Source organism: Patiria miniata, unplaced genomic scaffold (assembly GCF_015706575.1).
Source record: "Patiria miniata isolate m_02_andy unplaced genomic scaffold, ASM1570657v1 HiC_scaffold_8, whole genome shotgun sequence".
Lineage (NCBI taxonomy): Eukaryota > Metazoa > Echinodermata > Asteroidea > Valvatida > Asterinidae > Patiria > Patiria miniata.
Genome location: NW_024037075.1, coordinates 599990 through 672078, shown reverse-complemented (window position 1 = coordinate 672078; position 72089 = coordinate 599990). Strand labels below are relative to the sequence as shown.

The window sequence follows — 72089 nt, the reverse complement described above, 5'->3', positions numbered from 1 at the left end:
TACGGCGTGGGGTTCGGGGCCCGCCCAAGGGCCCCGGAAATTTTTTGAAATGTAGATGCTCTGTGGTGCATTTTAAAGCCCCTGGCAATGCCTGGGCCAACTATTGGTGAAAATGTTTTGCAATTTATGCATGTTTTTAAGTTAACTTTTCCTTCATATTGGCTTGAAACTGCCTAAATGGCCAACTTGTATATGAAAACTGGGAAATTCAACCACGTTTTCCATATTTTAACTCCTTACTGCAGATGATTGATACACATCGTCATCGCGTGTCCCGGGTTCTGATCGAGAGTCGCCTAATTTCTGCCCATTAACCATGTGTTCCATCCAAATCCATTTCCACGGATTCGTAACCTGAGGATCGGTCTTGTCAATGTCCGAATCACACTCCGAACCTCTTGGGATAATAACACATTTGTGTTGCACTGACATCTTGCGGAATTAATGTCAAATACGTTCGAAACATTTGAAACGACACACTAACGTACGTATCAGCATGCAGCGGAATACGCAGCAGGCCGATGCGTGCATCGCATGCAATGAAATGCACACATGAACTTTGCCCCGCATGATGCCCTCTACTGGCCGCGGCGCGGCACGGCGACAATTTACTAGTCTTATTTCAAGGCTTTATATTTGCAACAAGACGATGTTTACAGCGAGTTATTGTGGAGATCATCGCGTGTCACTACATGCATAGACACAGGAACGGCCGCAAAGAGTCCCAACGCGCTTCATGGCGCATGTGTGAATATTCATATTTATCTGCAGCCAATCACAGCGCAATGACTGTTGGTTCCCCGGATGCTGTTTACACGTTGTGTATACACGCGGCTTCGAGCTGAAAAATGCATGCACATGGCATCGTATAGTACACACGTACGTACGTAAATGTACATGTACATGTACGTTGAATACTCGCTTTGCACGCACCCCATCTCAGAGCTACGTATATGTTGTAGAGAGCGGATCACGTGCGTTCGGCGGAAAATAAAATAAACGGAAATAAAATCAAAGCTTACGTGCGGGGAAAAAGCGGGGGGGGGGGGGAAATCTGGACCATCGGAAGAAAAAAAGCGGAAAACAAAATGTGGCACGCTGAACAAAAAAGCGGAAATCCGCTAAATAGCGGAGATTTCACACCCCTGAGTGTACAGGCCCCCTAATAATTTAGTGAGTGATTACATTTGCACATGTACACTGGCTTGGTAAAAAAAAAAAAAAAATCCTATTGTTTTAATCCTAATGACCTTGGCCTTTGTCTTATGGGGTCCAAACTTATAAGTTATACTAGCAAGCTACCGTCATTGTATCAAGGTTCAAGACATACATGGACATACAATCATACAGCTTCACAAATGTTGCCAGAGAAATTATTAATGATTACAATTTATCTGGACCACAATGTACCGATGAGAAAATTACACGTCGAGTCAGAAAATAGGACAGTGATTTAGGGCTTATTCGAATATTCGGTTATTCGATCGATAATCGAATATTCGAATATTTATTTTTGAATAAGAATATTCGGTGGTGATATGCAATGAAATAAAAAGGTGGAAAAAACTTTTGTTTTAACAACAAAAGTGTATTCTCAAAGTTAAGTTTCAAGTTGCTGCCAAAAAAACCCCATAAAAGTAGCTTGTATATATGCCAAGCAATAATGCCATACATATATTACTTCTGCTTTGGGAGTGCTTGCAGTAAAGCCAACCCATTTTTTTAACGCCGGACTGCAACACCAATCGCTGATGCTTCCGACAAGATAAACAAGACATTTTGTCTTTCATGTCTTCACAAAACACTTCCTGACACCTTTTCATATCAAACTTCTAGCATGAGTAGTAACGTTTCCGTTGTCCGTATTTTTGTTTGTTGTTGTCCTACTTACAATCCCTACTTTCAAAAGAAAACCGCCGCTGTTTTCCCCGATGCGATCCTGGCATGTTTCCCCGCGCATTGGTGTTACATGTACATGTGTGCAGCATAGGAAAATGCAGCGTGGCATTGGAGAGGAGCACGTGTTAATTTGCCCACGTGCGCATTGGGAGGGGCTTACTGGATCGGCTATGGACATCGCGAAAATGGCATGCCAACATCGATGTAGAAGACCTCTGCAATCTCATGCAAAGAACTTGATTTCTTTTTTGTGTGTGGGCCTTTGTATTTTCCGTTTTCATGTACTTATTTTGAGGACGTACTGCTCGCACAGGGTCGCACAAGAAGCGGTACATTACACTGATACAGCGAAGCCAATTCCCCCCAAAGTTTTCCATCGCCTGTTCAATCGTGTCGAATGCACGTGGTTATAGGGAATCGCCTTGCACGCAGTATGCTGCCCACAGCACATGGCGGTGTTGTAGAAAACTTGTCATGAACCCCAACATTACATTAAAACGTTTTGAAAACCTTGGTTCATTTACGTTACGGACTCTGGGATTTTTCTAAAAGAATTTCTTGTTTACTTTTAGGGGTAAATTTATTATGGCTGTTAGATGTTCGCCTCAATGCCTCCGTAATTATATACATGTACATGTGTACATGTACAAAATAATCTAGTTCTCTCAACTGATCAGAGCACCCTTTTATCGAACACATTTTCATTCGCTGTCCGTCAGCTTTGTTCGCTGGGTTAGTCTGCTAATTGCACCCAATATTTGCACAAATAAAACATACATAAACAGTTCAAAAACTAGTTCAGCAATTATACTTTCAGTAATAATAGCGGGAACCTCTGGCTTATGTCCTCCAAGTCGAGCAAAACGCAAGAAAAAGGGCAGACAACAGAGAGGATTTCAAACTCAAAAGGGCTCTCATTTATTTCGCCAGACAGACTTTACGGTCAACTCTCCGCACCATACCCCTGATTCCCAGCATAGAAAACCACAGCTAGACAAAATGTATCAAAATGTTGCAAGTTGGAATATCCAAACCTTTTAGTGGCCTATTTGTTAGAAAGTTATCTCCAGAGCACGCACTTAGCCAGACAAAAGAACCGGGTCAGCGCACCTGTGCCCTAATTAGCCCGCCAACAATGCGCCCGCCGGAGCTCGGCTGGCGATTTTTTTTTTTTTTTTGCTGAAATGTCACCCTTCGTGTTTTGGGTACACAGCTTATAATACATCCCCTGTGGGCAAACAAGGAAATACTGCTTTGCACGTGTCAAGCTGGGGCGTGTGTATGCCGCGCCCACGCCCATTACATGTATTTGCATAAACTTAAATATGCATTTACAATTCAAAGACCCATATTTCATTGAATAAAGACATTAAATATCATAGGTTTTTTTCTTGGAGTTTTTGGTTGTTGAGAATAAGTTTATTTAAAATGATATAAAATCATTTCCTCAATTCTTGGTTACAAAAGTGCGAGTTATTATCATAAAATTAAAAGTGATTTTTTTATCCTCAATACTGTGACTAGGAAGTACACCGTTTTGTAGACTTCAAGAAGCTTCCAGTAATAGATGCTCGGTTCCTGTTTGCGAGTTAAGGGTCGGAGAGTCACAATAGCTGACGCCACCCGCCGTGTTTGGGGTTCACGGCTTTAATACGTCCCCCATGCAAACAAGGAATTCTTCACTCTAGCTTCTCTGGTTATTGTTAATCTTTAAATTACTGACGACTGAAGAACTGATTGTTGTCAAATACCTGACTTACCTGTGAAGAAATCATGCATGGCATGCTGACGTGTGCACATACGTTGACTACATGTACATGTATGGCATATTTTTGCTTTTGAGGGAATTTGGAATGGCCAAATAACCGAATATTCGATCGATTGGAAGGTCGAATATTCGAATATTCAATTATTCGAATTGACTCAGCCCTACAGTGATTTGAAGCAAAAACTTCCAAAGCGACCATCTGAAAAAGGACGATTTGATAAGTTTCTGGATGAACAATTTGTTGATTTCGACGAAAATCCTACCGAGCAAGCAGACACATCATCTGTGACTGTGATGAAAGCTCTTAGTGCATCATGCATTACAGTTGGTTCACAAGTTGACATTGAAGAGCTGGACACTGAGTGCGAGCCCAGGAAAGCTCCCCTTGATGAATTGGGCCGACGTCAACAGTTTTGACGGACAAATGCTCTGATGGAAAAACTGCGTCAAGAAGCTGACGACAATAGAATTTCCACAACATCAGCTCTTGGGATTTCTCATTTAGAAAGAAAACTATGTGAACAATCGCAAGATAGCAGATGTAGGGATGAAATTGTTCAATAACACCCCAAGGAGTTGGAGTTGACTGAAGACAAGGGACTGTACTTTCTGTCGACATATAACCTCGGAAGAACCGGATACACCAATCTGAGACGTGACCTGAAAGAACATGTCACACTTCCTGCTCACTACAGGTTAATGGGCAAGAAACGTGAAATAACTCTCGAGCTGAATCGCTACAGTGAGGGTGACTACGAGGGTGTAACAGCATCCCTGAAACAATCCTGTAATCTGCACATGAAACGACTCATGATGGAGGCTCATCCAGGAATTGTATCAGCTGGACGTACACTACAGAGTGAAATGTAAAGATGGCTTGGATGGCTCAGGTCGGCATGCCATTCATCATCAGAAGTCTCAAACCCAGACATACAACATGATCCTGTACACGTGGATACCCCTTGAGATCTACACAGAAGATGGGTCTTCTGCAGCAAGCACATCAGCAGCATCGGGTACGATTTAAAAAGGGGTGGGGGGGGGGGCTTGGTTACGTTAACAAGTATTATTTTATCAACATAGCGTTTAATAAACGGAGTTCAATTTCTTTGTTACTTTTGTACAATTATTCTATAGAATTTTATTCTTAGCATTTCTAAATAATATAATTTAAAAAAAATACAATGATATTGGTTTCAATTAGGCTCAACAGTCTGGAGAGAGGCAACACCCAACAGTCCCGAAGCTGCTATCCCCCTATTTCTTTTGAAAGGCAAGAAGGAGAGAGAACTTCTGGAATCAGACATCCCACCCATTGAGGCAGAAAAGACAGCATTGTCTAACGAGGGCATCGAGTTAGACATCTCTGGAAAACAGATCCATCTCCAGTTTGACTTTAATTTCACAATGGTCGATGGCAAGATGATTAAGCTGCTTACTGGAAGAGGAGGGGCCTTCTGTGTTCTCTGTCCTGCAAGTCGAGAAGAATGTCACAACCTGGAAAAAATAGAAGAAGGGTTTCCAATCAGGGAAGTCTCCAACGATGGACTGGGTTCTGAAAATAATCTACCATCTAGCACCTGGTGTTCGAACCTGGAGGGAAAACTTCTTGAAAGAGAAGAAAATCAAGAAGGCCAAAGACAAAGTCAAAGCCCACATCTTTGACAAGACTGGCATCAGAGTTGATGAGCCTGACCCAGTTGGTAAAGGAGGTACCTCTACCACAGGGCCCATATCCAGACGCTTGCTTCATGACAGCGCATCACGGCAAGCTTTGGTAGAGTGCATACCTGAGAAGGGAGACGATCGCAAGCAATTTGCCCAAGTGATCCAGAACATGTCCATCATTCTTCGCCTGGTATCTTGCACGGAGTTAATCAACCCGACAAAACTCGATGTGCTGTGTAAGGACACTAGCCGCATGTTCCTGGACCAGTTTCCCAACTTCAAATTCACATGTTCAGTCCACCAGGTTCTTTCTCACAGCGCAGAATTGATCGATGCCAACAAGGGCCTTGGGTTCGGAACCCTATCAGAGGAAGCACTGGAAAACAATAACAAGAACATCCGTTCTTCCGTGAACAGGTCTCCCGTAAGACCAGTCAGGAAGACAACCTGGTCGATGTTTTCCACGATCTGTGGATGAAATCCGATTCCGTGATATGATCATTCCGCCGAGCTACAAAGTGTACATACTGTGAGGGTGATCACAGCGTCCGCTCCTGCCCAAAGAAAAAGACTGATTTCGCGAGTAACACCAAGGATGAGTTTTATAATTCCTTCATTCAGTAGTTGAACACCTAACCCCTGCCTACTGAAGGTAAGTAGTAATACAGAAAACTTTACTCTTATTAATACTTTGCTCTTGATCAATGATAGAAAATGCTGATCGTTCGTAAAGCCATGGTGAAACTAACCTGGTAAAATGAGACACACTTACTCGTCCACACAGCTCATACATGCACACCAAAACTTTATTTATCAAATAGGAAAATATACATAATTCCTTCAAATGTATTCGAAAATTAACATTCTTCAGAAAATAAACAACTCTGTTTTGTTAAGATTAATAAAAAAACAACCGATACGGCCAAAAAAAAATAATAAGTCGGTCTCTGGTCAGCGCGCGCGTCGATTTTAATCATGCGCGTCAATCTTTTTTTTTCCAAAATGTTCCGCGGTAGCTCCAACAGCGCCCTCTATTGCCACACCTCCTCAATTTTTTTTACCAAAGAGCACAAAGGAATGGGAAATTGCACCACAGCAAATGATCGAGAGCACCAAGGCAAATTATGAAGGACACCAAAAAGCAAAATAGTACCCCACCTTGTCTGTACAATCCAAGCTTGAAGGGAAAAAAAAAAAAAAAAGCTGCGTCCCCGCATCAATTGCGGAACTTTGGTCTGACCAGAGACCGAATATTTATTTTTTTTTGCCTAAGGTTTATTTTTATCCAACAAGTCCTAAATGACCGCATATCCCCGAGTTTTGGATGCGCATAATGCAGATGTAACATTGTAGAATATTGGTCGACAGAGGGCGCTAGTAATGAACGGCGAGCAGAGCTCCGGAATGGCAAAATCTTAGTAACTTCAACAAAGCTGCACGTGCGGATAAGTTTTGAGCTTATTTTGATGGTAAATAATAACATTTGAGTTTGTTTTTATTGGTATATTTCTTGTTGATGCGAAAAAATCTATGATGTCTGGGTCATATGCTGTTTTAAACCACTGTGGGCTGGATAGTCCAAAAGAAACAGCTTAGGGCAAACCCTGATATTACAATAAATGGGAAAAAAAGCATGTTCTGTTTCAAACAGACATAGACCTCTAGTTTTTTTTTCGTTTCGATCTTTTGATCTTGGGTCCACCCCAAAAAGAATTTGTACATGTTTTTTGTATGCGGCACTTTTGACCTAAAACAAATTCCTATTTCTATGACACTTTTCTCAGGTAAAGACCCTATTTTGAAGTTGTGCCCCGAAGAGTGACGTCATGATTACGTCATCATGGACCACGTGGCATCATCACAAACGTTCACATCTTAAGTTAAAGTCCTGTGTCTACAGAGCTGTAAGTCCGATGGGCTTGAAACTCGGTATGTAGACCGGGATATGTTATACAGTAAACTCGGGCTAAGTCGGCACTCTCGAGACCCGAGAATTTGTGACGACTTACGCGAATGTCGATATCTGCTGTAAGTCATCATTTTGCCGACTTACATGAATGTTCTTTGCACACATGATTCATTGCACTAACTGGCTTCGATTTACCCTGGATTATCTCCTTAATGCTTTGAGTTGAATCCAGCAAATTAATCCTCGAATTGTATCATCACGTTTGGGGTATTGATAGTGGAGACCACGATACATGTACATATATGTACGTGCACAGTAACGAATTAAATGCGTGCGTGGTCCGGTATATACACCACGCAGGCATTGACTGCAGCACTAGTCATTCTATAAGACGACCCCCAAAATGGACAGAGCGCATACGTACAGCCTAGAGGGGGTACTGGTATTGATATGCTCACGATGCATATATGCGATGTATGCAGTAGGACACCCTTTTTCGACACCGATGCATGCAGCGATCACGGGCCATGCGAAACCACTTTTCACTCGACACTTTGCCAACCGCAGTACAGGAAGTCGATGCAAATGCGTGATTTGTTGAAGGCTGACTTACACAAGGATTTTGTAATGCTTTTAATGGAAAGGGGACCGAGAGTAACACGACGACTTGAGCGAAATGGCGACTTATAAAAGCCGACTTAAAGAATTCAATGGAAATGCATTACGGACAATGGGGACTTTAGTCAGACGGCCGACTTGAGCGATTTGAAGAGTTGTATGATGTCGGTTTAGCCGGAGTTTACTGTAGGTAAAAATTGAGGTGACGTCATGATGATGTCATTGTGCAATTTTGAATTTTTGAAGTTTTGGACCTTGAAGCCATATCTCACGAACGCAACATGCGAAATTCAAAATTCTGCTTGTCTTTGGTTTGTTAGGTAATAGGTATATGCACATAATTTTGAAATATGTGTGATATTACTGTGACGCCATCAAAAATGTGATTTTTGAAAACACATATAAGAGAAGGTCCAATCGTCATGAATAATGGACAGGTAGACACTGTCACAATTATGCAAAATCCAAAACAATGTCACCATGACGTCACTGGTTGATTTTTTATCACTTTTTAAATATTAAAAATTTTATTCAGCTTTCGAAATTTTACACTTCCTTTCATGGGATTGACATCAAACTTGATGTACATAAAGACCACAATGAAAACATACGTGCATTGACAAGTTTTGTTACGATTCCGTCATCACGGGACATGTGACGTCATGTTAACTGTGTATATTTTAAAGTGTTATTTGTGGAGAAGTTATTCGTGTAACTACGGTATGGTCTTGCATATAATTTAGCTGAATGGACAAAATAAAACATCAACTCATAAAAAAAAATTAAACATGCGCAAAAGCCATATGTTCTGTTCATCGAACAGACATAGTTCTAGTTTTTAACTCAAGTTACAGTCATCCAGAAACTAAGGACGGGCATGTCAGTCAAATGGAATTGTGGGGTGATGGCACTGTGTTCCCAAGTTATCCCTTTTTTTAAAGATTCTCTCCTGGGGTGATGTTTTTCTATTGTAAAAATAGTGGGGTAATGTGTCTTGAAAGGAACATCAACCCACAAGTGGGGTATGGTCAGAACACCCTAACGTTACGACCCGTGGACAGACAGACTTTGTAGGCGATGACAATAGCTTACCCCTTCAGCCTTGATCACCGCTGAGGAGTACAGCTTTTATGCAATTTACTAGCCACAGATAATTCAGTGGCTAATTTTGCTACATTAAAAATATGTTTATCCTTGCCTCTTTGTATTTTTTAGTTGCCGCAAGATTTCTTTTTCAAAGGGTTTCTTACTAAGAATGTAGTTTGGCAGTGGCCCAACTTTAACCATGCCCATTGCAAACTACAGGTATGTTTGAAAGATTTCTGAAGTTGCTAGTTTATGATGACAAACAAAATCTTTGGAATGATTAATTATTATTTTTGGACAACCTGCAGTGGTGTACCATTTTAAACAACACCTCAAACATACCCCTTTTAACACACTGTCCACAGTAACAGCGCATTCTTCTGACAATTTAACTAATTTAATTTATTTAACTTAATTAGCAAACTTGGAAAAAGAGTGTTGTTTGCCTTTGTTTTGCGATTCAATTGTGCTCAGTCATCCGTGACAAAATAGATGCAAATAAGTTATCGAGGGAAAGCTGATGAACAATCTTTTAAAATGGAGCCACTTTCAATTATACATGTCAGCACATTGTTTTTGGATGACCTTCTTTTTTTGGATACCATCTGTAAATGTGTAGCTCTTACTTTCTTAGCAATGGAAAAGTCTGTACAATTCTAGCCATCTATTAAACCCATGTAATTTCCAGACGAAGGCAAAACTATGAAAATTAAATGGAAAGTACATGCAGTTATCTAGAAATGCCAGGATTAATTTTCCCTTGCAGTACATTCTTTCAAACCAGAAATAAACTTGCAAAACAGTGTGCCATGCACTTTTAAAAAAAAACGGCAAGTAAATCTTGCGCGCTCCCCTGGCATGCTGGTAGTTTTTATACAGTTAGTTAGTACGGACACTTGTCAGTGTACCTAATCAAAATGGGAGATTTTTATCCAAATTTGAAGTTCCTTAATAAAGTATTTCTCAGGTTATTGTGCTCAGACAAGATTTGCACTGTAGCAATAGTGACCTTGACCTTTGACCATAGGCTCTACCAGGATTTTCTCTGGGGGGAGAAGCACAATTTTTCCCAAAAAAATCCTGTACTTTTCCAGCATATTCTCCATTGATCATTTTTCGAGGGTGGGCAGGGACATTTATGCCCTCCCCCCCCCCCCACCCCATTAAACTAACAGTAATATGACTTTGCACTTCTTTTTCTTTCTTGTTTCTCCTTTTTTTCACGTACCCTAACCTCTCAATATATGCCCCAAAATTAGGATTTCGCCGTGCTTCCTTGTTGTAAAATTTGTCTCTAACTGTTTGTACATCAACATTAGATTGATTGTACACAATGTGATTTTATGCAAATTATGAGCAACTTTTGATGTAGGCCCTATGAATTCTAATACTGTTCAGATATGTCCTAGTCTTCATCAATTTACATGTTCAAGGGGCTTACATTATTTCTTCTTATAAAAAAACCAGTAAATCAGTAATCAAACGTCTTAATTTTTCTTCAATATCATCATGGAAAGTTATATGGTTACTCGCATTACAGTGGTCATCGCATTACCGGTTACTCGCATTTCAATTTGCTTGGTATCATTTTCATTTCTTTTATCAATTCAATAGTTGTTACTAACTAATACTAAGTGAAGAAGCAAAATATGAAATGGCAAAGACAAAATCAATTTCAATCAGCTGCAGTATCAAAAACTTGATCTTTTGGTTATACTCGCATTACATACCCAAACCAATGCAACAAAATTGCATCATAACCAACCATTTGAAATTTGAATACTGAAAGGCTGATTTTTTCCAGCCAAAGAACACCTTTAGTAATCTTGTTTTTTTCACAGAAAATGATGAAGGATTGGCGAAAAAAAAATTATATCCTGATCCTTACATGTGTTAGTAATAACTTAAAAGTAAAAAAAAAAAGCTCAGAAATGAATTTCATTTTTTGGGGTCATGTCTCTGTTTGCTTGCAATCGCCCAGAGGTAAAATAGGTTGCTATTTAAAAAAAAAAAATAGCATGCTATTTAAAAAAAACCTACAAAATGGCGTCTGTCCAAACAACTGTTCTTAACTTAATACGTGGACACTACAATAATACATGTGTAGTGTAGTACACATGTCCATGTGGGCAATAAGCATCTTTACAGTCCTCAAACATACATGAAGTGAGCAAACAATACGACTACATAAGAATGGAATACATGTAATTGAAAATAAGTCTATTACCATGGACAGTAATAATGCTGTGACAACACAGTCCATCGAGTTATTAAAACAGTTTAGTTCAACATGCTATGGCTGTGCATGCTTTTTTCAGCAAAATACAGCTTGATAAGGTATAAGAATGTTACTCATAATTGTTCTGGAAAATCCACTAACCATGTGGTGCACTGATCACTCCATTACAGTGATTTGGATGCACTTGCCCCCGTTGAACACATCTCTAAGCTGTGCTTAATTCACAAAGGGCTCTCAAAATGCAACTGACAAAATTCAAATTTGCCACACACACAGGATGTTTATCTGGTATGCAAATTAAGTGCATGGCCTCCAGATTGTGTTGTACTGAGCATATGTCCACAAAATAGGAAATAAATAGTCCATGGTTCTAATAAACATGTGTAAGTGTCCAGAAAATAGACAAAAAATAGCCTGTGGATCCCACAAAAATGTCTCCAAAAATAGTCATAAAATAGCTTGCAGTTTTAAAAATAGAAATAAAATAGAGTGGCAACAAGAAAAATAGGGATAAAATAGTGCATCAGCATGTACATATTTTGATGTAATAGAAATAAAATTTTAAAAATCCTATTTTCTAGGAGAAAATACCTTAAAAATGTATTTTAAATAGGAAAAACATAGGATTTTGCCAGAGATTTTCTATGAGGGGTGCCAATCATAGAGGGGTCATTCCATGAAGTTGAGGAACAGGCCACAATTTTCTGAGGTCTGATCAGTTTTTTCTTTGTTATGGAACATTATTTCTAAACAAATGTCATTTGACAATAAGGCTTTAAGATAAGCTTTTAAATGATACCACGCTCGATGATACTCAAATATAACTTTCATACCCAAATTCTGTTAAAGATATAGTCCATCATTTGTAATTTGTGCATTTTATTCGGTTGAAGCAACAAAAGTGTTCAAAATCTAATGAAGGATACTGAACAACTAACCTGATGAAGTTTCAGCTAAGCTTCAGCTGTATATTCCGAGAAAAAAGCATTCTAGGATCTCAATTTCAAATCAAAAGTTACTGAATCATGTTTTGAATTGTTTTGAATTGCAGCTATATGCGACATCGCGCACTGATCCGACGAATTATAGCAACCGCGCGCGCGTGTGCGTCGTGCCAATGCTTGCACGCGCTTCGCCGAATAACAAAACGAACTACAATGTACTAATGTAAATTTTCCAATGGTACGTCTTAAGACGCACCATTGGAAAGGCCTTCTTTCGTTGATTACTTCAAAATGACAGCTTCCCAGAAAGAATAATTTCACAGGGATTTTAGTTCCCTTACTATCTTTCAACCAAGTTTGTTTTTCAACAATAATTACGTAAGTTACTTTTCGGATGGCTGCAAATGATGGACTATAGCTTTAATGTTATGGCGTTCGGCAAAAAAAATGAGGAAAAAGTGTGACAAAGAATTAACCTACAGTTCAAAAATAACTCATTTTGAAAAGAAAACAAGTGGACTGGAATTGAGGTTTTAAACAAATTATAGCGAGAAGATGTACCCTTTCTATTGAAAAAGTAAACATCAGATGTTAAAATGTTTTGCCAGAATGGCATGCACAATTTAAAATTGGGTTGTGGATGTAACATATGGTGTCCCGTGTTTCATATTATGTTACATCCACAACCGGCTTGTGCAAAATTTTCTTTTTGCAGCAATTTCGGTCGGATTGACCCCAATATTTCATGATTGAACTGGTATTTGTGAAATAATGTGATCGTAGTCTATGCAAATAGATGTTTTGGCCAAATATGAAAAAAATCTTATGCCTGTGGGTAAATCATGACCTGCAATCTGCAAATTGCCCTTGAAACAGAGATTTGGGGACAACATTTCTAAACACAAACAACATTTAGTTCCATTCATATTGAGGGAAAAAAATCAAGGATGATTTTTGTTTTATTGAACTACAGGAGACAGTATACATTTGATGCACAAATTACCACAACTCATGGTCAATGTTGGTCGATGGCCCCCACATGGGAGGTCCCCCACATCCTGTTTCCAAGTACTCTCCCTCATGAGTCATGGAAACAGATGGTTTTTCATAGCAACCAGTTCATTGAAATAATAAGTATTGTCTCTATGTGTCATGAAATGGGTTTTTAGTGTGAAGGCAAGTGCAATCAGCTTCATTCTGATTCAAGCCGCAGCAGCACTGACTTCAACACAAAGAGCCCATCACCCCTACCATCCCTCAGATCCTTGTTAGATTTGTCATCCCCCTTTGATGCTGCATTTTGGGCAGCATGCTTAGTAGCCTTTTTGGATTGTTGCGCAAATCCAACTTCCTCACCCCTTCTGCTGGGTCTTTTGATGTTGAAAGGCACCTTACCCGATCAGATTTTGTTCTGTTCAATATCATGGTCCAAAACCATCCAGTTCAAACAATGCCAATTGTCTGTCCCCTTGCCCTTCTTACACGAGCATCCTCTCTGCCCAGTCACTGCCCTCATTGGATATTTTGTATTATGACCAGATGTATACCCTGCAATAGCCCTGCCTTTTATGATACCACTAAGTTCAGGTTACAAGCCTCTGACTCCCTCCCAGTTCCAAGCAACTCTTACCAAGCTGCTGACTAAATTACAGCTCCCTCCATCACAGTTTGGCACTCACAGTTTTCGCAGAGAAGGGGCGACTTGGGCTTTGCAAATCTGAGGCATTCCAAGCATATATTACCCTCTCCCCTGAGCAAAGGTTACAATTGACACAGCCGTTTTCAAAAGCATTGCCAAGAACTTAAAGGGAAAATACAACATTTGCAAACATCGAAAAATAAAACTACCAAGTTGTTACGAAATACCTTACTAGGATGTTGGTAATAGACATGCTTAAGCATCCTGTAAAATTATGGCACCTGGTGTGAAGCCATTTTCAAGAAAATAACAGCGTTGCTGTTGAAACCCCTCAGCCAGAGTCAAGTTATCATCCGGAAACCATTAACCTTTAACTCAACGTGGTGACCTTGACCTTTGGCCTTTGACCCCAGAACCAGTCCCAACATGCCTGTACCAATGGGAAACCCCCTACCGAAGTTAGACACCAACATTTCATTTCTAACTCAAGTTATCATTCGGAACCATTTACATTGAACTCACCACGGTGACCTTGACCTTTGACCTTTTGACCCCAAAACTAACCCCAACTTGCCTGTACCCAAGGGCAAACCCCTACCTCAGTCAGACACCAAAATCTCATTTCTAACTCAAGTTATCATCCGGAAACCATTTACCTTTATCTCACCATGCTGACCTTGACCTTTGACCTTTTGACCCCAAAACCAATCCCAACTTGCCTTCTCCCAAGGGGAACCCTCTTCCAAAGTTAGACACCAAAATCGCATTTCTAACTTAAGTTATCATCCGGAAACCATTTACCTTTAACTCACAATGGTGACCTTGACCTTTGACCTTTTGACCCCAAAACCAATCCCAACTTGCCTACTCCCAAGGGCAACCCTCTACCAAAGTTAGACACCAAAATCTCATTTCTAACTCAAGTTATCATCCTGAAACCATTTACATTTAACTCACCACGGTGACCTTGACCTTTGACCTTTTGACCCCAAAACCAATCCCAACTTGCCAACTCCCAAGGGCAACCCCCTATCAAAGTTAGACACCAAAATCTCATTTCTAACTAAAGTTATCATCCGGAAACCATTTACCTTTATCTCACCATGCTGACCTTGACCTTTGACCTTTTGACCCCAAAACCAATCCCAACTTGCCTTCTCCCAAGGGCAACCCTCTTCCAAAGTTAGACACCAAAATCTCATTTCTAACTCAAGTTATCATCCGGAAACCATTTACATTTAACTCACCACGGTGACCTTGACCTTTGACCTTTTGACCTCAAAACCAATCCCAACTTGCCTACTCCAAAGGGCAACCCCCTACCGAAGTTACAACCCCAAACAACATTTCTAACTCAAGTTATCATCCGGAAACTAAGCTGCCCGGACGGACGGACGGACGGACAGACATACATCCGGACGGACGGACGCCCTAGGTGATGACAATACCCCTCGAGCCTCTCGGCTGAGGGGTAAAAATGGTATATTTGTATACATTTCCAACGCTGGTCGGCCGACCACCGTTGGAAAAACCTAACTATGTTTCAATTACTGCACCAAATTTACCATTTTTTTTTAGTCTAAATTTTGTTTTGCTAGCTATTGGTTCCATGCTCATGAACGGCTGCAGGCCAGCTAGACTGGATCCCTTACCTTACAATTTTCCGGTATGTTTGATCCATTTCATCTTTAGTGGAGTCAGGGAACCAGACTACTTGAATAATTTTGTTTTTCTTGGTTTTTCCAGCATTTTCGAACACAAAACTTCAAACATGTCAGTGTAACAATATTTGATCAATTATACTAATGCCCCAAATAGTTCATTTCTGAAAATTACAGCAAAAGCCAATGATGTACATTCCCTTTAAATAAATGTTTTCAAATACTTTACAAATTGTACCTATACTACATGTACATGTGTATCGTCCTACCAGCAAGTAACTTTTTAAATTCATTGTCAACTACCCACAATCTAGTTGTTTAGGAAACACTTTTTGGAGGATTTCTCTTTTATTTCTTAGATGTAGTTACAATATAGGTCTCTAGTGTATGTGGTTTGGCCTTGTAGAATTTCTTAATTCAATTTGGTCTGGCCTACCGGTATAAGTAGCCTTAAGCCGTGTCCGCACTGGACTTTTTTTTGGAAGGTTTTACCGAGACGATGGTAAAACGAGAAATGGTCAAATGTGACCACTGTCCGCACTTGGACTTTCGACACGGGAAAATTTTCCCAGACCGCATGGGAGAAGTAACCGAGCTATCACAGTGTTAGTATAATGACTCACCCGTACACAGAAAACAAATTGCCGATCACATTTTCAGCCGCCGATACGCACAGTAATATTACACACGCCATTTGCATGCACAACATAATCGTTTACACGATATTATTTCATCTTGACACGCTAAATCTTGACGAAAAGGCCTATAATTCTGACGCATTTGCACGTCGTCGAAGCCATGCCGCTGTACGACGTTCCGTGCGGCAGCAGTGCCATCAGTATTCGTTGGTGCCCATCCATCGCATGCTTACAGAATCGAAGCTATGATGTGGGCCAGGAACCAGTGACTACGGCCTACGTATGGTACCGGACCATGATGTTCCGTGCATGACTACAGTACCGTATTTTTATCAGGACGAATTTGGATCGTAGAAAATATCATACATCGGTGGAGAAAGAGAATTTCCGCAAATTAATTCTCAGAACATGATCTCTCTTCTCTGTGACATGTATTTGTCCGTTGAAATTTTTTACCGCTGGGACTTGATGAAACACCGCAGCGTGTTTCTACAAAATGTTCGGCCACTGCACGTGCAGGTTCGTGCGGTCTCTGTATGCATAACAGGGCGCTCGGGCCAGATGTACGCTTTCCTGAGCCGCTTTTACCGACTCGCACTGTCCGCACTGGACTTATTGTCTCGGGAAAAGTGACCTGGTCAGTTTTCCTGGGCGCGTGGGAAGTTTTCCTGGGCAGCAGTTGGCCAGTAAAAGGAACCGCTGGACTCAGGAAAAGTAACCGAGAGGAAAACGTCCTAGGCTGTCCGCACTGGACTTAAAATGGGAAAAGTACCCATAGTCTCGGTTAGTTTGACCATAAAAAGTCCAGTGCGGACAGGGCTATAATAAGCCGTGTCCGCACTGGACTTATTTTTTGGAAGGTTTTACCGAGACGATGGTAAAATGAGAAATGGTCAAATGTAACCACTGTCCGCACTTGGACTTTCGACAAGGGAAAATTTACCCAGACCGCGTGGGAGAAGTAACCGAGCTGTCACAGTGTCAGTATAATGACTCACCGTACACAGAAAACAAATTGCCGATCACATTTTCAGCCGCCGATACGCACAGTACACACGCCATTTGCATGCACAACATAATCGTTTACACGATATTATTTCATCTTGACACGCTAAATCTTGTCGAAAAAAAGGCCTATAATTCTGACGCATTTGTGATGCACGTCGTCGAAGCCATGCCGCTGTACGATGTTCCGTGCGGCAGCAGTGCCATCAGTATTTGTTGGTTACCATCGCATGCTTACATAATCGAAGCTATGATGTGGGCCAGGAACCAGTGACTACTGCCTACGTACGGTACCGGACCATGATGTTCCGTGCATGACTACAGTAGCATATCAGGACGAATTTGGATCGTAGAAAATAACATACATCAGTGGAGAAAGAGAATTTCCGCAAATTAAATTCTCAGAAAGTGATCTCTCTTCTCTGTGTATGTATTTGTCCGTTGAAATACATATTTTAACGAGATTTTACCGCTCGGACTTGATGATACACCGCAGCGTGTTTCTACAAAATGTTCGGCCACTGCACGTGCAGGTTCGTGCGGTCTCTGTATGCATAACAGGGCGCTCGGGCCAGATGTACGCTTTCCTGAGCCGCTTTTACCGACTCGCACTGTCCGCACTGGACTTATCGTCTCGGGAAAAGTGACCTGGTCAGTTTTCCTGGGCGCGTGGGAAGTTTTCCTGGGCAGCAGTTGGCCAGTAAAAGTAACCGCTGGACTCAGGAAAAGTAACCGAGAGGAAAACGTCCTAGGCTGTCCACACTGGACTTAAAATGGGAAAAGTACCCATAGTCTAGGTTAGTTTGACCAAAAAAAGTCCAGTGTGGACAGGGCTTAAAAGTAACCGCTGGACTCAGGAAAAGTAACCGAGAGGAAAACGTCCTAGGCTGTCCGCACTGGACTTAAAATGGGAAAAGTACCCATAGTCTCGGTTAGTTCGACCAAAAAAAGTCCAGTGCGGACAGGGCTTTAGAATAAATGGTTCTCCATTAATGTACCCAAAACAGCTTGACTGTTTGTCTCCTTATTTTATGTGGTTCATTAAAGGAAAAAATCAAGGATGATTTTTGTTTTATAGAAATACAGGAGACAGCCGCAGCAGCACTGACCTCAACAATTTACTTCCCACCCTCCCTCCCCTTTAATTAGCTGTTTCGGTGTACACACCGAAACAGCTCTTGTTGGCTTTTTCGCAATTCTGCGAAAAAGCCTTTCTTTTTGTTCTGGTTTTTTTTTTTTTGGCTTTTCCGCAAAGTTGCGGAAAAGCCTTTGTTTTTGTTCTCATTTTTTTTTTTTTTTTTTTTTGGCTTTTCCGCATTGTTGCGGAAAAGCCTTTCTTTTTGTTCTGATTTTTTTTCTTTCTTCTTCTTCTTCTTCTTCTTCTTCTTCCTCTTCTTCTTTTTTTCCCAAAACCCCATAGACTTTGTACACGTTTATTCTACACGCCACTTTTGGCAATAAGCTTTGTCAGACATCAATCAAAGTTTGCATAAGCATAGTCCCTATAGCAAAGATGTGTCCCGAAGGTTGACGTCATGGTGACGTCATCGACTAATTTATAATAGATTTTTGAATATTTAATTTTTTCCCATAGACTTTGTACACAGAAATTAAAAAATAATTGTCGATTTTCAAAGGGCATTTTTGACTCTTTGCCAGTAATTCATTTACACCAATCTTTGTCCAAGCAAAGACCCTAATCCAATCAACATTGTGGAATGATGACGTAATGATGACGTCATCATGTGTTTTTATATAGGCAATTAAATTGTGACACTTTTAATATTTAACTAGAGATCTATGTCTGTTTGCAACAGAACATAGGGCTTTTCCGCATTATGATTTTTTTTAATCAATAATACGTCTCTGACTATGCATGAACATAAAGTCTGTCAAAGTTAGCCGAAAATCTGCTAAAACGGTCACTGTGGTCAGGATTTGACCTCAGCAACACCTGCCCTGCGGGCTGACTGACATACGATGTATGTGCGTATGAACAACGTACGTGCATGTACATGTGCATTGTGGACGTCCTGTGCATGTTTTGTCAAAGTTAGCCGAAAATCGGCTAAAACGGTCACTATGGTCAGGATTTGACCTCAGCAACACGTGCGCGAGCGCTGCGGGTTGACTGACATACGATGTATGTGTGTATGTACAACGTACGTGCATGTACATGTACATTGTGAAATTCCTGTGCATGTTTTAAAGCAGAGGTATATTGTCAACCTAAAGTTTTGAGCGTGCGCAGGCCATGTTTGAGTTCGCTTATTGCCTCGAAGCTTTGAAATGTTTTAGACCTACCCTTAAGTCGACAGTTAAAGTAAAAACAAATATAAAAACTGCCATGGTTGATTTTCAGGAATTTTCAAAGGAAAAAAGGTCTTTTCATTATCACATCCGGTCTAATGACGTCATACGCCTAAAACTTCGCACACGTCTTAAGGGGGTCAAGGTCATCATATACACCAATATTTAGGCGATTCCGACAAACTTCGCCACAGACATCTATTCAAAACACATTTTTGCAAATTTTCAAACTGTCGCTAGAGGGCGCTCGAAGATTGCATGACGTCATTGATAGATGATTTGAAGAATACTATTGGCCAATAAACTAACACCATTGAAAGCAAGTTCATATCTATTACCACTTTCAAATGATAAGCCACTTCCGGTTTTGGCCTTTTTCGACCGGAAGCAAGGGTCACGTGATTTCACGCACACTGAATGAAATAAAGACCTCAACCTACTCTACCACTTGCCGGCAACAGAATGCTGCGGACGGGTACGGTTGATTTCTTATGCATTTTTAAATATTAAAAGTGTCACAATTTAATTGCCTATAAATCAACACAGGATGACGTCATCATGACGTCATCATTCCACAATGTTGTTTGAATTAGGGTCTTTGCTTGGACAAAGATTGGTGTAAATGAATTACTGGCAAAGAGTCGAAAATGCCCTTTGAAAAGCGACAATGTTTATTTTAAATTTCTGTGTACAAAGTCTATGGGAGAAATTTAATATTCAAAAATCTATAATAAATTAGTCAATGACGTCACCATGACGTCAATCTTCGGGACACATCTTTGCTATAGGGACTATGCTTATGCAAACTTTGAATGATGTATGACAAAGATTACTGCCAAAAGTGGCACTGAGAAAAAACGTGCACAAAGTCTATGGGGTTTGGCGACAAAAAGAAGAAGGAAAAACTAGAGCTGTATGTCTGTTTGCAACAGAACACAGGGCTTTTCCGCATTATGATTTTTTTTTTATCAATAATACATCCTTGACTATGCGCATGAATGAACATTTAATCTGTCAAAGTTAGCCTAATATCAGCTAAAACGGTCACAGTGGACAGGATTTGACCTCAGCCACACGTGCGCTGCAGGCTGACTGACATACGATGTATGTGCGTATGTACAATGTACGTGCATGTACATGTACATTGTGGACGCCCTGTGCATGTTTTAAAGCAGAGGTATTGTCAACCTGAAGTTTTAAGCGTGCGCAGGGTATGACCGAGTTAGCTTATTGCCTCAAAACTTTGAATTGTTTTGGACCTACCCTTAAATCGACAATTTAAGTAAAAACAAATATAAAAACTGCCATGGTTGATTTTTCAGGAATTTTCAAAGGAAAAAGGGTCTTTTCATTATAACTTCCGGTCTGATGACGTCATATGCCTAAAACTTCGCAAAAGTCTTAAGTGGGTCAAGGTCATCATATACACTAATATTTAGGCGATTCCGACAAACTTTGCCACAGACATCTATTCAAAATACATTTTTGAAAATGTTCAACCTGTCGCTAGAGGGCGCTCGAAAATTGCATGACATCATCGGTAGATGATTTGAAAAATACTATTAGCCAAGACACTAACACCGTTGAAAGCAAGTTCATATCTATTACCACTTTCAAATAATAAGCCACTTCCGGTTTTGGCCTTTTTCGACCGGAAGCAAGGGTCACGTGATTTCACGCACACTGAATGAAATAAAGACCTCAACCTATTCTACCACTTGCCAGCAAAAGAATGCTGCGGACGCGTATTGTTGATTTCTTATGCATTTTTAAATATTTAAAGTGTCACAATTTAATTGCCCATAAATAAACACCGGATGACGTCATCATGACGTCATCATTACACAATGTTGTTTTAATTAGGGTCTTAGCTTGGACAAAGATTGGTGTAAATGAATTACTGGCAAAGAGTCAAAAATTCCCTTTGAAAATCGACAATTTTTTTAAATTCCGTGTACAAAGTCTATGGGAAAAATTAAATATTCAAAAATCTATAATAAATTAGTCGATGACGTCACCATGACGTCAATCTTCGGGGCACATCTTTGCTATAGGGACTATGCTTATGCTAACTTTGAATGATGTCTGACAAAGATTAATGCCAAAAGTGGCGTGTAGAAAAAACGTGTACAAAGTCTATGGGATTTTGGCGACAAAAAGAAATAAAAAAAAAAAAAATAAAAAAAATCAGAACAAAAAGAAAGGCTTTTTCGCAAAATTGCGAAAAAGCCAAAAAAAAAAAAAAAAAAAATGAGAACAAAAACAAATGCTTTTCCGCACTATGCGGAAAAGCCAAAAATGCATAAGAAATCAACGGTACGCGTCCGCAGCATTCTGTTGCCGGCAAGTGGTAGAGCAGGTTGAGGTCTTCATTTCATTCAGTGTGCGTGCAATCACGTGACCCTTGCTTCTGGTCAAAAAAGGCCCAAACCGGAAGTGGCTTATTATTTGAAAATGGTAATAGATATGAACTTGCTTTTAACGGTGTTAGTCTCTTGGCCGATAGAATTCTTCAAATCATCTACCAATGACGTCATGCAATCTTCGAGCGCCCTCTAGCGACAGGTTGAAAATTAGCAAAAATGTATTTTGAATAGATGTCTGTGGCGAAGTTTGTCGGAATCGCCTAAATATTGGTGTATATGATGACCTTGACCCACTTAAGACGTGTGCGAAGTTTTAGGCGAATGACGTCATCAGACCGGAAGTTATAATAAAAAAAACCTTTTTCATTTGAAAATTCCTGAAAAATCAACCATGGCAGTTTTTATATTTGTTTTTACTTTAATTGTCGATTGAAGGGTAGGTCTAAAACATTTCAAAGTTTCGAGGCGATAAGCGAACTCGATCATACCCTGCTCACGCTTAAAACTTCACGTTGACAATACCTCTGCTTCAAAACATGCACAGGACAGGACGTCCACAATGTACATGTACATGTACATGCACGTACGTTGTACACAGGCACATACATCGTATGTCAGTCAGCCTGCAGCGCACGTGTTGCTGAGGTCAAATCCTGTCCACAGTGACCGTTTTAGCCGATTTTCGGCTAACTTTGACAGATTTTATGTTAATGCATGCGCATAGACAGGGACGTATTATAGCACTTTTGGCATTGATCTTTGTCAGACATCATTGAAAGTTTGCATAAGCATAGTCCCTATAGCCAAGATGTGTCCCGAAGAGTGACGTCATGGTGACGTCATCAAGTGATTTATTATGGATTTATGAATAATTAATTTTCCTCATAGACTTTGTACACAGCTTTCTCCACAAGTCTTTCCCTATACAACACTGATATATCTTACTGAGTAGTTCTGAACTTCGGCTGAGAATTACTATGAGAAGGAAAAAGAAATCATATTTTTTTACGCCTGTCATTTGATTGAAAATATTCCCAAGAGTGAGAATAGCAAGTAATATTTTATAAAAATGTTTCAGTTTAAAAGCAAATCACGCATTTAAAGGTGCATTTTTCTGCTGTGGGATTTTTAACCTATTGACTTTGTACACGTTTTCAAGCCACCATTTTCATAACTTGGCGATCTAGAATCGTCATCAAAGTTACAGCCAAGAAAGACCCTCATACAAAAATTATGCCAAGACTATGACATCATGATGACGTCATCATCAAGTGATTTATTATGGATTTATGAATAATTAATTTTTCTCATAGACTTTGTACACAGCTTTCTCCACAAGTCTTTTCCTATACAACACTGATATATCTTACTGAGTAGTTCAGAACTTCGGCCGAAAATTACTATGAGAAGGAAAAAAGAAATCGTATTTTTTTATGTTTGCCATTTGATTGAAAATATTCCCAAGAGTCTGAATATCAAGTAATATTTTATAAAAATGTTTCAGTTTAAAGGCAAATTACGTATTTAAAGGTGCAGTTTTTCTGCTCTGGGGTTTTTAACCCATTGACTTTGTACACGTTTTCAAGCCACCATTTTTATAACTTGGCGATCTGGAATCGTCATCAAAGTTACAGCCAAGGAAGACCCTCATACAAAAATTATGCCAAGACTATGACGTCACGATGACGTCATCACCTAATTTTTTTTGTTGATTTTTGAAGATTCACGTACATATTGTGAAGTCTTATATCTACAGAAATGTAAGTCCGATTGGGTTGAAACTTGGTATGTGGCTATACCAGGAAGTGTTATAGATTAAAAACGAGGTGACGTCATGATGACGTCATCCTGAGATTTTATATGAATATTTATTTTTTTGGACCTTTAAGCCATATCTCCCGAACGCAACATGCAAAATGCAAAATTCTTTTTTGCATTTGGTCTGTTATGTAATAGCTATTCGCACAAAACTTGAAAATTGTGTGACGTCATCATGACGTCATCAAAGTGTGATTTTTCAAAACTCATATAAGGAAAGGTCCAATTGTCATGAAATTTGGTGGGTAGGTAGTTAATCATACTAGTATGATGTCACGATGACGTCATCAAAAATTTTAAAATAATTGTCGATTTTCAAAGTGTGATTTTTCGACTCTTTGCCAGTAATTTATTTAGATCACTCTTTGTCCAAGCAAAGACCTTGTACACACGCACATACATCGTATTGCCGAGGTCAAATCCTGTCCACAGTGACCGTTTTAGCCGATTTTTTGGCTAACTTTGATAGATTTTATGTTCATGCATATTCAGGCCATATTATTGATTAAAAAAATTCATAATGCGGAAAAGCCCTATGTTCTGTTGCAAACAGACATAGACCTCTAGTTTTGGCTTCTTTTTGTCGTCTAAATCCCATAGACTTTGTGCACGTTTTTTCTCAACGCCACTTTTGGCATTAATCTTTGTCATACATCATTCAAAGTTAGCATAAGCATAGTCCCTATAGCAAAGATGTGTCCCGAAGATTGACGTCATGGTGACGTCATCGACTAATTTATTATAGATTTTTGAATATTTAATTTTTCCCATAGACTTTGTACACAGAAATTTTAAAAAAATTGTCGATTTGCAAAGGGCATTTTTGACTCTTTACCAGTAATTCATTTACACCAATCTTTGTCCAAGCAAAGACCCTAATTCAAACAACATTGTGTAATGATGACGTCATGATGACGTCATCAGGTGTGTATTTATAGGCAATTAAATTGTGACACTTTTAATATTCAAAAATGCATAAGAAATCAACCGTACGCGTCCGCAGCATTTTGTTGCCGGCAAGTGGTAGAATAGGTTGAGGTCTTCATTTCATTCAGTGTGCGTGCAATCACGTGACCCTTGCTTCCGGTCGAAAAAGGCCAAAACCGGAAGTGGCTTATCATTTGAAAGTGGTAATAGATATCAACTTGCTTTTAACGGTGTTAGTCTCTTGGCCAATAGTATTCTTCAAATCATCTACCGATGACGTCATGCAATCTTCGAGCGTCCTCTAGCGACAGGTTGAAAATTAGCAAAAATGTATTTTGAATAGATGTCTGTGGCGAAGTTTGTCGTAATCTTCTAAATATTGGTGTATATGATGACCTTGACCCACTTAAGACGTGTGCGAAGTTTTAGGCGTATGACGTCATCAGACCGGAAGTTATAATGAAAAGACCTTTTTTCCTTTGAAAATTCATGAAAAATCAACCATGGCAGTTTTTATATTAGTTTTTACTTTAATTGTCGATTTAAGGGTAGGTCTAAAACATTTCAAAGCTTCGAGGCAATAAACGAACTCGAAATTTCCTTTGCGCACGCTTAAAACTTTAGGTTGACAATACCTCTGCTTTAAAACATGCACAGGACGTCCACAATGTACATGTACATGCACGTACGTTGTACATACGCACATACATCGTATGTCAGTCAGCCCGCAGCGCACGTGTTGCTGAGGTCAAATCCTGACCACAGTGACCGTTTTAGCCGATTTTCGGCTAACTTTGACAAAACATGCACGTACATTGTACATACGCACATACATCGTATGTCAGTCAGCCCGCAGCGCACGTGTTGCTGAGGTCAAATCCTGATCATAGTGACCGTTTTAGCCGATTTTCGGCTAACTTTGACAGATTTTATGTTCATGCATAGTCAGAGACGTATTATTGATAAAAAAAAATCATAATGCGGAAAAGCCCTATGTTCTGTTGCAAACAGACATAGATCTCTAGTTTTTGTTATTTTTAGTTTTTCTCTTCTTTTTTTTCCCACTTTTTTTCTCATAGGATAACACGTGTTTTTGTTCTACAAGTCACTTTTGGCTTTTTTTCAAATCCGATCGACTTCAAACCTGGCACACAGTTCGACCACCATCTGAAAATGTGCGCCGAATCATGACGTCATCATGACGTCATCACGTGTCACGTGACGTCATCCTAAAAGAGCATACTTTAAGGCCCTATATCTACAGAACCGGAAGTCAGATTTGGTTCAAACTTGGTATGCAAGTATTCCGGGACGTGTTATAGACAAAAATTGCAGTGACGTCACGATGACGTCATCATGTGATTTTATATAAATTATTCAATTTTTGGACCTTTTACTCATATCTCATAAACGGAATGTGGTAAATTCGAAATTCTTTTTGTAACAGGTTTGTTAGGTCATAGATAGATGCACAAAATTTCGTAAAATGTGTTACGTCATCATGACGTCATCAAAAACGTGATTTTTTGATTCAAATATAAGGGTATGTCCGATCGTTATGAAACTTGGTGGGTAGGTAGGTATAGATAACAGCATGCAAAATCTGAAGTGACGTCATCATGACGTCATCATCTGATTTTTTATGAACTTTTCAAATTTAAATATTTTCTTCAAATTTTGCAAAAATTATATAAAATACGGTCCCATCGCCTTCAAACCTGGCACACACTTAAACCACCATCTGAAGATTCAGGTCGAATCATGACGTCATCATGACGTCATCACGTGTCACATGACGTCATCCTAAAAGTGCATACTTTAAGGCCCTATATCTACAGAACCGGAGGTCCAATTGGGTTCAAACTTGGTATGCAAGTATTCCGGGACGTGTTATAGACAAAAATTGCAGTGACGTCACAATGACATCATCATGTGATTTTATATAAATTATGCAATTTTTGGACCTTTTACTCAAATCTCATCAATGGAACATGGTAAATTCAAAATTCTTCTTGTAACTTGCACAAAATTTCATAAAATGTGTGACGTCATCATGACGTCATCATGACGTCATCAAAACGTGATTTTTTGATAAGGGTATGTCCGATTGTTATTAAACTTGGTGGGTAGGTAGGTAGGTATAGATAAAAGCATTCAAAATCTGAAGTGATGTCATCATGACATCATCGTCTGATTTTTTATGAATTTTTCAAATTTAAATATTTTCTTCAAATTTTGCAAAAATTATATAAAATACGGTCCCATCGCCTTCAAACCTGGCACACACTTAAACCACCATCTGAAGATTCAGGTCGAATCATGACGTCATCATGACGTCATCACGTGTCACATGACGTCATCCTAAAAGTGCATACTTTAAGGCCCTATATCTACAGAACCGGAGGTCCAATTGGGTTCAAACTTGGTATGCAAGTATTCCGGGACGTGTTATAGACAAAAATTGCAGTGACGTCACAATGACATCATCATGTGATTTTATATAAATTATGCAATTTTTGGACCTTTTACTCAAATCTCATCAATGGAACATGGTAAATTCAAAATTCTTCTTGTAACTTGCACAAAATTTCATAAAATGTGTGACGTCATCATGACGTCATCATGACGTCATCAAAACGTGATTTTTTGATAAGGGTATGTCCGATTGTTATTAAACTTGGTGGGTAGGTAGGTAGGTATAGATAAAAGCATTCAAAATCTGAAGTGATGTCATCATGACATCATCGTCTGATTTTTTATGAATTTTTCAAATTTAAATATTTTCTTCAAATTTTGCAAAAATTATATAAAATATGGTCCGATCGACTCAAACCTGGCACACACTTAAACCACCATCTGAAGATTCAGGTCGAATCATGACGGCATCATGACGTCATCACGTGTCACTTGACGTCATCCCAAAACTGCATAGTTTAAGTCACCATATCTAGAGAACCTGAGGTCCGATTGGGTTCAATCTCTGTATGCAGATATTCCAGGAAGTGTTATAGACAAAAATTGCAGTGACGTCACGATGACGTCATCATGTGATTTTATATGAATTATTCAATTTTTGGACCTTTTACTCATATCTCATCAATGGAACGTGGTTAATTCGAAATTCTTTTTGGCAAAAGGTTTGTTAGGTCGTAGATATAGATACAGAAAATTTCAAAAAATGTGTGCCATCATCATGACGTCATGAAAAATGTTTTTATTACAAAGGATGGACACTTTTTGTATAGAATACGCATTTACATGTTTATTTGACCTGGATGAAACTCATTAATAAAAAGGTCGAAACAGCTCAGTGTTTGTCCACAAACACATTTCTAGTGAGCTGTTCCCAATTTCAATTGGGAACAGCTATTGTTTTCGTTAAAGTTTTTTTTTTTCCTTTTTTTTTTTTTTTGGCTTTTCCGCAAAAAAGCGAAAAAGCCTTTGTTTTTGTTCTCATTTTTTTTTTTTTTTTGGCTTTTCCGCATAGTGCGGAAAAGCCTTTGTTTTTGTTCTCATTTTTAGCTGTTTCGGTGACACACCGAAACAGCTCTTGTTTTCGTTAAGATTTTTTTTTTTCTTTTTTCTTTTTTTTTTTTTTCTTCTCCTTTTTCAGACTTTTTCTCCATAGGTTTAACACACGTTTCTTCTGGCAGTCCACTTTGCCACTTTTTTAAATCCGATTGATTTCAGACTTGGTACATACTTAGACCACCACCCACAGATGGTCCTAGAAGAAATTTGTAATCGTGACGTCATCAGGTGTCAGGTTACGTTACATTAAAGATGTATTTTCCCCCATATGTTTTGTACACGTTTTAAAACACTCCAGTTTGGCATCTTCGTAAATCCGATCGACTTTAAACTTAATTCATACTTAGACCACCACCCACAGATGGTCCTAAAAGAAATTCGTGATCGTGACGTCATCAAGTGTCAGGTTACGTCACATTAAAGATGTATTTTTCCCCATAGGGTTTGTACATGTTTTAAAACGCTCCATTTCGGCACTTTCGTAAATCCGATCAACGGTACACTTGGTACACACTTAGACCATCACCCACGGATGGCCCTTGAAGAAATTGGTGATCGTGAGGTCATCAGGTGTCACGTTACTTCACGTTAAAGATGCACATTTTCCCAATAGGTTTTGTACACGTTTGAAAACGCTCCACTTAGGCACTTAATTTGATTGAGTATATACTTAATACACACTTGGACCACTACCCATAGATGGTCCTAGAAGAAATTCGTCATCGTGGCGTCATGAGGTGTCAGGTTACATCATATTAAAGATGCATTGTTTCCCTATTGGTTTTGTACACGTTTTTTTTCAAACTGAACTTCGGAAGTACAAGTCTGATTGGGTTAAAACTTGGCATGCATATTCAGATGGATGTGTTATAGATGGAAATTGAAGTGACATCATCATCAAATGTCATGTGAAGATCTTTTGATCGAAGCACAAGATCGATTTGGTTGAAAATGGCGAGTACATATAGACTGGGACGTATACATGAAAATTGAAGTTACGTCATGATGACATCATTTCATCACTCACAAGTCATGTGAAGTCACATTAAAGGGGCACTTTTCTAAGGTCAATATGAGGTCCGATTTGGTCTTTACTTGATATGTAGCTAATATGTTTAGTATAGATGGAAATTGGAATTGCGTTATGATGACGTCATCACATTCCACGTGACTTCATATTAAAGGTGCATTAAATGTGTATTAAAGATGTGTCTATTGGCTAAACCGTGTCACACGAGAAAATTGATTTTGATTAAAAAAAATGTGTTTTTTTACACGCCCTGTACATAATGCCCTTTGTTATTTGTATGTTTCATTTTGAACCACTATAATTGTGGACAGAGATAGTGTTTTGTTTATGTTGAGATTTGAAAAGATTTCAAATATATTCCAATATTCTTGGAAGTCTTGACATAAATCCTGCTACTAAAGTTGTTTGCTGCCTTCTAGTGTTGCAAGTGATTCACCAGTCACGAAAACCCGACCCAATAAAGTGTTCGTGAAATATTGGTCTGGTCAAGGGCGTTGCCAGGATTATCCGAGGGGCCACATTCACAGGCAGATGAATTCAGAGGCAGGCAGGCATAATCACGCGTCGTAGTAAAAAATTTCATGACTAGGCCACAGTCCGTGCTGGAGGGTAAATCCTGCTGCTAAAGTTGTTTGCTGCCCTCTAGTGTTGCAAGTGGTTCACCACTCACGAAAACCCGGCCCAATAAAGTGTTCGTGAAACATTGGTCTGGTCAAGGGCGTTGCCAGGGTTATCTAGAGGGGCTACATTCACAGGCAGATGAATTCAGAGGCAGGCAGGCATAATCACACGTCGTGGTAGAAATTTCACGAAAGGCCATAGTCAGTGCTATAGGTTAACCATGCAAGAATAACCCATTTGAAATTAATGTTGAATAAAATCTGGAATGCTGAATACTTAATCCATTGCAGTGCTTTGCACGTTTTAATCCTTTTGGTTTTTTTAGCTCCATGTTTAACTTCCCCATTCTCCTGACCAAAGAAACCGTTACTATATCACGTGATTCGGGGCAAGCCTTATATGCTAGCATGTGATCCCCAGCTCCGAAATGGTCTGGCGTCTTTGTGCCATTCTCACTCATTGTGAACAATGCATTGATGCCAAGCGTCTCTACGTTATATGCAAGAGCTAGCCCGAGTCATGTGATTAGCAACTGCATCTTTCATGTGGAGAATTTAAAATGTGCCAAGTATATATACATTTTGTATTGTGAGCAAGTCAGAGTACCAGATTTTACATTCCAAAGGGTATAGGTCACTCGCAAATGGCTTATTATTGGATATCAACTGAGGATTAAAAGGGTGCAGCTAACACTGAGTGGATGCCCTACACAACGGGCGAGGAAGAAAGATTGGATATGACAATTTAGGGGCGAAGATATGAAGAGAAAGCCAAAGCTAGATACCAATTAAGCATTTGGGCTGTCGTAATAGTAATGTACATGTATATGCATAGACACTGGAAGTGCAACTCACTTCAATTGATTAATATTTATTTCCCCTTCGCTTTCACAGAAAAAATACAAACGAAATGTATATACTAAATAGATATACATTAACAAATAAAACAATATTCCAATGTTGGATGTACACAAATTTCTGACAGTGAAGGAAGCAAAATGGATTGTAACATGACACTTTGATCTATATTTGTTTGTACAATGTACTTTAAGGTGTACAACATTACAACTGTTATCAATTAAATAACATTAACTTATACCTTTTTTTATGAAAAGTTTTGATTAAACTCAGTTGCATTTAGAAAACATGAATACAAGGTATAAGCTGCTTCTTTTCCCGAATGCTTCCCTCAAAGGAAATGTACTGCTTAGTTTACAAATTAACGTCCTTATTCAAAGAGACTTTCAATTTGTATTAACCTAGAAGCTTTCATCCAACAGTATCTGTATGATGATGAATGAACACAGCACAAATATGTCACTTTGCAGTGTAACCGACAGATTCCACGGATACTGTGAACATTAAGCCTCACAGTCTTAAACTCTACAAGTGTGAAATGATTTTCAACACATACATAATTTGGACTAAATGTAAGGGCGTACTCCAAACTGGATTACAAACTAATAGCCTTTAACATGTTTAACATCACGCTGATACAAGAGCTGGCAGACAGAAATTAGGCCTGTTAGACAAATGATAAAAGCCTTTATCATCACATGTTTATACAAGAGTTTGACGACAGGACAAAGGCTCACACATATAGTCTTGAGATCACAGAACTAACACTTGTTTGAGATATCAGAAACATTTGAGGCTTTGTCATTTCCCAGGTGACATACAGCAGTCTGGCTTGCATGACAGGTGATAAGTAGCCTTTGACATCACGGTGATGAACAAAGTGACTCACAGCAGTTGGACTTGGATAGGGGGTAATAACAGCCTTTGACATCATAGTGATGCACAAGGTAACTCATAGAACTCTGCCTTTAATGGCGGGTGATGCAAGAGATGGCTCACAATATTCATGATGGGATGAACGGTGATAAGCAGGCGTTAAATAAATACAGTGATGCAAGAGGTGGCTGACAGAACTCGGGCATGGTGGACAGATGATTAGTAGCCTCGGACATGGTGGTACAAGAGATGACTCACGTACAGTACTTGGGCTTGGATGACAGACTGTGATAAGTAGCCTGTGACATCACAGTGATGCAAGAGGTGGCTGACAGAACTCAGGCATGGTTGACAGGTGATTAGTAGCCTTAGACATAGTGGTACAAGAGATGACTCACGTACAGTACTTGGGCTTGGATGACAGACTGTGATTAGTAGCCTGTGACATCACAGTGATGCAAGAGGTGGCTGACAGAACTCGGGCTTGGTTGAGAGGTGATTAGCTGTCCTTCACATCATAGTAATGCTATAGGTGGGCTGAAAAACAAAATAAATTGAACTAAACATATTTAACTTGTTGAATGAAAACCTCCATAGATATTAATTTCCTACTCACATAATGCCTAAGACAGTCTATGCATTCATATTGGTGGAAAGGCAATTACCAGTCCACGGGTGATCTGAACTGGCAAATTAAGCATCAGTCGTTTTTGATAAAGAGTTGTCTTTAAACTGCAATCTGTGGCACATGCGGACAATCCAACCACATGAACCATGTGCAATACTATGTTTGAGAACAACTGAAGTAATCTTATATGAGGTAGAATGCTGAACACACCGAGGACATAATGCACACGCACACCCTATCATGTGGTCTGATATGAAGATGCAGTAAACACATCACTGATAGTGCTGTGTGCAAAATGCACAGAGGTGTGTGTTGCGCGTTGCGCGTATTGTTTCCACCACCTATCTTTTGGGGTTTGCAAGAATGATGTACATGTACCCGTGTCAAGAACAAGACCTTCCGGAAATCGGCCAGTGAGTGCTTGCCAGATGATACTTCTTTCATAAACTTTTATGTGGATAATACTGTGACAAATTTGCAGTTATAAATTTGGTGTTTGCTTTGAGTAAGCACCCGGTTGCTGTTAGAGGCTCTCCCTTCTGATCAGGTCATTATCAACAACCATGCTCTAACTAATTTCAACCATATTATTTAGAATTGCTTTATCACACTTTCACCAATTTGACACAGAAGATCAAATTGCTGAAAAAAACCCGGAGAATATCAGTTGCTGCAAGTTGCATCCGCTGTTTACTACATGGTCAATAAAAATATGTAGAAAGATTTAATTTACACAGCTACAGCTAATTATATCTTACCTTGAAAAATATAAACTGTGCAAATAGTTTGAATAGTCAGTTTCCAACAAAGGGGTAGTCTTCTCTTCAATGACGTCCACGTCACACATGCACAAATTCTACACACAGAACACACGAAACAAAAACTGAAATCAGTTTTGAGACTTCATATTGTCCATACAAAATTGTTGTCAGTAAAATAAAACAATGAAGTGAACAAACATACCAGTTGATTCTTCTGGAAGTAAGGACTCTGTTTACAAAGAGTGACAAAGACAGAGCTGCACAAGTTTATAACAAGGTCCTTCAGTCTATATGAATTATCTTGTTATACATGTAACAGGTACCTCGTATTAACAGTAATGGAAAACACAGGAACACACAGAACAACAAAGATTGGGACCTAAAGTTTTGCTTGTTATAAGCAGGATCTTGTACTATTAAAACAGAGCTCATCTTGTTGGAGTTTGACTGCACAGCGTACACTTACAATGTACACGTAATGATCTCAGCACATGAATGGAATTGTCATCATCCATAAACAGAAGGATTGGTAAAATGGCACACTGAGCTGTGAATGTGACAACGATGCTCCACAGTCACGAGATATTGTCAACAACCACCGATGAACAGAAGGACTGGTGAAATGCCACACTCAGCTGTGGATGTGACAACAATGCTCTACAGTAATAGTGAGTAATCCTCAACATCCATCGATGAACAGAAGGATTGGTGAAATGCCACACTCAGCTGTGAATGTGACCAGGATGATCCTCTGTCATAGTGAGTAATCGTCAACAACTAACAATGAACAGAAGGACTGGTAAAATGCCACAATCAGCTGTGAATGTGACGACAATGCTCCACAGTCATAGTGAGTAATCCTCATCACCTCCGATGAACAGATGGACTCCGTCAGATGCCACACTCAGCTGTGAATGTGACAACGATGCTCCACAGTCATAGTGAGTAATCCTCATCATCCACTGATGAGCAAGCAGATGGACTCCATCAGATGCCACACTCAGCTGTGAATGTGACAACGATGCTCCACAGTCATACTGAGTAATCCTCATCACCTCCGATGAACAGATGGACTCCGTCAGATGCCACACTCAGCTGTGAATGTGACAACGATGCTCCACAGTCATAGTGAGTAATCCTCATCATCCACTGATGAGCAGACAGACTTCATCAGATGCCACACTCAGCTGTGAATGTGTCAACAATGCTCCACAGTCATAGTGAGTAATCCTCATCACCACCGATGAACAGATGGACTCCGTCAGATGCCACACTCAGCTGTGAATGTGACAACGATGCTCCACAGTCATAGTGAGTAATCCTCATCATCCACTGATGAGCAGAGAGACTTCATCAGATGCCACACTCAGCTGTGAATGTGACAACGATGCTCCACAGTCATAGTGAGTAATCCTCATCATCCACTGATGAGCAGATGGACTCCGTCAGATGCCACACGCAGCTGTGAATGTGACAACGATGCTCCACAGTCATGGTGAGTAATCCTCATCACCTCCGATGAACAGATGGACTCCGTCAGATGCCACACTCAGCTGTGAATGTGACAACGATGCTCCACAGTCATAGTGAGTAATCCTCATCACCTCCGATGAACAGATGGACTCCGTCAGATGCCACACTCAGCTGTGAATGTGACAACGATGCTCCACAGTCATAGTGAGTAATCCTCATCATCCACTGATGAGCAGATGGACTCCATCAGATGCCACACTCAGCTGTGAATGTGACAACGATGCTCCACAGTCATAGTGAGTAATCCTCATCATCCACTCATGAGCAGACAGACTCCGTGAGATGCCACACTCAGCTGTGATAACGATGAATAACAAAGTCATAGTCAGTAATCCTCATCATCCACTGATAAACAAAATGATTGGTGAAATGCCACACTCAGCTGTGAATTTGACAACGATGCTCTACAGTTATAGCGAGTAATCATCATCATGCACCGATGAACAACATGATTGGTGAAATGCCACACTCAGCTGTGAATGTGACAACGATGCTCCACAATTATTGCGAGTGATTGTCATCATCCATTGATCAACAGAACGACTGGTTTACACTACATTTTATTTACCTGGTTTACACGACAATTGATTTGTCTGCTTTGCACGACTATCTGACTGGTTTACACAACTATTGATCTAACTGGTTTACACGACTATTGATCTAACTGGTTTACACGACTATTGATCTAACTGGTTTACACAATTATTGATCTAACTGGTTTACAATGTACACGACTATTGATCTAACTGGTTTACACGACTATTGATCTAACTGGTTTACACGACTATTGATCTGTCTGGTTTACACGACTATTGATCCGTCTGGTTCACACGACTATTGATCCGTCTGGTCTACACAACTCTTGATCTCTCTCCTTTACACAACAATTGATCTGTCTGCTTTACATGACTATTGATCTGTCTTGATTACACGACTATTGATCTCTCTGGTCTACACGACTATTGATCCGTCTGGTTTACACGACTTTTGATCCGTATGGTTTACACAACTCTTGATCCCTCTCCTTTACACATCAATTGACCCGTCTGCTTTACATGACTATTGATCTGTCTTGATTACACGACTATTGATCTCTCTGGTTTACACGACTAATGATCCGTCTGGTTTACACGACTATTGATCCGTCTGGTTTACACGACTATTTATCCGTCTGGTCTACACAACTCTTGATCCCTCTCCTTTACACAACAATTGACCCATCTGGTTTACATGACTATTGATCTGTCTCGTTTACACGACTATTGATCCATGTGCTTTACACGACTATTGATCCATCTGCTTTACACGACTATTGATCCATCTGTTTTACATGACTATTGACCCGTCTGCTTTACACGACTATTGATCCATCTGCTTTACACGACTATTGACCCGTCTGTTTTACACGACTATTGATCCATCTGCTTTACACGACTATTGATTCGTCTGGTTTACACGACTATTGATCCGTCTGCTTTACACGACTATTGATCCGTCTGCTTTACATGACTATTGATTCGTCTGCTTTACACGACTATTGATCTGTCTGCTTACACGACTATTGATCTGTGTGGATTACACAACAATTGATCCGTCTGCTTTACACGACTATTGATCCGTCTGCTTTACACAACTATTGACCCGTCTGCCTTACAATGACTATTGATCTGTCTGGATTACACAACTATTGATCTGTCTGGTTTACAGGACTATTGGCATGATCCATCTGGTTTACAGGACTATTCATCTGTCTAGTTTATACGACTATTGACATGATCCATCTGGTTTACAGGACTATTGACCTGTCTGGTTTACACAACTATTTGCAAATTGTTTTTCCTCTTACAATTTCATTTTAATTCACAGCTGAAAATATTTATTTTCTTGTCTGTTTGCAAATTCACAATGTGCAATATTACTGAAAACACTCAAAATATAAACAAACCATGTTTGAAACTTGAGCAATACAAACTAATTCATTTATGAAGTCACAACCGAATAATGACTGCTTCGTGGTAGCTGTAGTAAGTTGGACTAATTTGAACATCAATACAATCTATGTTTCTCACATAAACATGGTCAAGTAAAGTGCCTTTTTCAGTTGTTGCATCACTTACACACTGATTATATCCATGATCTTGCATCAATTTCTTTACACAAGATTCTTTGTTCATGATATCTTCATTAAAATCGCCCATCACAATGCACTCGTTTGAAATCTTGTGTATCTCATTCAACAACATATCCAGCACCTCTACAAATTCCTTTAATGTATATGACGGTGGTCGGTAAAGTATAACAACAAGTATTGGTAATGACTCGTTTGGAATTACATGCAACTCAAATGCGATGTATTCAAGATTATTGATTGCCAAATGTATCCTACTGAACAGTCTGTCCTTTTTGCCACACACAGCTACACCGCCATGACACTGTTCTTTCAACATACATGCCACATGACTGGAGTTATCATAAGATATACTTCTTGGCTGATGATACCATTTACAATTACTCATATCCATATCACAATCAAAGTTTCTGTCAGTCCATGTTTCTGTCAGGCAAATGAAATCACACGACAACATTTCATTGTTAGTTTTTAAATCCATTACGTGTGCCTGAAGTCCTTGAATATTATGCATAGCAATGCTTGTGCTAAAACATACATCACCCTTGATTTCATTTTCATCACCTACATTAGTGCTTCCCTTTTCATCAGACTCCTCAATGTACGATGCCATTTTAGTCATTGCTTCAGCTACTGCCTCATTACAATAAATGTATTTCTCATCAAACCCTTCTATCACAAGACCATTCAGTGAAACAACTCTACTCAAACTAACATAAGCTTGTCCTGCTGAAAACGTATGGTTCAAACTTACAACTGCCTTTTCCAAACTCATACCTTGAACCTTATGAGCTGTACATGCCCAAGCTAACTTCAGTGGAAACTGATGTCGGACACACTGTTTATTCAAGTTTTCTTCTACCATTTCAATACCGACAACATCTCTATCATTACTACAGGAAGTTTGTTTCAATTTTGATCCAATATTTTCATTGTCAAATTCTACTTTAATCAACTTAGGTGACTGCTCACGATCATTAGCTAATATAACAATTTCATTTACAATTCCAAATACTCCATTAACAAGTCCATCAGATACATCAAGGTTCCTTGTAAGCATGACTCTAGCACCAACACCAAGCCACAAAGAATCAGGTAAATTAGTCATTGACGATTTCTTGAGTGATTTCACTACTGATATCATTTTCCCACTTTTTGCATCTTTCTGGAAATCTTTAGCAAGAACACATACACAATCTGAACATTTAGCAAAGAGGGTCTGTGTATTGTACTCATCCACTTGTTTATTGCAAGGATAAATATGCACAGCATCAGTCCAATCTTCTCCAGTCTCACGTGATTGTAACAGTCTCTTATCACCAGCTCCTAAGTTTTCCTTTCTCTTTCTGATTCGTAACCTATTCAATACTTCAGCAAACTGTGCATCATCCTTCTGTCTCATTATCTCATTCAGTTCTACTTTGACAAAATTACCATTCCACAAGTCAGTTGTAACATCAGTCTGGTACAAAGATTTTGCTTTTACTGGGGGTAACTGATAAAAATCACCAACAGCTAATACACTGACATTTCCAAAAGGACTATGATTCCTTGACTGTTTTATCTGTCGCAGACGACCATGAACATAGCATAAGAGTTTATGACCCACCATAGAAATCTCATCAACAATCAGAATTTGTAGTTGCCTCAATTTGTGTCGTAGTGTACTGATCTTTTCTTCACTCAGTGGTTGATATGGCAATCTGACATTTGTTGTTATTGACAAAGCACTGTGAATTGTAGCACCATGTATATTATATGCAGCAACACCTGTAGGCGCTGTAAGCAAAACTGAGATGTCGTCTGGATTTTCTACCATTCTTCCAAAAAGTCTTGTTGCCTCGTAATAAATACATTTAATCAAATGGCTTTTCCCTGTGCCTGCTCCACCAGTGACAAATACATGAAACGGTTCAGGATTTTTACCATTCACTTTGTTCAAACACCATTGTCTGACTTTGTAAAACACCTGTTTTTGTTTAGCATTGAGACACCTCAACAAATTCATTGCTTCTTGTTTGGATACATTTAATCTGTGTGGTTCAATAGTATATTTCATATCATCATCTTTCTTGGATTTCAAATCAGGAATATCTGACTCATTGTCACTCTCTTCCACTTGGGCTTGTTGCTGTCCTTCACATTCAAGTCTGTCCTTTTCAGTTTCTGGAGCTATCAATGCCCAAGCATCTTCTTGTGGACCAAACTTCTCCAGCATGTCCTCAGCTTCATCTACTGCCTTAGCATTAGCTTCATACAATGACTGGTTACTTTCAACAATATTTCTCACAGGTTTCAACATTCCACCAAACTTAATAATGCCATTTCTATAAAATTCCTCATATGTTTCAAACTGTTGCGGTTTCAGCTGGGCATCAACACGATATGGAAGGTACAACTGCAGTATGCTCTGGTAGTACTTTTCAGGACATTTTGCTGATGAAAATCTAGGAAATCGTATAACAGCTGGATCAGTTCGACTTCGTTTCTGTATGTGGCCTAAACCATTCTTCAATTCATATACTGGTGAACGAGTTGTTTTAGCCATGTTTGTATATATAACTCTATAATCTGAGCAAAATGTTGCCAAGCACATTGTTTCAAATTTGTCAGTATTTGGTCTTGCTAGGTACCTATCAATTCTACTAGTCATCCAAATATTATCATCTTCATCACATGTATTTTGAATAACACTCAGAGGCTTACTCATTCTAATTGGATTTTCACCGACAGGTATGAATTCCACTTTCCTTGATCCTTCTTTCAATCTGAGATTACAAACACGGTAAACTGCTTCTTGTGCTGATACTTCACGATTATGCAAATACACACAGCCAATTTCCCGCATGCTCTGTCTTGCATCCAAATTTCCTTTCTGTGCCTCTGCCTGAGCATGTGACAACAATATACCCATTTCACGTTCAGCTTTTGACATATACGATACCACGTAAGCAACACAAGCATAAGCATCACAAATGTACTGAATATCCATGTTAGCATTCCAACATCTTATCAAATCTGGATTGTACAAATTAACCCATACATCTTGTGGCTGTCTCTTATGAACTAAACTCGTTTTGTGACTTAATACATCATTCGCTTTTTCAAAATCACTTTGTGTCATATTTATACTTGCAAACAATTCATTGGTTGTCATGTGTTCGTTCTCACTTTTTTGTATTGCAGTCCATATTGATTGCAGTAATTCCTTAGCCTTATTTCTTTCACTGCTTTCACCATTAGTTTGATCCTCATCATCTGTTGGCATGGGCTCTGTAATGAATGTTCGTTCAGATGGAGGTCTTGGGAAATTAAACCTACACTCAGTACCCTTCTTTTTACATGACTTGGAATGCTTTCTGCTGTGCAACTGTACATGACTAATAATTTCATGTAATTCTTCATCCTTGTCCTTTGATGGTAATTTACAACTTATATATTTGTCAACAAACTGTACAACCTCTCTTTCACTGTCATCTCCCAACTTGGGTGCATTTTCAATCCAGAAAAGACAATGTGTATGTGGCGACCCTCTTTGTTGAAATTCTACTCTGTAAAAATAGTCTATGACTTTTCCTATTGGTTCAGCTCTGGACAATATAACATCTCTCAGAAACGTATGAAATCGCTGATCAAACATTCTCGCAGCAGTAACAGGATTACTTCGCAATATGGTACATTTCTCATTCCAGTCCAAACCTTCTACATTTCTAGAATCACCTTGCTGTCTTAAAATTGTATTGATTACCTCAGGCCACCGCATATCAGCTGCAGAAAATGAACAAAACCATGTTGGTATTCCTAACTGTCTGATCATAGCCAAAACATCCTTCTGTGCTGCTTGCCAGTATGGGGGTGTACCACGAATGGGCTTGAGAAATTTGTATCCACTATCTGACTTCAACATATCTTGTAATTGGTCCCTGTCATTGATCATGGAGGCATTCACACTGTCACCATTGTACTTTTTATCAGATCCTTTTCGCAGTGCAATTGAAACACTGGACATAACTCTCTGAATCTCTGACAAATACTGAGCATAAAAGATATATTGAGTACACATTGCAAATCTATTATCAACATTCATCAGTCGGTTATGCAAATATCGGCAAAGTGTCAATTTCACTTCACGATCATCATCAAAAATAGGTTGACCTGATGGAAATAATGCTGGAAAGCATTTGGCTTCATTACCCTTTTCCATTAGCACTCTAATTGGACTATTGCCTTCACATGGAGCCACACACAGCACTTCCTCAAAATACTGATCTAGTATTTCCTGTCCTACATTAGTTGGCTGAAGACAAGTGTCTAATGCAATGCCTCGTAAACGATCATCATCAGTTTCCTCATCACTGTTACCGCTTTCATCGTTGGTTTCTTCTTTCACATCAGGTACAGACTGATCCATTTCATGATCATCTTCACACAATGGATTATCCCAATCAGCATTTATTTCAATGTCACTGAACCATTTATTATTATGTTGAAGATATCGTAATGCATTCTCCACATTTTCTTTACTCACAAACTGATATTGATAATATCCTTTATAAGTCAATTTTCTCTTCAGCTTGACTCGGATCATCTGATCATCACTTTCAGGCCTTGGTAGTGCTTTGACTGTGTCTGTTATATTTGATGGTACACACACAACTGGACCTCGTACACCATGTTGTCCTCCTTTAGGCAATGCAATCATTTTCATGAACGGTACATTTATTGCAATTAGATGCTCTTCTAACGTATTCAAACAAGCTAATTCCTCAGGGATGTCCATCAGGTTTAAATTATTCACATTAGCTTCAGCAGGGACTTTATTAACAAGTAATTTTCTGTGACAGGTATAACATATCCATAAACATGATCTGCTTGATTCTGCAATTATACACTTGGATTCACAATGATCACTACAAGTATGAAGATATTTGTCACTAATTGACTTCTGATCTTTGTATTTGTACAGGTTACACTGTATAACTTGCTTTTGAAACAGCAGTTTATGACAGCAAGCACACACATACTCAGGTCCTTTAGCTATGCTTTCTTTGAATGTCTTTGTAACAAAACAAATTTTACGTCTTTTCTCTTTGTTAATCGCAGCACGTTTGTAATTCATCTCTGCCATACTTTTACGATATTCACTATTTATTTCATACTTCCTTTTTCCATACTTTATTAACTTTGCCCTGTAAGATGTCACACATCGGTATTTCTTTTTGATACTTGCGATGAGCTTTCTTCTATATGAAACATTGCCATGATATTTACATTTAGCTCTATTTATTTTCTTCTGTCTATAAGCAAGATCTTTATGGTACTTTGCTTTGCACTTGCTTTTTTCATAATTTATTAGCTTATCTCTATATCCTGCATCATCACGGTACTTTCTTTTCCCCTTATTGATTTTATTTTCTCTGTATTCAGGATTATTGTAATACTTTGTTTTTCCCTCATTGATTACCTTGATTCTGTATTCAGCATCATCACAATATTTGCTTTTCAACATGGCGATCAAATTCTCTCTGTACTGAGGATTCTGGCTATACTTTGTTTTCCCCTTAGTGATCAACTTCTCTCTGTACTCAGGATTCTGGCTATACTTTGTTTTCCCCTTAGTGATCAGCTTCTCTCTGTACTCAGGATTCTGGCAATACTTGGCTTTCCCTTTGTTGATTTTCTTCTCTCTATATTCAGGATTATCACGGTAATTTCTTTTCCCACTGTTTCTTTTCTTTTCTTTGTATTCTTGATTGTGACAATATTTCTCTTTTTTATGCTTCAGAATACCTTTTTTATGCGTTTCATTGTTATAGTCTCTCTTTTGAGCCTTTAATCGCTCTGTTTTAAAGTCCATGTCACTACTGTACTTTATTTTTAGCAATTCCTTCTTCTTGTCTGCATTCTTTTGGTAGTTCTTCTGGTTTTTCATCTTTTTACTTTGCTTTTGCTCTAAAATCCTATTCTTTTCACGCACCTTGTCTGCATACCTTTCCTTAGCTTTCTCTCTTTTCTTTCTTTGTTGTAATTTTGTATTTGATCGCTTACGCCTTTTACACTTCAAATTCTTTTCCGACTTACTGGAGGTACCATTTTTCACACATTCTGCTCCTTTATGACTTGTTACTTTCTGTTGTCCATTATCACATTGCCTTCTTGATTGAGTTGATGCATGAACTGACAACACAACATCATAGTGAATTCTACGCCTATGGTACAAGTAAATTGCCTCATCTAATATTACAGCCTCTCTCTCAAAGGTGCTTGCAGAGAAAACATACCACTTATTTACATCTTCAAATGTATATATGTCTGTATGCAGCATGTGTGCCATCGCCATGATTTCAACCTCTGTAGCCCACACTCCAGAGTCAAACATTCGTTGCCTTGTGATATAATCTTCCACATTAACAAACCCTTGTCGCAGAAAACCATTGAATTTATCTCCATTTTTTAACAAGTGATTGACAGTAGCCATTCTTAACTGCAAATGATTATCTTCAGATCCCGACACAGCAAATGATATAGCCCTGAAAAAGCAATTCCCATCTCCTTTAATTTTCTTCACTGAATCAGGTCGTCCCATCTCTTCACATGTATCTGAAACCTCATTACAGTCCAGAGATACGTGGCCTATTCTATGTTCTCTACATACTGCCTGTTTCCTATTATAAGTCAGGGGAACAAATTTAAACTTTTGCATCTGGACCACTTCCATAATTTCAACATCACTGTTGTCATTGACTTTATTACTGCGACTCATTTCACTGCAACTATGTTTGTTGCCTTCCTTCAAATTATTTGGTAGATCCGTACATGTCCTTGACAAACCTCTACCAGAACCAACAACATCTACTATAGACCCAGAGTTTCCTTCATCCACTTTTGCTTTATTGCAATCACTCCTTGCCAGTACTGAATCATTATTGTCTTCCGTACATATACTTGCATCAGCATCGTGTCTTTCCTCATCATCTAACCACACAGATACACCTGTAACTTCAAACTGCTCATTATCAGACAAGCACATAGACTTTGCCAAATCACTACAATACCTGTGTACATCTTGCCAAGTAGCAACACGTTTCAACAGACTTGTTCCTTCACTGACTTGGCAACCTTGCTGGTTTCTAGAGTGAGAATCAAAGATATAATACATGCCATCTTGAGTAATTACAACAAATGTATTTCCATGGAAACATATGAAACTTGCATAGTGTTGTTGAAGACTCTGTTCTAATGTACGATTCAGCGGCATCATATGAAATTCTGGCAAATTACACTCTTCTCCTAATGTACCACATACAGGATCATGAAACCTCATACTGAAATGATGATTGAGCAAATCCAATTCATTTGGCAGTTCATTTATCAACAAGTATCGAGTATTCACTGTAGAACTTCTGGATAAATGTCTGTATAACTCATTTCCAGTATTTAGTGTAGTATCAATATCACTACAAGACCAGTCTTTCAACTCTTTGACTTTACTGTATAAAACACAGCACAAACTGTTCGGTACACATTGTTTTCCTGAACTCCATCCAAATCTATGATCACCTTGATGAAAACTTCCCTGCACAATCATTGTGTCTGATCCAATGTAATTCTTTCCTCTACTACATTTTCTTTTACTCTCCTGATTGTGTTTGCCTCCCACAGATTTACATGTTTCATGTTGCAAAATTTTGCATTTTTTGACATTACCTTTGGCTTTGACATCATGCTCACTATCTAAAACTTCATGTGCATTTTGTACATGTACCTCCTTTTGTTTATGTTTTGTTTCACCACTTTTATTGTCACTTGATAGCTGCCGTTTCTTACTAACTGGATATGCTGTTTCACGTCTTGTTTCACAATTGCATTCACCTTGCAAATTCTTTGATTGACAACTTTGTTCACCAGTTTTACTGCCCTTATCAACACTGTCTTCAACCTTTCCATTTCTTGCACCTCTTCTACCCCTCCTTCCAACAGGTTCGGACATGCTAGTTTGATTTTCATCTGTATCATCTACTTCTGGGGGTTGGCTTTTCTTGCTCCGCAGTGAGTAACCACCTGTCTGCCTACGTACCACCACTTCTTTGGTTTCAGTCATTAATTTCATGCAACCTGTTCTTTGTTTTCTGTTTGCATCACTTACATTTTTTCTCTGATTGTCTTTGTTGCTGTCCTTCCTGCACATTCCATTCACGGACCTCTCTCTGACCACATCATCGGTGCATGTCTCCTGAACTGTCAACTCATACATGTTATCATCTGTTGGAATACCAAGATTACATAACAGAGACTCAGAATAAGTACTCCTCCCACATTTTCTGCACAACCATGTCACAGCTTTGTTGCTCAACAGCTGTTTCATCTTTGAGAAATTCATACAATGCACATGATACCAAATGTCACAGCCATCACACTGCACGTTGTTTTCAGATGAATTAATACTCTTATCGCACAACCAGCACTGCTTGTCTTGAATTTCATTTACATTCGATCTCTTTGCAAATTTACTCTTCTTTTGTGATCTCCATGGTTTACACTGATATCTGCTGTGTTTCTGCACTATGCATTTGTCTCCCTTATCTGGCATGTTGTTCAAGACATTACTCAAACTTCTTCTAGTGTGACTTTGTAAATTCTTCTGGGCATTCTTCTGGTTTCTTCTGTCCTCCTTACTCATGCGCAATTCGATCATCTTACCATTCCTCATTCTGTGGTAGGCCTGTCTACGTTGGCTTCTTCTCATTTTCTTTCTATTTGGTTTAGAAACCTTCTTTGCCTCTTGACAGTACTCTACATAACTTTCCAATACCTGACTTCTGCTACAGCATGTTTGTCTGCTTACCTTCAAGCTTCTCAATGCTTTCTGATTACTTACTCTCTGCTTTGTCATTTTGTTGATTCTCCGCATCTTCAGTTCACTCACCCTTCTTCTCTGCACAAGATAGTCACTGCATCTAGGCTCAGTATCATCGATGTGGCTTCTCAGGTTAAACTCGTATGCTCTGTGATTATACTCATATGCTCTCAGTTTCAAGTCATATTTCCTGTTTAGTTTCTGTTCATATTCTCTCTGTTTAATCTCATGTTTTCTCATGTTATCTGTGCATCTTTTCTCAAGATTAATCCAGCTGAAGGGCACGCTGGCCCCAGTACCCTCCCAGTGAGAACAAGGAACACGCTGGAACCTTTGTTCTCCGAGTACGAGTACACAGTCTGCGTGTACCAGCTGGTTTGCGCACTGCCTGTGAAACACAGGCAGGCGTCTTCCCTGAGGAGGTGCCAACCTCAGGGAAGTTGAAAGAACGTCACAGCTCGTCTTCTTCAGCGTCTTCACCATTTTCTGCAAAACAGAGAAAAGAGAGAAAAACGATAAATAACACATATTATAAATACGGAAGAGTTCCATGCACGGACAACGCTTATTTTTCCCTATAGTGGCCTACAAGCCATGAACAGCAATGACATGCCCTTATCCGTCAAATTATAGTAGTGAACAGGCATTTACTTAGCAAAAAAATACAATTCTTCAGAGCAGTCGCATAGGATTTGTGCACAGGGGGTCAAGTGTTGTTTGTGTATAGAACTCTTTCCCATGAATATAGTTATTGTGAATGGCCCTTGACTACAGCATCGGTCCTTAAGTATATCCCAACTATAAATAACATTTTCCAACTAGACGGCCACTCTCCATTGGAATGAATATAACAGCGTATTGGGAGGCAATCACCCAAAATGGCCCCCCCCCCAAGGAAAAACAAACAGAGAAAAGCAAATGAACACTTAAAAATTGCCAAATTCTAACAAAATGACAGGCTATGCCCCCCCCCCTTCATTATACAAAGTTTGGTCATTTACAATTGTCAAGTACTTAAGCCCCCCTCCTCAATATCTAAAGTACAATTGGGAAAGTATACAAATAATAAATGTTTACGAGTGCAATGGTGAGAATATTTCCATGAGTTGAAAGATGGAACATTTCTTCTTTCAACGAATGGAAATATTCTCTCCATTGCACGAATGAAAAACATTCATTATTTGTTTTATATAACGACATACACATCTTTGTCATTTGATTGTAGGATATAAAAACTGACTTTAAGTCACTAATGCCACCATGTTTTTAACATTAAATTAGAAAATGATTTCACTTAATACTCAGTGAGAATTTTAAACTCATAATTTCACACAGCTGACAAAACAACGTGACCATGACATATCTTGAGAATTATTCATGTTTGTAAAAAGAGAACAGTGCAATTTTATTTTATTCGCAAACTATATACATGTACATGTATGCAGGAAATTCCCACACAAACAGCGAGCCTTATCTAACATGTCTAAGTAAATCCCTGATAACTTTGCATCAGACTGAATTATTCCATTTAAATAATTCAATAATAAAATCGACATTCTTTCCTTATTTTATATTTACATCTTATATAAACCCCAACTCTAGCATTGTCTAGGATTAAGGCTCATTACTATTATTAGTTGGCAAATACAGTCATAACATGACATAACATGTGCACTTCTATATGCCCACACCCCCCCCCCACCTTTCATTATTTTTCAGTGATCACCAAGGTGGTATCAAACTATTGTACAACTAGACTACATGTACATGAATCATTTTTCCCACGACAAAATAATGTTAGTATTACTGAGTTAGGCATAGCGGGCATAGCAATTACGTACAGACTAGCCCCATTAATGTGGCCTATTTACTGGACTGCCTCCGAAAACATAGGCCACACATCCACATGTACAAAAATCGTGTCGACTTTGCCAAGTTTTGATTTTCACATTTAGGCTTAGTTTGTAAGTTTTTTTTGCTTTAGAAGCATACTCACCCTCTTTATAGGCTAATCAGAAAGTGCTGCCTTTTCCAGATGTCTATTTTTCGTGAAATTTCCAGATCCATTTGCACACGTTTGCGTATCAACTAGCTGGAGTTACCCAGCCCTGAGTTTTATCATTGGGTTGTTTCTAGGGCTGGAGCGTATTTTTCTCGTAACTAGTAGTAAATTCAAAAATTTTTGGAAAATGTTCAATTCTGTCCCCGTTACACACTAATTGCAACTGCAACTCACCCCAAACTTGCCTGGAATAACCATTACACAGGTCCTTGAAGTAAAAAACGATCCACGATGAAGATTCAGCCTACAATTGCAGTGAAAACAGGAGGAATGACCGCTAACTTGACAACCTTGCTGGATTGGCCAGGACTGCTTTTGGTTTGTGCACTAAAAAAAAATTGTGTACAATGAATGGCGGGGGTCGATTACCATCCACGTACAGCTCGCTGGTACTACGCGTTTTTGCGGTCGGTGCATGACGTGACGCGGAAGCGTAATACCCGATGACTGTTTCATGCATTAAGAAGAGGTTCACTCGCATCACAGTGCGGTACTGGAACGGCAACCGTCGAGTTGGCCGGCTATCGTGCATTCATAGTGCAGTGTTAATGCATGAAACAGTCATCGGGTATTACGCTTCCGCGTCACGTCATGGACCGACCGCAAAAACGCGTAGTACCAGCGAGCTGTACGTGGATGGTAATCGACCGCCGCCATTCATTGTACACAATTTTTTTTTAGTGCACAAACCAATAGCAGTCCTGGCCAATCCAGCAAGGTTGTCAAGTTAGCAGTTATTCCTCCTGTTTTCACTGCAATTGTGGGCTGAATCTTCATCGTGGATCGTTTTTTACTTCAAGGACCTGTGTAATGGTTATTCCAGGCAAGTTTGGGGTGAGTTGCAGTTGCAATTAGTGTGTAACGGGGACAAAATTGAACATTTTCCAAAAATTTTTGAATATACTACTAATTACGAGAAAAATACGCTCCAGCCCTAATAGACAACCCAATGATAAAACTCAGGGCTGGGTAACTCCAGCTACGTATCAACATGAAATTTAGCAAAAATTAGCCATCTGAAAAAAGGCAGCACTTCCTGATTAGCCTATTCAGAGGGTGAGTTTGCTTCTAAAGCAAAAAAACCCTACAAACTAAGTCTAAATGTGAAATCAAAATTTGGCAAAGTGCGACACATTTTTGTACATGTGGATGTACGTGTGGCCTATGTTTACGAAGGCAGTCATGGCAGTCCAGTAAATAGGCCACATTTATGGGCATGATGGGGCTACGCACAGACATGAAGCACTTCACGGTAATATGCGCCATTTCACACCTGATATATCGATATAATACAACCACACCTATTGTTCCCCAATTATTGTAACACACACATACAAAGAAATGTAAATAATCCCATAAAAAAACACCGAAAAAATCCCCTAAACTAAACCAACAATAGTATTAGTACCACGCCGTGTCTCACCGTCTCCACAATAGTCTGGTACACCGTGTACAGTTTAGCATGGCCCAACACTTTCTGTAGCCAGGCTACCGGACGTTACCATGCCCATGCAATACATCCAACGCGTCATTTTCACAGCTAGAGGAGGTCAATGCACCTTCTACCTCAAAAAGAGGGCGCCCTTTCTTTCGCGACAAGAAAGTCAACTTTCCCAAAGCCTATACTTTGCGCGCGTCTAGCCGGGCCTATAACGCGATGACACTTCCGCCGAAGCCGCGCCGCGGGCACCGCCGAGTCATTTTATTCCTTCAATACGGATTGTATTTCTCAATTCCAAACCCAAATACTTGTTTACCATCCACACAAATAATCTTTATATCATAATACCACCTTTTAAGAACTCAAAACATAACCTCAATGTACCCACATTCACGGGTTTTATGATTAATTAAAAAACAATTAAACAAAAAGCCGTTTCCAAAAGAAACTTCATATGCATTACTTCATAGTGAATAGACAATGATTCAACATCTTTGTACATCTTTTAAAATGAGTTTTAGATCATGCACCGATTTTGCATAAAAATATAACACATTAATGTTGACGTCCTTGCAAACGTCATCCTGCGTTCTTTAGTGACACCCTATCAGAATGTCACCACCATCGTATACCTCTTACAATTGCAACAGCACCCGAATAACACATTGATCACCGCATATCTTTTTAAGTAACGTCTAATCGCCACACTTCTTACAATTAATTTACCAACACAAGGCTCTTTCATTTTAAAAATCTGTTTTCCAATTCAAAGACGCATCACACAATCGTATAGGACGTAACATTAAAGGGGATATTTCTAAGGCCTAACTAGCTCTTAGTACAGAACTATTATGTCAGATGTGGTTGTAACGTATTTAGCTATGATATTATGTCTTATAGACGAACATTCAACTGGGGCAGCAGGTCCGGTCCATGGACCACAGTTTTTGTACTTTTGCTGATCCATGCCATTCTTTTTATTTTTACAGAGTGGCTGAAAAAAAAAACAATAAAAAACATTGAGCGTCGACATTAGGCCGTCATAAATATATAGCAAAATGAAAAGTCGCAACTTTTCTTGGATGTTAAACTAATCTTAATTAAAGTATATAGGGGATATAGGATATGGCGCTAATTATGTACCTTCACAAATGTTGACGCATCAGTATAATCGTCCGTATCAACAATAATAATAACAAAATATATAAGGCGCATGGTATCTGCAGGACCATTCAAAGGCGCTGGTCTCTACAAAATCACTGTGGTTCAAAACATTGAAAAGATGAGTCTTATGGCATTTGAATGATGACACATCAGTTGTTTCCCTTAACTCGTCTGGTAATTAACGAATTCCCGAGACGTGATGCACAACTGGAATTGCGCCCGCTCCCCGCAGTAGCCAGGCGAGTTTTAGGAACAGATAATATCTGTGATAAACAAGGCCTGCTCGCAGGTTTCTGCAACCTCAATCTTGCAAAATGCAGTTAAAAGATCCACGCTTTTGAAAAATCTGAATGTAAAGTCTGAACGCGCATTTTGATGCTGAGGTAAAGATGTCGAGAATCCTCATTGAAAATCGTAATACATGTACACAGTACATGTATTATACTTTATTACGTATTCGTACGTATGAAATCATTATTTTGTAAGTTTACACCACAAAACCTGCATTGTCCACAACATACATGTCCCCCGGCCTCCGAAAAATGAGAAGCCCGCGCACCCGCCACAAACGCCGGTCAAACTATTGTTGCGTCACGACTTCAACCAAATTTTGCTTGTGAAGTTAGCAAGCTCTTCGCAGTGCTTACTGCTAATTCCGGCCTCCGTGAAATAGACTCCGTTAACAGAAAATCGTGTGCTTAGCAGCGCCATCAAATTGGGCCCAGGTCCCCACGTACTCTACGCGGTACCGTCATGATGCCACAAATTTATGCGGCTTACGTAAATGTGACACAAACTTGTAGTTCGGTATGTGAGTTGGAATAATCATGATTTATCAGAACTAAACAAATTTAAAGAATTTCTAATTTTGCATACACCTATGCTTTTTGTGTTAGCTGGTTGGTTCACATACAACACTGCTTAAGACAGAAACACGGATTTGATTGTTTTTGTGGACGACGACGACGATATTTACCCATACACTTATTGCATACAGGGATACTCAGAATTGATGTCTTTTGTAAGTTGGCAAGTACGTGCAAACTAAAGCGTTTGAGGGAAACAGAGATTTCATATGTTTTGTTAGCTGCTTGGTTCACATACAACGCCGGTTAAGACAGAAACACAGATTTGATTGTTTTTGTGGACGACGACGACGATATATACCTATACACTTGTTGTATACACGGATACTCAGAATTGATGTATTTTGTAAGTTGGTTGTTAAGTACGTAGGCCTACAAACTAAAAGCGTTGGAGGGAAACTCAGATTCGGTGTATTTAACCGCCATTATTTTTCTGAGGCCTATAACTACACATCTGTTGGTCCGATGTGGTTGAAACTTGGTAGTAACCTATATTGGGATTTGTTATACATGCAGAAGAAAATTGTAGTCATCATGACGTCATCACAAGTCATGTTACAACACATGAAACGAGCATGTTTCTAAAGCTTATAACTACAGAACTATAGGTCATATTTAGCTGTAACTTTTTATGTACTTATATTGGAATGTGCTACAGATAAAAGTTAATTGCCGTCATCATACCGTCATCACAAGTTATGTGACGTCATATTAAACCAATTTTATGTCAGATTGGGTTGTAACTTAATACATGTACATGTACATACATATATGTACGTTTACCGGGATGTGATGAAAAATAGTGTGATATTATCGTGGCGTCATTGCATGTTATGTGATTTCATGTCATGTTAACTAAAGGAACATTGTTTCTGTGGTCTATATGAATATCTAAAGAACTATACGTTGTAACTTAATTTGGTTGTAACTTGGTATGTGATCGAACTAAGGTCCGATTCGCTTGTAATTGTTATGTGCATAGGTCGTCAAGCATGAAACCAAAAGGGCCTTTCAAAATGTGCAGCGGTCAAAACAATTAATGTTGTCAATTCCTCTCAATTTTTGAAATATTTGTCCCATTTCTCTTTCGAAAAGTACCTTAAATCGTCACATGTCATACCTAACACTTTCTGTCATCGTCTCATCATATCGGTTGTTTCGTTTCAGCTAAATAACTGATTGAGTTGTAACTTCTTGTTATAGTGTCATACGTGAATTTAATAGTGACATCATGACGATGTCGTCACAAGTCGACGTCTCTCCAAACAGCCGAAACAGCTGTGTTTGTACACAAACACCTCTAGTTTTTTTTTTTTTTCCTTCTTCTTTTTGTCGCCAAAACCCCATAGACTTTGTGCACGTTTTTTCTGGCCTCCACTTTTGGCATTAATCTTTGTCAGACATCATTCAAAGTTTGCATAAGCATAGTCCCTATAGCAAAGATGTGTCCCGAAGATTGACGTCATGGTGACGTCATCGACTAATTTATTATAGATTTTTGAATATTAAATTTTTCCCATAGACTTTGTACACAGAAATTAGAAAAAATTGTCGCTTTTCAAAGGACATTTTCGACTCTTTGCCAGTAATTCATTTACACCACTCTTTGTCCAAGCAAAGACCCTAAATCAAACAACATTGTGGAATGATGACGTCATGATGACGTCATCCGGTGTTTATTTATAGTCAATTAAATTGTGACACTTTTAATATTCAAAAATGCATAAGAAATCAACCGTACGCGTCCGCAGCATTCTGTTGCCGGCAAGTGGTAGAATAGGTTGAGGTCTTTATTTCATTCAGTGTGCGTGAAATCACGTGACCCTTGCTTCCGGTCGAAAAAGGCCAAAACCGGAAGTGGCTTATCATTTGAAAGTGGTAATAGATATGAACTTGCTTTCAACGGTGTTAGTCTCTTGGCCAATAGTATTGTTCAAATCATCTACCGATGACGTCATGCAATCTTCGAGCGCCCTCTAGCGACAGGTTGAAAATTTTCAAAAATGTGTTTTGAATAGATGTCTGTGGCGAAGTTTGTCGGAATCGCCTAAATATTGGTGTATATGATGACCTTGACCCCCTTAAGACGTGTGAGAAGTTTTAGGCGTATGACGTCATCAGACCGGAAGTTATAATGAAAAGACCCTTTTTCCTTTGAAAATTCCTGAAAAATCAACCATGGCAGTTTTTCTATTTGTTTTTACTTTAATTGTCGATTTAAGGGTAGGTCTAAAACATTTCAAAGCTTCGAGGCAATAAGCGAACTCGAATATGGCCTGCGCATGCTTAAAACTTCAGGTTGACAATATACCTCTGCTTTAAAACATGCACAGGACGTCCACAATGTACATGTACATGCACGTACGTTGTACATACGCACATACATCGTATGTCAGTCAGCCTGCAGCGCTAGCGCACATGTTTCTGAGGTCAAATCCTGACCACAGTGACCGTTTTAGCCGATTTTCGGCTAACTTTGACAAAACATGCACAAGACGTCCACAATGTACATGTACATGCACGTACGTTGTACATACGCACATACATCGTATGTCAGTCAGCCCGCAGGGCACATGTTGCTGAGGTCAAATCCTGACCACAGTGACCGTTTTAGCCGATTTTCGGCTAACTTTGACAGACTTTATGTTCATGAATAGTCAGAGACGTATTAATGATAAAAAAAAATCATAATGCGGAAAAGCCCTATGTTCTGTTGCAAACAGACATAGATCTCTAGTTTTTTTTTTGGCTTCTTCTTTTTGTCGCCTAAACCCCATAGACTTTGTACACGATTTTTCTGCCCACCACTTTTGGCATTAATCTTTGTCAGACATCATTCAAAGTTACCATAGGCATAGTCCCTATTGCAAAGATGTGTCCCGAAGATTGACGTCATGGTGACGTCATCAAGTGATTTATTATAGATTTTTGAATATTTAATTTTTCCCATAGACTTTGAACACAGAAATTTAAAAAAAATTGTCGCTTTTCAAAGGGCATTTTCGACTCTTTGCCAGTTATTCATTTACACCAATCTTTGTCCAAGCAAAGACCCTAATTCAAACAACATTATGTAATGATGACGTCATGATGACGTCATCCGGTGTGTATTTATAGGCAATTAAATTGTGACACTTTTAATATTTAAAAATGCATAAGAAATCAACCGTACGCGTCCGCAGCATTCTGTTGCCAGCAAGTGGTAGATTAGGTTGAGGTCTTTATTTCATTCAGTGTGCGTGAAATCACGTGACCCTTGCTTCCGGTCGAAAAAGGCCAAAACCGGAAGTGGCTTATTATTTGAAAATGGTAATAGATATGAACTTGCTTTTAACGGTGTTAGTCTTTTGGCTAAAAGTATTCTTCAAATCATCTACCAATGACGTCATGCAATCTTCGAGCGCCCTCTAGCGACAGGTTGAACATTTTCAAAAATGTATTTTGAATAGATGTCTGTGGCGAAGTTTGTCGGAATCGCCTAAATATTGGTGTATATGATGACCTTGACCCACTTAAGACGTGTGCGAAGTTTTTAGGCGAATGACGTCATCAGACCGGAAGTTTTAATAAAAAGACCCTTTTTCATTTGAAAATTCCTGAAAAATCAACCAAGGCAGTTTTTATGCTAGTTTTTACTTTAATTGTCGATTTAAGGGTAGGTCTAAAACATTTCAAAGCTTCGAGGCAATAAGCGAACTCGGACATGTCCTGCGCACGCTTAAAACTTCAGGTTGACAATACCTCTGCTCTAAAACATATCACAGAACGGCTATATGTACATGTACATGTACATACACGTACGTTACGCGCTTACATCGTATGTCAGTCAGCCTGCAGAGCACGTGTTGCCGAGGTCAAATCCTGTCCACATCACAGTGACCGTTTTAGCCGATTTTCGGCTAACTTTGACAGATTTTATGTTCATGCATGCGCATAGTCAGGGACGTATAATAAAAAATCATTATGCCGAAAAGCCCTACATGTATGTTACGTATTTAAAGGTGCAGTTTTTCTGCAGTGGGATTTTCCACAAGTCTTTTCCTATACAACACTGATATCTTACTGAGTAGTTCTGAACTTCAGCCGAGAATTACTATGAGAAGGAAAGAGAAATCGTATTTTTTTCGCGCTGTCATTCGATTGAACATATTCCTAAGGGTCAGAATATCAAGTAATATTTCATAAAAATGTTTCAGTTCAAAGGCAAATTACAAATTTAAAGGTGCAATTTTTCTGCAGTGGGATTTTGTTTAGCCCGTTAACTTTGTACACGTGTTAGGCCATTGACTTTGTACACGTTTTCAAGCCACCATTTCTATAACTTGGCGATCTGGAATCGTCATCAATGTTACAGCCAAGGAAGACCCTCATACAAAAATTATGCCAAGACTATGACGTCATGCACAGTGGTTTAAAACCATATGTGACCCAGACATCAGTATATTCCAGGACTTTAAACAGTCAAATGTCCTATAAAATACATCAAGCATGTTTAAATACCATCTCTGGGTCCAGAAAACTAGGTTGGCTATTATCTAAAAACGTAACTCACCGAAATTGTCAAAAATTGGAGCTAAATTTCAAAAGAGGGCGCTATTTATCAATGGCGCCCTCTTTTGACGATTTTTGCATTAATGATTTTTACACGACCATATCGCTTCCATAGAGCTGTATAATAAATAATATAAATAAGTTCTTTATTATATAGCTCTATGATCGCTTCTCATCACCGCGCGTACCGGCACGGAAGCCAAACATTTTGTTGTTGTTGTTAATTTTGGATTTACTATGTTAAATAAAGATTAAACCAGCTTGCAAATGCAAGTTTTCAAGGTGATTACTTTGTTATTATTTTTAATAATATATTCCTTGTGATAAGGCTATTTATTTGCAAAATGTTATCATTAATCTTACTATTATTTTCTGTTGTGTTTTACCGTGGAAATCCGAAAATGGTGCTCTTAAGTGGTGCAGCCGGTATTTGTTCCTTCTCGCTAAGAGAAACTTATTCTTGAGACTTATTTGTGAAAACAGATAAAACCATATATTGGGCCACTGCTCTTACAAAAAAGGCTTTCCTCAATTCATCTAATATCGCGCCCGTTCTTCTGCTGCTGGCGTGGTCCCACTTCATCTAGAGGATTAATTCTCGGGCAATCAAGCTCAGCTTTGGGAACATCAGCTTCATCCCCTTCTGACATAATAGAATTGTGAAATCCATAGCCTCCGCAACAGTAATTGATAAAGTGTCAAGCATTTGTTTTTGACAAACGGCTCTTTTTCAAAACTTACAAAATGTTCATAAAAAGAAAATCTGGTTGGTTTTTGAGAGAGTAGCTGCGGTGGTGATCTATTAAATTCGGCTCATATCTAATTTTCCTTTCATTTTCTTAATCGCTTAGAAATGTTCAGTTTATGTAACCTTCTCCTATGTCGGTTGTAGTCTATTATTAGTTCTTATATAATCCGGCCTCTTCTTCCGGCCGACCCTTCTCTTTAGATATTTATTCCACGTCTCATTTAGAGGGTGGCGTATTTGATTGTGCGATCTTCTTTTCCGTTGCCAAATTAATGGAACAGATGGAGTGGAGGAGTCCTTGTCATATGAAGAAAATGGGGGACGTAAGGGCTTGGTTTCAGAAAAGTCATGCAGAAAAATAATCATAAAATTATCAGAAAATATTATGATCTCAGTGTTTACATTTAAGTCATTGTCGATGCTTTACATCACAATGACAGCTCTGGTCAGGAGTTGTGGCTGGACGTTATTATCAACAAATCAGTCCTTGAAAGTAGGCTGGCTTCCGTGGGGAAAACACGTTTGGTTGGCTGAAATGGTGTTCTGTTGGTTTTCCTGGCCTTGCCAGGCCTAAGACATTTTATTACAATCACGAACACCAGGAACATGATGTTGTCGTTTGGCTGACCGCGCCCGGTGTGGGCCTACACCAAAACGTTGTGCGAAAAATATAATCTTTCATCTCTAATTCTATCTACATTTTCCATGAAAAAGAAAACCATTAACAGCTCAATTTCTTCAATAATGGTTTACTGTAAATCCCACACGAGCCCCGAGATTTGAACCTTCTTTACACAGATTTCCGAAGTGCAAGCGACGACACCGAGCCCAACACAGCGATCATGCTAGACAAATCTCAACAATAGAGGGCGCTGTTCACTGCGTCGCCAGCGACAGCGTTTTACGTAAAATCCCAGCTGAGGACTGCTTACAAAGTTGATTTTCTTCGGCACAAAGATGCATTGCGCGACTTTTCCGGTTGATTATATTTGTAGCCAAATAATCAGAGTACCAATTTATGAAGAAAATAGACAATTTTACCCAGGCTGTTTATGGCCGATTGTAGAAATGTATCAGCGAACATAATCTGAGTGTCTTTTGCTTTTTTTGGTACTTCTACCTAATTTACCATAAGTTTTCCTCGCAAATTTCTGCACTTTCTGAAACACTTTTCATAACAAATGTTATATTAGCTGAAAGGGTACTAAACAAGCTACAAGATGATGCACAGTTTTCTATCTGAAGATATAATTTCGGTATAGAAAAACAGTTTTTTATTGTTACACCAATGTGCCTACTGTAATCAGTCTTAACCCTCTTAGTTTTGTGTAGTTATGTACCTGAGTGATATAAACGGTAAAGATGTTGGAAAAATTATTTTTATCTACTATAAATTAACTCATTAGATACAACTTAACTAAATTAAGGCATAATATTAGGGAATTTTTTTTTTGAAATGTCTGGGTCTTAAACCACTGTGTCATGATGATTTATCACCTTATTTTTTTTATTGATTTTTGAAAATTTACGTGCATATTATGAAGTCCTATATCTACAGAACTGTAAGTCTGATTGGGTTGAAACTTGGTATGTGGCTAGACCGGGATGTGTTATAGGTAAACAAAAAATAGGTGACGCCATGATGACGTCATCTGGAGATTTTATATGAATATTTGAAGTTTTTGACCATTTAGCCATGTCTCATGAACGTAACATGCAAAATTCAAAATTCTTTGTGTATTTGGTCTGTGAGGTAAAAGGTATTTGCACAAAATTTTGAAAACAATATCTGACATCATTATGACGTCATAAAAATGCGATTTTTCAAATTACATATAAGGAAAGGTCTGACTGTCATGAAACTTAGTGGGTAGGTAAATAATGGTACTAGTATACAAAGTTTAAAGTGACGTCACGATGACGTCATCGTTTGGTTTTTATAATTTTTTAGATATTTATAATTTTATTCTACTTCCACAAATTGCACTTTCTTTCATCGGATTGACATTAAACTTGGTTCAAACAAAAATCACAATGACAAAATGTGCATTGAGAAGGGTCTTAAGGATGACGTCATTGCAGGGCAAGTGAAATAATTTGATAAAATTATACTTTAGGAATTATTCTAAGCGTTTTGAACAACCTTTCACTGCATGAAGTATTCTGAAAAGTGACTGCAAAAGGACAAACGAAACAAATATTTGTAAAATGCGAAAAAGCCCTGTGTTCTGTTTGCAAACAGACATACAGCTCTAGTTTTTTGGCTTTTCCGCAAAGTTGCGGAAAAGCCTTTGTTTTTGTTCTCATTTTTTTTTTTTTTTTTTTTTGGCTTCTTCTTTTTGTCGCCTCAACCCCATAGACTTTGTGCACGTTTTTTCTCAACGCCACTTTTGGCATTAATCTTTGTCATACATCATTCAAAGTTAGCATAAGCATAGTCCCTATAGCAAAGATGTGTCCCGAAGATTGACGTCATGGTGACGTCATCGACTAATTTATTATAGATTTTTGAATATTTAATTTTTCCCATAGACTTTGTACACAGAAATTTAAAAAAAATTGTCGATTTGCAAAGGGCATTTTTGACTCTTTGCCAGTAGTTCGTTTACACCAATCTTTGTCCAAGCAAAGACCCTAATTTAAACAACATTGTGTAATGATGACGTCATGATGACGTCATCAGGTGTGTATTTATAGGCAATTAAATTGTGACACTTTTAATATTCAAAAATGCATAAGAAATCAACCGTACGCGTCCGCAGCATTCTGTTGCTGGCAAGTGGTAGAATAGGTTGAGGTCTTTATTTCATTCAGTGTGCGTGAAATCACGTGACCCTTGCTTCCGGTCGAAAAAGGCCAAAACCGGAAGTGGCTTATCATTTGAAAGTGGTAATAGATATAAACTTGCTTTTAACGGTGTTAGTCTCTTGGCCAATAGTATTCTTCAAATCATCTACCGATGACGTCATGCAATCTTCGAGCGCCCTCTAGCGACAGGTTGAAAATTAGCAAAAATGTATTTTGAATAGATGTCTGTGGCGAAGATTGTCGTAATTGCCTAAATATTGGTGTATATGATGACCTTGACCCACTTAAGACGTGTGCGAAGTTTTAGGCAAATGACATCATCAGACCGGATGTTACAATAAAAAGACCTTTTTTCATTTAAAAATTCCTGAAAAATCAACCATGGCAGTTTTTACATTTGTTTTTACTTTAATTGTCAATTGAAGAGTTGGTCTAAAACATTTCAAAGTTTCGAGGCAATAAGCAAATTCGAACATACCCTGCGCACGCTTAAAACTTCACGTTGACAATACCTCTGCTTCAAAACATGCACAGGACAGGACGTCCACAATGTACATGTACATGCACGTACGTTGTACATAGGCACATACATCGTATGTCAGTCAGCCTGCAGCGCACGTGTTGCTAAGGTCCAATCCTGTCCACAGTGACCGTTTTAGCCGATTTTCGGCTAACTTTGACAGATTTTATGTTCATGCATGCGCATAGACAGGGAAGTATTATAGCACTCTTGGCATTAATCTTTTTCAGATATCATTGAAAGTTTGCATAAGCATAGTCCCTATAGCCAAGACGTGTCCCGAAGAGTGACGTCATGGTGACGCCATCAAGTGATTTATTATGGATTTATGAATGATTAATTTTTCTCATAGACTTTGTACACAGCTTTCTCCACAAGTCTTTCCCTATACAACACTGATATATCTTACTGAGTAGTTCTGAACTTCGGCTACGAATTACTATGAGAAGGAAAAAGAAATCGTATTTTTTTACGCCTTTCATTTATTTTATGTTCATGCATGCGCATAGACAGGGACGTATTATAGCACTCTTGGCATTAATCTTTTTCAGATATCATTGAAAGTTTGCATAAGCATAGTCCCTATAGCCAAGACGTGTCCCGAAGAGTGACGTCATGGTGACGCCATCAAGTGATTTATTATGGATTTATGAATAATTAATTCTTCTCATAGACTTTGTACACAGCTTTCTCCACAAGTCTTTCCCTATACAACACTGATATATCTTACTGAGTAGTTCTGAACTTCGGCTGAGAATTACTATGAGAAGGAAAAAGAAATCGTATTTTTTTTACGCCTTTCATTTGATTAAAAATATTCCCAAGAGTTAGAATAGCAAGTAATATTTTATAAAAATGTTTCAGTTTAAAGGAAAATCACGCATTTAAAGGTGCAGTTTTTCTGCTGTGGGATTTTTAACCTATTGACTTCGTACACGTTTTCAAGCCACCATTTTTATATTTTGGCGATCTGGAATCGTCATCAAAGTTACAGCCAAGAAAGACCCTCATACAAAAATTATGCCAAGACTATGACATCATGATGACGTCATCATCAAGTGATTTATTATGTATTCATGAATAATTAATTTTTCTCATAGACTTTGTACACAGCTTTCTAAACAAGTCTTTTCCTATACAACACTGATATATGTTACTGAGTAGTTCTGAACTTCGGCCGAGAATTACTATGAGAAGGAAAAAGAAATCGTATTTTTTTTACGTTTGCCATTTGATTGAAAATATTCCCAAGAGTCAGAATATCAAGTAATATTTTATTAAAATGTTTCAGTTTAAAGGCAAATCACGTATTTAAAGGTGCAGTTTTTCTGCTGTGGGATTTTTAACCCATTGACTTTGTACACGTTTTCAAGACAACTTTTTTATAACTTGGCGATCTGGAATCGTCATCAAAGTTACAGCCAAGGAAGACCCTCATACAAAAATTATGCCAAGACTATGACGTCACGATGACGTCATCACCTAATTTTTTTATTGATTTTTGAAAATGTACTTACATATAGTGAAGTCTTATATCTACAGAAATGTAAGTCCGATTGGGTTGAAACTTGGTATGTGGCTATACCAGGATGTGTTATAGATTAAAAATGAGGTGACGTCATGATGACGTCATCCTGAGATTTTATATGAATAGTAATTTTTTTGGACCTTTTAGCCATATCTCCCGAACGCAACATGCAAAATGCAAAATTCTTTTTTGCATTTGGTCTGTTATGTAATAGCTATTCGCACAAAACTTGCAAAAAGGTGTGAAGTCATCATGACGTCATTAAAATGCGATTTTTCAAAACTCATATAAGGAAAGGTCCAATTGTCGTGGAACTTGGTGGGTAGGTAGTTAATCATACTATTATGCAAAGTTCGAAGTGACGTCACGATGACGTCATCAAAAATTTAAAATTAATTGTCGATTTTCAAAGTGCGTTTTCGACTCTTTGCCAGTAATTTATTTAGATCACTCTTTGTCCAAGCAAAGACCTTGTGCACACGCACATACCACGTAATGCCGAGGCCAAATCCTGTCCACAGTGACCGTTTTTTGCCGATTTTTGGCTAACTTTGACAGATTTTATGTTCATGAATATTCAGGGCATATTATTGATTAAAAAAAATCATAATGCGGAAAAGCCCTATGTTCTGTTGCAAACAGACATAGACCTCTAGTTTCTTTCTTCTTTTTGTCGCCTAAATCCCATAGACTTTGTACACGTTTTTTCTACACGCCACTTTTGGCATTAATCTTTGTAAGACATCATTCAAAGTTGGCATAAGCATAGTCCCTATAGCAAAGATGTGTCCCGAAGATTGACGTCATGGTGACGTCATCAAGTGATTTATTATAGATTTTTGAATATTTAATTTTTCCCAGTAGACTTTGTACACAGAAATTTTAAAAAAATTGTCGCTTTTCAAAGGGCATTTTTGACTCTTTGCCAGTTATTCATTTACACCACTCTTTGTCCAAGCAAAGACCCTAATTCAAACAACATTGTGGAATGATGACGTCATGATGACGTCATCCTGTGTTTATTGATAGGCAATTAAATTGTGACACTTTTAATATTTAAAAATGCATAAGAAATCAACCGTACGCGTCCGCAGCATTCTGTTGCCGGCAAGTGGTAGAGTAGGTTGAGGTCTTCATTTCATTCAGTGTGCGTGCAATCACGTGACCCTTGCTTCCGGTCGAAAAAGGCCCAAACCGGAAGTGGCTTATTATTTGAAAGTGGTAATAGAAATGAACTTGCTTTCAACGGTGTTAGTCTCTTGGCCGATAGTATTCTTCAAATCATCTACCGATGACGTCATGCAATCTTCGAGCGCCCTCTAGCGACAGGTTGAAAATTAGCAAAAATGTATTTTGAATAGATGTCTGTGGCGAAGTTTGTCGGAATCGCCTAAATATTGGTGTATATGATGACCTTGACCCACTTAAGACGTGTGCGAAGTTTTAGGCGAATGACGTCATCAGACTGGAAGTTATAATAAAAAGGCCCTTTTTCATTTGAAAATTCCTGAAAAATCAACCATGGCAGTTTTTATATTTGTTTTTACTTTAATTGTCGATTGAAGGGTAGATCTAAAACATTTCAAAGTTTCGAGGCGATAAGCGAACTCGAACATACCCTGCGCACGCTTAAAACTTCACGTTGACAATACCTCTGCTTCAAAACATGCACAGGACAGGACGTCCACAATGTACATGAACATGCACGTACGTTGTACATAGGCACATACATCGTATGTCAGTCTGCCTGCAGCGCACGTGTTGCTGAGGTCAAATCCTGTCCACAGTGACCGTTTTAGCCGATTTTCGGCTAACTTTGACAGATTTTATGTTCATGCATGCGCATAGACAGGGATGTATTATAGCACTTTTGGCATTAATCTTTGTCAGATATCATTGAAAGTTGGCATAAGCATAGTCCCTATACCCAAGATAGGTCCCGAAGAGTGACGTCATGGTGACATCATCAAGTGATTTATTATGGATTTATGAATAATTAATTTTTCTCATAGACTTTGTACACAGCTTTCTCCACAAGTCTTTCCCTATACAACACTGATATATCTTACTGAGTAGTTCTGAACTTCGGCTGAGAATTACTATGAGAAGGAATTAGAAATCGTATTTTTACGTTTGCCATTTGATTGAAAATATTCCCAAGAGTCAGAATATCAAGTAATATTTTATAAAAATGTTTCAGTTTAAAGGCAAATCACGTATTTAAAGGTGCAGTTTTTCTGCTGTGGGATTTTTAACCCATTGACTTTGTACACGTTTTCAAGCCACCATTTTTATAACTTGGCAATCTGGAATCGTCATCAAAGTTACAGCCAAGGAAGACCCTCATACAAAAATTATGCCAAGATTATGACGTCACGATGACATCATCACCTAATTTTTTTATTGATTTTTGAAAATTTACGTACATATTGTGAAGTCTTATATCTACAGAAATGTAAGTCCGATTGGGTTGAAACTTGGTATGTGGCTATACCAGGATGTGTTATAGATTAAAAATGAGGTGACGTCATGATGACGTCATCCTGAGATTTTATATGAATATTTATTTTTTTGGACCTTTTAGCCATATCTCCCGAACGCAACATGCAAAATGCAAAATTCTTTTTTGCATTTGGTCTGTTATGTAATAGCTATTCGCAGAAAACTTGAAAAATGTGTGACGTCATCATGACGTCATCAAAATGCGATTTTTTAAAACTCATATAAGGAAAGGTCCAATTGTCATGAAACTTGGTGGGTAGGTAGTTAATCATACTAGTATGCAAAGTTCGAAGTGACGTCACGATGACGTCATCAAAAAATTAAAAAATATTTGTCGATTTTCAAAGTGCATTTTCGACTCTTTGACAGTAATTTATTTAGATCACTCTTTGTCCAAGCAAAGACCTTGTACACACGCACATACATCGTATTGCCGAGGTCAAATCCTGTCCACAGTGACCGTTTTAGCCGATTTTCAGCTAACTTTGACAGATTTTATGTTCATGCATATTCAGGGAAAATTATTGATTAAAAAAAATCATAATGCGGAAAAGCCCTATGTTCTGTTGCATACAGACATAGACCTCTAGTTTTTTTGGCTTTTTCGCAATTTTGCGAAAAAGCCTTTCTTTTTGTTCTGATTTTTAGCTGTTCCCAATTTCAATTGAGAACAGCTCTTGTTTTCGTTAAAGTTTTTTTTTTTCCTTTTTTTGGCTTTTCCGCAAAGTTGCGGAAAAGCCTTTGTTTTTGTTCTCATTTTTTTTTTTTTTTTTTTTGGCTTCTTCTTTTTGTCGCCTAAACCCCATAGACTTTGTGCACGTTTTTTCTCAACGCCACTTTTGGCATTAATCTTTGTCATACATCATTCAAAGTTAGCATAAGCATAGTCCCTATAGCAAAGATGTGTCCCGAAGATTGACGTCATGGTGACGTCATCGACTAATTTATTATAGATTTTTGAATATTTAATTTTTCCCATAGACTTTGTACACAGAAATTTAAAAAAAATTGTCGATTTGCAAAGGGCATTTTTGACTCTTTGCCAGTAGTTCGTTTACACCAATCTTTGTCCAAGCAAAGACCCTAATTTAAACAACATTGTGTAATGATGACGTCATGATGACGTCATCAGGTGTGTATTTATAGGCAATTAAATTGTGACACTTTTAATATTCAAAAATGCATAAGAAATCAACCGTACGCGTCCGCAGCATTCTGTTGCTGGCAAGTGGTAGAATAGGTTGAGGTCTTTATTTCATTCAGTGTGCGTGAAATCACGTGACCCTTGCTTCCGGTCGAAAAAGGCCAAAACCGGAAGTGGCTTATCATTTGAAAGTGGTAATAGATATAAACTTGCTTTTAACGGTGTTAGTCTCTTGGCCAATAGTATTCTTCAAATCATCTACCGATGACGTCATGCAATCTTCGAGCGCCCTCTAGCGACAGGTTGAAAATTAGCAAAAATGTATTTTGAATAGATGTCTGTGGCGAAGATTGTCGTAATTGCCTAAATATTGGTGTATATGATGACCTTGACCCACTTAAGACGTGTGCGAAGTTTTAGGCAAATGACGTCATCAGACCGGAAGTTACAATAAATAGACCTTTTTTCATTTAAAAATTCCTGAAAAATCAACCATGGCAGTTTTTATATTTGTTTTTACTTTAATTGTCAATTGAAGAGTAGGTCTTAAACATTTCAAAGTTTCGAGGCAATAAGCGAACTCGAACATACCCTGCGCACGCTTAAAACTTCACGTTGACAATACCTCTGCTTTAAAACATGCACAGGACAGGACGTCCACAATGTACATGTACATGCACGTACGTTGTACATAGGCACATACATCGTATGTCAGTCAGCCTGAAGCGCACGTGTTGCTAAGGTCAAATCCTGTCCACAGTGACCATTTTAGCCGATTTTCGGCTAACTTTGACAGATTTTATGTTCATGCATGCGCATAGACAGGGACGTATTATAGCACTCTTGGCATTAATCTTTTTCAGATATCATTGAAAGTTTGCATAAGCATAGTCCCTATAGCCAAGACGTGTCCCGAAGAGTGACATCATGGTGACGCCATCAAGTGATTTATTATGGATTTATGAATAATTAATTTTTCTCATAGACTTTGTACACAGCTTTCTCCACAAGTCTTTCCCTATACAACACTGATATATCTTACTGAGTAGTTCTGAACTTCGGCTGAGAAATACTATGAGAAGGAAAAAGAAATCGTATTTTTTTACGCCTGTCATTTGATTGGAAATATTCCCAAGAGTTAGAATAGCAAGTAATATTTTATAAAAATGTTTCAGTTTAAAGGAAAATCACGCATTTAAAGGTGCAGGTTTTCTGCTGTGGGATTTTTAACCTATTGACTTTGTACACGTTTTCAAGCCACCATTTTCATAACTTGGCGATCTGGAATCGTCATCAAAGTTACAGCCAAGGAAGACCCTCATACAAAAATTATGCCAATACTATAACATCATGATGACGTCATCATCAAGTGATTTATTATGGATTTATGAATAGTTAATTTTTCTCATAGACTTTGTACACAGCTTTCTCCACAAGTCTTTCCCTATACAACACTGATATATCTTACTGAGTAGTTCTGAACTTCGGCCGAGAATTACTATGAGAAGGAAAAACAAATCGTATTTTTTTACGTTTGCCATTTGATTGAAAATATTCCCAAGAGTCAGAATATCAAGTAATATTTTATAAAAATGTTTCAGTTTAAAGGCAAATCACGTATTTAAAGGTGCAGTTTCTCTGCTGTGGGATTTTTAACCCATTGACTTTGTATGTTTTCAAGCCACCATTTTTATAACTTGGCGATGTGGAATCGTCATCAAAGTTACAGCCAAGGAAGACCCGCATACAAAAATTATGCCAAGACTATGACGTCACGATGACGTCAGCACCTAATTTTTTTATTGATTTTTGAAAATTTACGTACATATTGTGAAGTCTTATATCTACAGAAATGTAAGTCCGATTGGGTTGAAACTTGGTATGTGGCTATACCAGGATGTGTTATAGATTAAAAATGAGGTGACGTCATGATGACGTCATCCTGAGATTTTATATGAATATTAATTTTTTTGGACCTTTTAGCCATATCTCCCGAACGCAACATGCAAAATGCAAAATTCTTTTTTGCATTTGGTATGTCATGTAATAGCTATTCGCACAAAACTTGCAAAAAGGTGTGACGTCATCATGACGTCATTAAAATGTGATTTTTCAAAACTCATATAAGGAAAGGTCCAATTGTCGTGGAACTTGGTGGGTAGGTAGTTAATCATACTATTATGCAAAGTTCGAAGTGACGTCACGATGACGTCATCAAAAATTTAAAATTAATTGTCGATTTTCAAAGTGCGTTTTCGACTCTTTGCCAGTTATTTATTTTGATCACTCTTTGTCCAAGCAAAGACCTTGTACACACGCACATACATCGTATTGCCGAGGTCAAATCCTGTCCACAGTGACCGTTTTAGCCGATTTTTCGGCTAACTTTGACAGATTTTATGTTCATGCATATTCAGCGCATATTATTGATAAATAAAAATCATAATGCGGAAAAGCCCTGTGTTCTGTTTCGACAGACATACAGTTCTAGTTTTTCTTTCTTCCTCTTCTTCTTCTTCTTCCACTTCTTTTTTGCACAAAATCCCATAGACTTTGTACATGTTTTTTCTACACGCCACTTTTAGCCTTAAAACAATTCCGATTCCCTTCAAACCTGGCACATACTTAGAACATCACCTGCAGATGTGTGCGGAATCATTACGTTATGCTGACATCATCACGCGATTTATTATAGAATTTTGAATATTTAATTTTTCCCATAGACTTTGTACACAGAAATTTAAAAAAAATTGTCGATTTTCAAAGTGCATTTTCGACTCTTTGCCAGTAATTCATTTACACCAATCTTTGTCCAAGCAAAGACCCTCATTCAAACAACATTGTGTAATGATGACGTCATCCGGTGTTTATTTATAGGCAATTAAATTGTGACACTTTTAATATTTAAAAATGCATAAGAAATCAACCGTACGCGTCCGCAGCATTCTGTTGCCGTCAAGTGGCAGAGTAGGTTGAGGTCTTTATTTCATTCAGTGTGCGTGCAATCACGTGACCCTTGCTTCCGGTCGAAAAAGGCCAAAACCGGAAGTGGCTTATTATTTGAAAATGGTAATAGATATGAACTTGCTTTCAACGGTGTTAGACTCTTGGCCAATAGTATTCTTCAAATCATCTACCGATGATGTCATGCAATCTTCGAGCGCCCTCTAGCGACAGGTTGAAAATGTTCAAAAATGTATTTTGAATAGATGTCTGTGGCAAAGTTTGTCGGAATCGCCTAAATATTAGTGTGTATAATGACCTTGACCCACTTAAGACGTGTGCGAAGTTTTAGGCGTATGACGTCATCAAACCGGAAGTTACGTTAAAAAGACCTTTCCTTTTTCAAAAATTGCTAACAAATCAATCCGTACAGATATAATCTTGAATTGCCCATTAAATGATAGCGTAAACATTTGCCTCAACAGTGCCAAATTCCCAGCTTGTCAAATTGTTCACACAGTTGACGCGGCGTCGGCAAAAAATACCATTGGGCAAATGCGGCAGTGAGAGTAAACTAGAAATTGTGGTTGTGAACAACCACAGAGCTGTTCCCAATATTGATTATCTGTTGGACCCATATACATATAAGTAGAGATCTATGTCTGTTTGCAACAGAAGATAGGGCTTTTCTGAATTATGATTTGTTTTTATCAATAATACGTCCCTGACTATGCATGAACATAAAATCTGTCAAAGTTAGCCGCAAATCGGCTAAAACGGTCACTGTGGACAGGATTTGACCTAAGCAACACGTGCGCTGTGCGCGGGCTGACTGACATACGATTTGTACAACGTACGTGCATGTACATGTACATGTACTGTACATTGTGGACGTCCTGTGCATGTTTCAAAGCAGAGGTATTATCAACCTGAAGTTTTAAGCGTGCGCAGGGCATTTCCGAGTTTGCTTATTGCCTCAGAGCTTTCAAATGTTTTAGACCTACCCTTCAATCGACAACTAAAGTAAAAACTAATATAAAAACTGCCATGGTTGATTTTTCAGGAATTTTCTAAGGAAAAAGGGTCTTTTCATTATAACTTCCGGTCTGATGACGTCATACACCTTAAACTTCGCACACGTCTTAAGTGGGTCAAGGTCATCATATACACCAATATTTAGGCGATTCCGACAAACTTCGCTACAGACATCTATTCAAAATACATTTTTGAAAATTTTCAACCTGTCGCTAGAGGGCGCTCGAAGATTGCATGACGTCATCGGTAGATGATTTGAAGAATACTATCAACCAAGAGACTAACACCGTTGAAAGCAAGTTCATATCTATTACCACATTCAAATAATAAGCCACTTCCGGTTTTGGCCTTTTTCGACCGGAAGCAAGGGTCACGTGATTTCACGCACACTGAATGAAATAAAGACCTCAACCTACTCTACCACTTGCCGGCAACAGAATGCTGCGGACGCGTACGGTTGATTTCTTATGCATTTTTTAATATTAAAAGTGTCACAATTAAATTGCCTATAAATAAAAACCGGATGACGTCATCATGACGTCATCATTACACAATGTTGTTTGAACTAGGGTCTTTGCTTGGACAAAGATTGGTGTAAATGAATTACTGGCAAAGAGTCGAAAATGCCCTCTGAAAATTGACATTTTTTTTTAAATTTCTGTGTACAAAGTCTATGGGAAAAATTAAATATTCAAAATTCTATAATAAATCACGTGATGACATCAGCATGACGAAAAGTTTCGGCACACATCCTCAGATGATGGTTAATAACTATGCTGAGTTTAAAGTTGATCGGATTTAAAATAATTGCCAAAGTGGCTTGTAGAATAAAAACGTGTACAAAACCTATGGGGAAAAGTGGAAAAAGAAAAAAAAACTAGAAATGTGTTTGTGGACAAACACTGAGCTGTTTCGACCGTTTTATTAATGACTGCCGAAAAGGAGTTTCATCCAGGTCGAATGAACATGTACATGCATATTCTATACAAAAAGTGTCCATCCTATGTAAAAACAAACAAACATTTTTTATGACGTCATGATGACGGCACACATTTAAAAAAAAATTCTGTAACTATCTACGACCTAACAAACTTTTTGCCAAAAAGAATTTCGAATTAACCACGTTCCATTGGTGAGATATGAGTAAAAGGTCCAAAAATTGAATAATTCATATAAAATCACATGATGACGTCATCGTGACGTCACTGCAATTTTTGTCTATAACACTTCCTGGAATATCTGCATACCGACATTGAACCCAATCGGACCTCAGGTTCTCTAGATATAGTGACTTAAACTATACAGATTTAGGATGATGTCAAGGACACGTGATGACGTCATGATGCCGTCATGATTCGACCTGAATCTTCAGATGGAGGTCTAAGTGTGTGCCAGGTTTGAAGTCGATCGGACCGTATTTTATACATTTTTTGCAAAATTTGAAGAAAATATTAAAATTTGAAAAATTCATAAAAAATCAGATGATGACGTCATGATGACGTCACTTCAGATTTTGAATGCTGTTATCTATACCTACCTACCCACCAAGTTTCATAACGATCGGAAATACCCTTATATGCGAATCAAAAAATCACGTTTTTGATGACGTCATGATGACGTCACACATTTTACGAAATTTTGTGCATCTATCTATGACCTAACAAACCTGTTACAAAAAGAATTTCGATTTTACCACATTCCGTTTATGAGATATGAGTAAAAGGTCCAAAAATTGAATAATTCATATAAAATCACACCATGACGTCATGATGACGTCACTGCAATTTTCGTCTATAACACGTCCCGGAATATTTGCATACCAAGTTTGAACCAAATCGGACTTCCGGTTCTGTAGATATAGGGCCTTAAAGTATGCTCTTTGAGGATGACGTCACGTGACACGTGATGACGTCATGATGACGAAAAGTTTCGGCACACATCTTTCGATGGTGGTCTTAGTGTGTGCCAGGTTTGAAGTCGATCGGATTTGAAAAAAGTCCAAAAGTGCGTTGTAGAACGAAAACACGTGTTATCCTATGGGAAAAAAAGTGGAAGAAAAAAAAAAAGAGACTAGAACTATGTGGTTGTGAGTGAACAACCACAGAGCTGTTCCCAACATGTTTTTGATTGTCTATTGCACAGTACAAAATGATTCAATGATTTCTTCTAAACAAATTTTACTCTTAGATTGAAATTATAATATGAATCGGTGATGGTCTTGTTCGGGACACATTTTCCGAAGAGAAGCTGGTTGGGTTCTGAAAACATAAAATTAAAAATATATTTTTGGGAACAGGTCTGTTTGTACGAGATATAGACATATAAGTAGAGATCTATGTCTGTTTGCAACAGAAGATGCGGCTTTTCCGCATTATGATTTGTTTTTATCAATAATACGTGCCTGACTATGCATGAACATAAAATCTGTCAAAGCTAGCCGAAAATCGGCTAAAACGGTCACTGTGGACAGGATTTGACCTCAGCAACACGTGCGCTGCGCGCGGGCCGACTGACATACGATATGAACAACGTACGTGCATGTACATGTACATGTACATTGTGGACGTCCTGTGCATGTTTTAAAGCAGAGGTATTGTCAACCTGAAGTTTTAAGCGTGCGCAGGGCATGTCCGAGTTTGCTTATTGCCTTGAAGCTTTGAACTGTTTTAGACCTACCCTTCAATAGACAATTAAAGTAAAAACTAATATAAAAACTGCCATGGTTGATTTTGCAGGAATTTTTTAAGGAAAAAGGGTCTTTTCATTATAACTTCCGGTCTGATGACGTCATACGCCTAAAACTTCGCACACGTCTTAAGTGGGTCAAGGTCATCATATACACCAATATTTAGGCAATTCCGACAAACTTCGCCACAGACATCTATTCAAAATACATTTTTGCAAATTTTCAACCTGTCGCTAGAGGGCGCTCGAAGATTGCATGACGTCAACGGTAAATGATTTGAAGAATACTTTTAGCCAAGAGACTAACACCGTTAAAAGCAAGTTCATATCTATTACCACTTTTAAATAATAAGCCACTTCCGGTTTTGGCCTTTTTCGACCGGAAGCAAGGGTCACGTGATTTCACGCACACTGAATGAAATAAAGACCTCAACCTACTCTACCACTTGCCGGCAACAAAATGCTGCGGACGCGTACGGTTGATTTCTTATGCATTTTTAAATATTAAAAGTGTCACAATTTAATTGCCTATAAATAAAAACCGGATGACGTCATCATGACGTCATCATTACACAATGTTGTTTGAATTAGGGTCTTTGCTTGGACAAAGATTGGTGTAAATGAATTACTGGCAAAGAGTCGAAAATGCCCTCTGAAAATTGACATTTTAAAAAAAAATTCTGTGTACAAAGTCTATGGGAAAAATTAAATATTCAAAATTCTATAATAAATCACGTGATGACGTCAGCATGACGAAAAGTTTCGGCACACATCC

At 38.5% G+C, this 72089-nt stretch overlaps 1 protein-coding gene across 7 annotated transcripts; it reads right to left on the bottom strand.

Annotated features, from left to right (window-relative positions):
- Nucleotides 1-30527: 30527 nt before the first annotated feature.
- On the bottom strand, nt 30528-48916 carry LOC119719454. Of its 7 annotated transcripts, none has more exons than XR_005269939.1 (5): nt 45339-45844; nt 44607-44722; nt 43516-43590; nt 32797-32894; nt 30528-31947 (listed from the first exon to the last, which is right to left on the bottom strand). XR_005269939.1 is itself a non-coding variant. In XM_038188914.1 (4 exons), the coding sequence occupies exons 2-4, from the start codon at nt 45798-45800 to the stop codon at nt 31926-31928; spliced, it is 1314 nt and encodes a 437-aa protein (XP_038044842.1). In that variant the 5' UTR covers nt 45801-45803; nt 48803-48916; the 3' UTR covers nt 30528-31925. The 7 variants fall into 7 exon arrangements, 4 of the variants coding, with proteins under 4 accessions (XP_038044842.1, XP_038044845.1, XP_038044843.1 ...); XR_005269940.1 differs by having other exon boundaries at nt 45387-45844; XR_005269938.1 differs by having other exon boundaries at nt 44607-45844.
- Between the last annotated feature and the right edge of the window lie 23173 nt (nt 48917-72089).

Bases quoted from the DNA above. Each gene is read 5' to 3' on its own strand.
- LOC119719454 (XM_038188914.1), bottom strand. From the start codon at position 45,800: ATGGTGAAGACGCTGAAGAAGACGAGCTGTGACGTTCTTTCAACTTCC. The intron at 32,895-44,606 runs GTAAGTGATGCA...TTCTGTGTGTAG, and splicing joins AAGACAATCAGAGAAAAAAT to AATTTGTGCATGTGTGACGT. The intron at 31,948-32,796 runs GTAAGATATAAT...TTTGTTTTTCAG, and splicing joins CACAGTTTATATTTTTCAAG to CCCACCTATAGCATTACTAT.